The 72,089-nt window shown below is 39.0% G+C and overlaps 2 protein-coding genes across 9 annotated transcripts in view; one reads left to right on the top strand and one right to left on the bottom strand.

Moving 5' to 3' along the window:
• Window positions 1-35,766: 35,766 nt before the first annotated feature.
• Window positions 35,767-55,399, top strand: LOC111863242 (protein-serine O-palmitoleoyltransferase porcupine). 8 transcript variants are annotated; one of them, XM_023849369.2, is made up of 7 exons: window positions 35,767-35,852; window positions 38,582-38,831; window positions 41,200-41,401; window positions 42,742-42,967; window positions 47,175-47,281; window positions 52,143-52,360; window positions 53,665-55,399. In XM_023849369.2, exons 2-7 carry the CDS (start codon window positions 38,600-38,602, stop codon window positions 54,096-54,098), a joined length of 1,419 nt encoding a protein of 472 aa, XP_023705137.1. In that variant the 5' UTR covers window positions 35,767-35,852; window positions 38,582-38,599; the 3' UTR covers window positions 54,099-55,399. The 8 variants fall into 8 exon arrangements, with proteins under 8 accessions (XP_023705137.1, XP_023705138.1, XP_023705136.1 ...); XM_023849370.2 differs by lacking the exon at window positions 35,767-35,852 and adding an exon at window positions 35,862-36,011; XM_023849368.2 differs by lacking the exon at window positions 35,767-35,852 and adding an exon at window positions 35,862-36,024.
• Window positions 55,400-68,921: 13,522 nt separating this feature from the next.
• The window catches only part of LOC111863237 (RNA-binding protein squid), a 3,646-nt gene continuing 478 nt past the window's right edge, over window positions 68,922-72,089 (bottom strand). The window contains exon 1 of the mRNA XM_023849359.2: window positions 68,922-72,089. This exon is cut by the window's right edge and continues 478 nt beyond it. Within this exon, the coding sequence (XP_023705127.1) occupies window positions 71,630-72,089 (460 nt within the window). The 3' untranslated portion in view covers window positions 68,922-71,629.

Below are 72,089 nucleotides of genomic sequence, written 5' to 3'. Positions count from 1 at the left end.
CGTAACAATATGACAAAGCCTCTGAAGCACATTTCCCATGTCCTTGGGTCAAATCCTAGATTCTTACATTTCTTTCAAATACTTAATCTTAAATCTATGATGAATACGGGTTTTCTATATTCCGTATTGTTTATAAATCAATACATTGTGTTATATCTATAGTTAAACATACTGCTGGTGTAAAAATTCGCTTGGTGGGGGGGTTGAGTCCAACTGGGTCCACTCGGCACTGAGGCCACTGACTGGCCTATTGTACCTGCCCCGGGTGATTATGATGATTGAGAATTTGGTGGAATGAAGATTGGCAGGGGAAACCGAAATACTCGGAGAAAACCTACCCCAGCCCCACTTTGTCCACCACAAATCCCACTTGACTAGACCCGGAATCCAACCCGGACCACCACTGTGGGAATCCAGCAATTAACAGCTTGAGCTATGGCGCGGCCTACTGTTGGTGTAAGACTGACCCCTTTATCGACTTGGTTGTACATACACGCAAAGTATTCTTGTTACTGAATGTTGACGTTTAGCTGAATAAAACTGTTTCAGAGCAGAAGTAAATGCCTATAATTCCTCGATTTCCTACTATTTAGGAATTACTGAATGTGAAGCTGTACAGACCGGTAGATATACTCCTCCGAACCGTTATTGCCCAGCCACCCACATCCAAGAAAACTATAATCTTCATAGTCACCACTGTGAGTCATCTGCTCTCACATACTCAGTTTCCGAGACCAGAATGTACGTGTATTTTATGTAAGATTTGAGGTTTTCACGGCGGTGAATATGAAAAATATCTCCTTCTGCTAGTCAATGGAAGTGTTTTCCGTGAGGTCCGATCCGAGTCTCCAGGAGTACTGGATTAGTGTAGTGTGGTCAGAAGTCGAGACTGACCAGGAGAATAAGTGAAATGTTGTAACAAGTTGTATAAAGATCTAATACATTCGATCATGAAATCCAAAATAACTCCGTAGCCTGTAGTCCGCAAGTGTTCTATGCCGACCGGGCGAACGCCGCTTGTCGGCGAAGTTAGTGCCAACTTTAGCGGATAGAGGGTGTCGTGTGGTCAGCGAAACGGGTCCCCACGGCCGTTAATCTCTGTTTTTTAGACCGGAGCCGCTATTTCCTTGAAATAGCTTCTCAATTATCCTCACGAGGCTTGAGTGGACCCCGTTCCAGAACCACTACTTCTCAGAAAATCTAGTAGCGCCGGGATTCGTAACCGGGACTTCTGGTTCTGTAACCACGAACTCTGACCACTAGACCACAGAGATCCGAAACACATTTATACGTCACGCGAAAAACCCAACACGTGACAATAAAACATCACTTCACTTATATCAAGTCGCATTGGGTCCCTGACACAGCGAAAAGTGAGGTGTGGACGGAGAAGGTGGATTCATCAGGAGTCAGAGGGCTACTGTCTCTCTCTTCCTGGAGCTCAGTGCAGGGAAAGACAATTAGGGAATGCTTCAGCAATAGAGTGACTGACGAAGACAGAAACTGTAAGCTACGACAATGCTGTTATTGCCTTTCCAACTTGAGTACTGTTACTCAGATGTCCCTTCTTCTTCCTCTTTCCGAAGATGTAGTGAATATTACACGGTAGCTTTACATTCCAAAAGTAAACGCGACTAATTAAAAGGATGTGTACTCATTACTGTCAGAGTGTAAACGTTTACCGTATTGCCTAAGAAGAGCATGAGCTAAATATTAATTTTAAATATAAAATGAAAGTCATGAACTTGGGAACTTAATTAGAATAACTTCCATGTGCATTAGCAGAGGACTAACACGAACAAATAACCTAAAATATAAATAATTAATTTTGAACTCTAATCAGTAAGCACAATTAAAAGGCGATAATACTTGTTCAGCTTCGTAAATATTTACATTTAAATTATCGAGGCGTAAACTTCTAAAATGCCGGTCACGGTAGCCGAGCGGTCTAAGATATGTACTGTCTTCGCTCGCTTGGAAACCGGGACCGTGGGTTCGGATCTGTTTCCTGTGAAGTACGAACTGAATTCTTATATATTATTCTTATACACTGCCGGTCACGGTAGCCGAGCGATCTAAGGCATGTACTGTCTTCGCTCGCTCGGAAGCCGGGATCGTGGGTTCGGATCTGTTTCCTGTGAGGTACGAACTGAATTCTTATATATTATTCTTATACACTGCCGGTCACGGTAGCCGAGCGGTCTAAGGCATGTACTGTCTTCGCTCGCTCGGAAGCCGGGATCGTGGTTTCGAATCCCACTCAGGGCATGGATGTTTAGTTTGTGTGTGTGTGCGTTTTTCTGTGCTTGTTTACAGGTAGAGGCCTTGCGACGAGCTGATCACCCGCCCAAGGAGTCCTACCGAGTGTGTAAGATCTAGAAAAACCGAACTTTTCCAGTTTTCATCTTGTTTAAATATCCTGACACGAAAAAAATATGTACATAATTTAAAAATGAACACATCCACCACAAAACGCAAAATATTTCAATGAAAATTTTCTCGGTGATTGCTCAGTATCTCATAGCCCCTTCAGCGTCATTTCAGATCAAATATTTTCAGTGACAGAATAAACGTCTTAATATCGAAGGTCGAAACTAAATTAGATACACTTCTGTCATCTGAATGTTTTCTGAATCCATAGACTTTTGTAGCCTTTAAGTCGCACCGTTTGAATTCCATTAACACCAAAAATTTAGAACTCGCTAATAAACTGTTGTGATTAAATAAATATGCTTAATAAGAGTTCAGACTTCCGACACAAGATGGGAGCAAGTAAACATCAGTTGCTGGATGTGCGTGTGTTCTCGGATATCCTGGGACGGGTTTTCGTACATTGCATCGAAACCTGTGGTAAGTAGATTAAATTACATCAAATCGAATTATGAGATTATTGGTAGGGTTTTTTTGGTAGCATTCGTCAATTTACGTTTCATATCGTACTAAGAACTTACTTACTTACCCATGGACACAAGACAGCACGAACACAGAATGAAAGCACAAGGTAAGACGTGTCTTGAATGGGATTCGAACCAACGACCCCAGTGTGCGAGTGAGCGAAGGTAGTTCATGCCTTAGACCGCGGCCAATGTCTTCTTACTCATAGAAGCGATATACTCACTCACTCAGGGAGCTGAGCCCTTCTTGAGAAGCCGCCAATTCTGCAGCTAGTCAAGAATTTCCCAGCATTTTATGGAACCAGAAGGTTCATTACCGTGTTCATGACAGCTCTCCACTTGTCCCTATCCTAAGCCAGATCAATCCAATCAATACCATCTCATCCTCTCTCTCCAAGATCCATTTTAATATTGTCCACCCATCTACGCCTTGGTCTTCCCTGTGGTATCCTTCCTTCTGGCTTTCCCACCAATATCCTATAAGTATTTCTCCTCTCCCCATTCGGGCTACATGCTCTGTCCACCTCACCCTCCTTGACTTCATCATTCTAATTATACTTGGAGAAGGGTACAAGTTATGAAACTCCACATTATGCAGTTTTCTCCAACCTCCTGTCACTTTATCCTTCTTCGGGCCAAATATTCTCAACACCCTGTTCTCAAACATCTTCTGTCTGTTCCTCCCATTATGTCAGAGACCAAGTTTCACAACCATACAGAACCACAGGTAAAATTATAGTTTTGTATATTCAAATTGTTATATATTTTGGACAGAAGACGAGAAGACAAAAGATTCTGGACTGAATGGTAGCAAGCATTACCCGAGTTCAGTCTCCTCTTAATTTCCTTCTGAATCAGGTTTCGATCTGTTATCATTGTTCCCAAATATTTGAACTGTGTCACATATTCAAAACATCTGTTTCCTATCTTTATGTCATTATATTGCCCTGCATTTTGGTGACGAGACAGCAATATATACTTAGTTTTCTCTGTGTTTACTTCTAGACTAACCTCCATACTAGCATCAGTTAAAGTTTCACATTAAGAACATATGTAAAAAAATTATAGGCATAAAATCACTATAAAACATACAAATTTCACGTAAATAATATTCCGAAATTTACCATTGGCGGAAAGAACAGGTGGGCGGAAACTAAATGAGAGTGAAAAAAGAAAAAACAACACGATGATAAAGGAAGAGAAAATTGAAGATGCAATCCAAGAGAGAAAGAAGGAAGATGAATTTTCTACTGCTAGTGGTAACATGAGAATCAACTAAAATTTTGCAAATTTTTATTATTATGATTCAGTTCAGAAGCAATTACAATCATTTCCCTTATTTCAAATGAATAAATATGAAGATAGAACACTAATTTGTCCGTTTTTGTATGGATATGAAATGTGATACGTTCCTCATGCAGAATAATAGATATTCGTTTGCTCAGAAAAATGTGGACCTAAGAGAAAATATTTCAGTGAATCATTTAAAAGAATATATAATGAGGAACATCATGATCTAGAGAGCCTCCTTGTGCAAGATTGTGGTCTTCTCGGTTGTGACATCGTTTAGTCTTGTGGGTAGCGACAGATATTTCGGGGGAAAATATTGCTTCTATCTTCAGGGCTGAACTGTTGAGGTTCATGAATAGGAAAGTTACAAGAAAGGTGGTCATGGGACATGAAGAGCTCTGCATATCAAAAATCAGATTTTTCTCTTCTCTACGTCGCCCCAGCCCGGCTCTGGACCCCACCCAGTCTCTTATCCAATGGATAACGGGGGTTCTTTCACCGGGGGTAAAGCGGTCGGGGACGTGAAGCTGACCACTTACCTCAAATTAATGCCAAGGTCAATAAAGTGTAGATCTATATATCCACTCCCCCATAAGCCTCCATGACGTAGTGCTTAATTAGTTAAGCACAGGGACAACTTTACTTTTTTTCCCCTTGGCACTACAGCCCCAGTGGACATAGGCCTACCTCCATGAACTTCTCCGTTCACTTCGGTTTTTCTAGATCTTACACATTTGGTAGGACTCCTTGGGCGGGTGATCGGCTCGTCGCAAGGCCTCTACCTGTACACAAACACAGAAAAACGCACACACACAAACTAAACATCCATGTCCTGAGTGGGATTCGAACCCACGATCCCGGTTTCCAAGCGAGCGAAGACAGTACATGCCTTAGACCGCTCGGCTACCGTGACCGGCAGTGTATAAGAATAATATATAAGAATTCAGTTCGTACCTCACAGGAAACAGATCCGAACCCACGATCCCGGCTTCGGAGCGAGCGAAGACAGTACATGTCTTAGACCGCTCGGCTACCGTGACCGGCAGTGTATAAGAATAATATATAAGAATTCAGTTCGTACCTCACAGGAAACAGATCCGAACCCATGATCCCGGTTTCCAAGCGAGCGAAGACAGTACATGCCTTAGACCGCTCGGCTACCGTGACCAGCCAACTTTACTTTTACCCTTCATTAATTTGCACTTTCTTCTCCAGTAAGAACAAATACGTGTAGTGTAGAGATCTCCACCTTTACAAGCTCTTTACAACTACACGTGTAAAGGAAAACATTGGGTCAGCCTATTTAGAAACCCTTGCTCCTCACAAGGGCTTATATATTTCGGCTATCATTTCCCAAGGCGAGGATTTCACATCGTCAAGCCACGGGGCTCAGAACCGGTCCAACTGGATGTACAAAAATATCATCCCTCTCATTGGGCCAGAAGAAGGGGTAGATAGGAATCGATTTTCTGTTTGTCGTATAGCTTCTAGGAGTAAAAAAATTGATAGTAAATTGAGGTGGGCAGGGCATGTAGCACGAATGGGGTAGAAGAGGATTGCATAGAGGATATTGGTGGGAAAGCCAGAAAGAAAGAGACTACAGGGAAGACCAAGGCGTAGGTGAGTGAACAATATTAAAATGGAGAGAGATAGGATTCGATGGTATGGACTGGATTGATCTGTCTCAGGGTAGGGACAAGTTGAGGGCTCTTGTGAACACGGTAATGAACCTTCGGGTTTCATAAAATGCTGAGAAATTCTTGAGTAGCTGCAGAATTGGCGGCTCCTCCAGAAGGGCTCAGCTCCATGAGTAAGTAAGTATATCGCTTCTAGGAGTAAGAAGAAAATTGCCGCGGTCTAGGGCATGAACTACTTTCGTTCGCTCGCAAACTGTGGTCGTGGATTCGAATCCCACTCAAGGCATTTATGTCTGTGTGCTTTCATTCTGTTTTGGTGCTGTCCTGTGTGCAGGTAGCGATCTCGCGACGGGCTGATCCCCCGTCCAAGGAGTCCTACCGACTTTGTATAGAATTAAGAAACTGAAAAAACGACTGAAGTCCAAAAGAGAAAACTGTAAATCCTTAGACAGATGGTGTTACTGCTACAAGATGTAGTTGGACGTTTTAATGACTGAAGTAGCAGGCATTGGTAGCCGACCCGAGTCCCTGGTACAGGAAATGGTTTGTTTGTAACTTTAAGGATCCTTTTCCAGCCAAGTGGCTAGGGCTGTTCTGTAAAACATTTCCTTTGAGACTACAAGCCAAAGTGTACTCTGACCACGATAGCCTCTGTCTTTGTGAACTCTTGTAGAATAACTATCCAATACGACTTTTAAAAAGTAAGCAGAAAAGTTTAAAAGGAACTCTCATCTCTATAAATTTGAAATTCCCTTCAATAAATGGTACTTAACTTCGGAAAGGGCCGGTCACGGTAGCCGAGCGGTCTAAGGCATGTACTGTCTTCGCTCGCTTTGAAACCGGGATCGTGGGTTCGGATCTGTTTCCTGTGAGGTACGAACTGAATTCTTATATATTATTCTTATACACTGCCGGTCACAGTAGCCGAGCGGTCTGAGGCATGTACTGTCTTCGCTCGCTTGGAAGCTGGGATCGTGGGTTCGAATCCCACTCAGGGTATGGATGTTTAGATTGTAGGTGTGCGTTTTTCTGTATGTGTGTACAGGTACAGGCTTTGAGACGAGCTGATCACACGCCCAAGGAGTCCTACCGTATGCGTAAGATCCAGAAAAACCTAAGTGAACGGAGAAGTTCATGGAGGTAGGTCTAGGCCCACTGGTGCTGTAGTGCCAAGAAAAAAACTTCATAAAGTTTGACATAATTTTCTTTCTATTTCCTGTCGTTTCGTTGACATTTTAGCGTTTATAAAATTCAGTGGTTAGTCTGCATCTGAAGTAATGTGGTTGGCTCATATGAATGGTAAATACGGTGAGTCAGGTCTGATCTTAGTGGCTTATGTGGTGTTAGTTGAGTGACCTGGACTGTCCACTTAACTGAGATTACCGGGTCTATTAGACCCAACTGTGTAGGTAATTCCCCGCATTCTCACCCGAGAACGGAAACAGATCACGAGCCGCCGAGTTCTGGCACGAATACTAAGCAGAGTGTACAAAGTGCAGAAACCCAGTAAAGCGAACACAAACGTCAAAGCTCATGCCTGGTCATGATACTCGTACTGCTGGATTCGGTTATGTAGCCACACAATTTTATGGCACAAATCCCACCTTAAATAAATACCTAAATTGGGTTTTACAGCCATAGGACAAGGAACTTACAGCTAGCTCAATGTAGTAACAATACTGTAACGTTGATTGCCAGAGCGTTTCTAGGCAACGACCTGTAAACAACCTTCAGTCGCGTAAGAGCACTCAAAAATAGGATGAATATTCATAGTTCGTTACTAGGCGAGCCAATGGGCTGAGGAGATTGTTATCATGTGACTGGTTTTCTATGGAGTCTGTGCCGCGACCGTTGCTATGCAACGTTGCCGTAAACATTGCTCTCCAAATATAGAGGTTGGTTTCTGTGCGTGGTCGGTGCGGGGGCTATATAACGAGAGCCCATACAGCACAGATTTCAGTGATTATGTTTTTAAGTGACAGTGAGAGAGTTCTAGGTGGAAGATAGCCACGGAAATTTCGTGATAAGACTTGTTGTGAGATTAAAAGACTGTATTCTTGTGTAATATTTGGATAATAATAATAATAATAATAATAATATTATTATTAAATCGCTTGTTCCTGTGTTTTAATTTCGTTTCCAGGAGAGGACTAGTGTGTGTGTGTGCGTGTGTGTGTGTGTGTGTGTGTATGTGTTTAACAGTGAATTATAAATTGTGGAACCAGCGATAGAGCTATAGTTCCTGTATTTAAGTATGGTTAAGAGAGGTTGTAAAAAAAAAACTCCGTGATTTTAGTTTGCAAGCGAACTATATCGACCGAGCGACCGCCGCTTGTCGGCGAAGTTAGTGTCAACTTTAGCGGATAGAGGGTGTCGCGTGTTCAGCGCAACGAATCTCCACGGCCGTTAATCTGTTTTTTTTTTAGACCGGAGCCGCTATTTCCTTGAAATATCTCCTCAGTTATTCTCACGAGGCTGAGTGGACCCATTCCAGACCCACTACTTCTCAGAAAATTTGGTAGCGCAGGAAATCGATCCCGGGGCCTCTGGATCTGTAGCCAGGAACTCTGACCATTAGACCACAGAGGACCACCAATCATCGGAAAGAGAACCCGTCATTCTTGTCACGCGTACCAACCTACACATGATAATACGAAACAGATAATTTTAGCCGATCATAAGAAATGAAGATTGAAGACGGTAATACACTTCTTTAGTTTCTATTGTGAAAGGGAAACTGACACTGACAACTCAGGGTAAAGCACTGAAACCTTAGTGAAACTGGATATGGAGCCCGTTGATGGAGAACTTTGGTATGACCCGCCTGAGACTGCTCGAACCAGAGGTGACTAGAGGTCAAGTGAGTGTCTGAGTGGCAACAAAGTCTTGAAGAGCTGTGTCACCACTGATAATAGGTTTCGCATTCAGTGACCGACTCTGGTCAGTTACAATTTAAGTGAATATTGAATGGACAATGAGAGAAATGGTTTGGGAACCAGAATGCCTGAAGTTAATTTAGAATAAGAGGCACGGGGGTCTGAATGAGAGGTGTTTCGCTTCCATAGAAACATACAGTTCTCTTTTCTTCAATGCTAGTGGGGTGGGACTAAGTCCCTTGTACTGAGGCCATTTCTGGCCTATTGTACCAGCCCCAGATGATAGGTGAGAGTGATTGTGGAGCAATTGGTGGAATGAAGATTGGCAGGGGAAACCGAAGTACTAGGAGAAAACCTGCCCCAGCGCCACTTTGTCCACCACAAATCCCACTTGACCAGACCCGGGATCGAACCGGGGCCGCCGCGGTGGGAAGCTAGAGACTAACCGCTTGAGCTATGGCACGGCCCTTACAATTACAAAGAGGTTATAATGTTTTCTTTCATTGAGAAAACAGCAAGGAAAACGAATAAATGGGACACGCTGATGTAGACCTAAATGTCACTGTCATTTTACGTATAATGAACTATTTACATCTATTTAGAGAACCACCTCAGAATTTTTCCAGAGGAATAGAGGATATTAAATATAAACAGCCAGTACTGCTAGTACCTCCGACAATATTTCAATCAGGAGTCTCTGAGTAAGAACCAGAAACACTAATCGTGACTTCCGGGGAGAAGATTTGAATTCGTACAGTAGAAAATGGTGTTGAATACTTATCTTATTTTTATGTCCGAGTAGATAATATCGGTCAACAATGTAGCTAGGAAAGAAAGCACTGAAACATAAACAACAAAAATGAACGAAATGAAAAAGGAACGCTGAAATAACCATTAAAAAGACAGGTTAGAAATATCCTACGAAGAAAATTAACAAAACAAACATGTGCCTAAAGACACCGAGGACAAATGTACATTGCTGTGGTCTCCTCAAATAATAAATGTTGCCTGATGATGGCCCATATGTGGCCGAAACATGTAGCAGCAAGAACAACGAATATACATATAATTAATGATATTTTAAAACATTTAATACATCTTCATAGTGAATTAAATATATTTTAGTGCTCCTTTAAGAAAGGTCACTTTTTTGCATTACAGATGGAATATTTTACAATTTAAAAAAGTGGCTAGTATTACACCTTAGATAGCCTTTGACATGTGTAACATACATAGACATCAAGTTTACACCGTAAAATCATATCCAGTTAAGTGTAACACCGAAATTATTTATACTTCCTTAATCGCTTTGAGACGAGATGACTGCTAAGTTTGATGGAATCTGACGATTCTGTCCGGATGAAAAATATCCAATATAAAATAATTATATCTCAGAAAAAATGTATTATACATATTTATTGGTCACACCACTACAAAACGAAACTATCACAGTTTTCTTCTGAAGATATAACTTTCTAAATAAATTTAAATGTGGGCTCCCTTGATGGCACGACAAATATCCAAACGATCCAGCATGTTTGGTATTACCATAGCCACAGCGTCCTTTATGCGGGCTTTCAGGTGTTGCAGGTCGTTTAACTTAACCCGGTAGACAGTGTTCTTCACATAACCCCACAAGAAAAAGTCCATTGGGGTTAAATCTGGCGACCTAGGAGGCCAAGTGATTGGTCCACGTCTGCCATTTCATAACCCAGCCATCTCTCTGTGCAGGTGATTCCTAACATGGTGGCAGAAATGTTGGGGCGCATGCGCGTAAACCGGGTATAAAAAAACGTTCAGAGTTTTCTTTCCGATGACATAAACCGGATGCGTGTATGACAATTAGTTTCCGAGATATAATTCTTTTATTTTGGATACCTTTCATCCCGAAACCTGATATTGCTCAATATTGACATCACAATTTCAATGAAAACTGCGCCATGCGGGTGGGTGTAACCCTCAAACAATACGTCTCACTTTGATAATTATGTAGGCCTACGTAGCAACTAGCTCTTCCGGTTAGAACGGTATCAAGATTCAGATATGTTAAAGGCACGATTCGCGTGCAGACGCTAACAACACAACGCCTTCAGGTAAAAATAGTATTTAGCAATACAAAATACAATTATTTCTATATAAAACTTGAAGTTCCACGCGGGATTTTTAAAGAGAACTGTATTATACAGCGTGACATCTCTTGCACAAAATGCATTTCCTTCGTATGTTCGCTATTAATCGCGTTTTTTTTTTGTTCGTTAAAATGCCTCAGTCAGCACAAATGAATGAAGGCGCACTGCATTCACATCGATCCAGCATACACACCTTCCATCCGGCGCGTACTTCCTTCTGCATGTGTGAATTTACTCTGTGATGTCTCGCAGTGTAATGAAATTACGGGGGCGAATCTAATGTCGTAGGTTGAGGATTTCTATGCTTCCTGAGTTAGCGCATAGGTACTTCAAAATGTTAACGGTTTTCTCATAAATGCATCTTACTTTGTACACGGCCGCGCCATAGCTCAAGCGGTTAGTCGTTGGCTTCCCACCGCGGCGGTTCGGGTTCGATCCCGGGCCTGATCAAGTGGGATTTGTGGGGGACAAAGGGGCGCTGAGGCGGGTTTTCTCCGAGTTCCTCGGTTTCCCCTGCCAATCTTCATTCCACCAAATTCTCCATCATCATAATCACCCTGGGCAGGCTACAAAAGGCACAATAGTGGCCGCCGTGCCGAGTGGACCCAGTTGGACTCCACCGCCCACTACTTTGTACACAAAATGTCAACTAGACAAGATTTTTCGTTCATTGAATATTACATATAAATTGCAATTAAAGAAACATCACATAGATCTGTCTATCTATCTATGGCTCCAGTGTCCTTCTGTTGGGCCTTGGCTTCATTTTTCAGTTTCTTGATCCCATAAGGAGACCGTGGGAATCCTTGGACAAGAGATCAGCACATCTCAAGGCCGTTACCTATACACAAGACAACACAAACAGAATACACGTACACAGATATCCATGCTTCGAGTAGTATTCGAGCCCACACTCTCAGTATTTGGGCGGGCTAAGACAGTTCATGCCTCAGATCTCAGGGCCACTCTGATTGGCTGATATTTATCACTCCCATGTTTTCATCTCATTAGAAATGTAATGAAATCTGTCTGACTACAGGAACGATGTTGAAGAAAGTAATCTTGTGGGATGTGCCGCCGTATAGATATTGTGTTAACCGAAGTTTCGGTGGAACTTATCGCTTCCATCTTCAGGGTAGAGAGAAAAGAAGAAATCCGCAAGCGAACCAACGTGAGCAGATGCTAAAAGTCCTCCCCTCTATACTGATTTCTCATGTAGCCCCTCTCCCTCCCTTCCTGCTCTTATACAGCTGGGTTTATTCGACTCGACATTAGTCTGTCAGCATCTGCTCACGCTGGTTCGCTCGCGGATTTCTTCTTTTTCTTCTACTCGGAAGATGGAGGCGATACGTTCCTCCGAAATATCTGTTAACACAATATCTACATGGCGCCACATCCCAGAAGACTGCTTTCTTCATAGTCACCGCCGTGAAAATCACAAATCTTACAAGCATGATGTTGTTTGAAATTTTGTACTTTTGTTTTTCAATTTTTGTAATAGTTTTACCTAAATTATCATTAAATTCCATTATCCATCCCGATATGCAGAGCAGGCCTGTTTCTACAGTCTGTTATTCCTGTTTTTCCCTGAACCCGGGACCGGTTCAAGTGGCAATCAAGAAGACCCGCGGGAGGGCAATGTTTCATTCGCTGTCCTAGCGAGAGATCCTGTCTCAATGCGGACGGTCTAAGCATGATAGACAAAAAGATGTACATTCTATATTCAAGTTTTACAAGCAGCATTTCTCAAAGCATAAAACAATTCTGGCACACTTGAATGCTTTCTTTAAAAAACGAAGATCATTAATGAACGAAAGTGGCTATAGTTCTCAGCATTCCTTCACTAAGCTTGGTTTCAATAGCGCGGGAAAATGTAAAATAATAAGTCCTTTTTTTTTAATTCGCTTAGTGGGGGGGGTGGAGTCCAGCTGGGTCCACTCTGCACGCCGGCCACTAAATGGCCTGTTGTACCTGTCCCGGGAGGTTATGCTGATGGAGAATTTGGTGGGATGAAGATTGGCAGGGGGAACCGTAGTACTCGGAGAAAACCTACCCCAGCGCCAATTTGTCCACCACAAATCTCACTTAACCAGACCCTGGCTCGAATCCGGACCGCCGCTGTGGGAACCTAGCGACTAACCTCCTGAGCCAAAATAATAATTACGTATGTCAACGAAGAACAGTTATTTCTTAATGATCAGTTATCACTAAGCAATCAGACTTAAGAGGATAAAAAGGAAATTTTTATTTAAAAGTTCATGTTATTTTACTAATTTATTATTTATTGATAATTTGGTGATTTATGACCATAAACAAAAAGACAAACAGAGTGGATTTACAGAACTATAAGGTTTATTTTGGACTCTATCCATCATCTCGTATATATAAGACAAAAAAACACAACGTTTCGGAGACTGGATCTGTCTCCGTCCTCAGGTGGATGGAGCAGGATAGACCTACTCAGTTGGGCCCGTTAGAAAGATTGAGACTAGCTCTTTCTAATGGACCAAACTGAGTAGATCTATCTTGTCGCTTCTTCACAATATCCTTCAACTGTCATCTCCAGAACTCGACACACTTCTCGATAACAACTGACTCAAATGATTTCTTTTTCAGCTGAATTGTCTCTGTTTCTGACAACACTTAATTATTCTGAGTCTGAGACTTATGTTGTAACCGACGGTCAGTCGGTCAGTCTGTCTTGGTGTCCAGCACCCATCTGGGGCTTACGACCAGATTTTTATTACTGTCAGACAGTTTTAGGTTTATTGATGTGGGGCGCTCTCTCTGACGAGCAGACGGGTCTGTCTTTTACAGTTGCTGCTGGCCTTCGCTAGCGCAGTCTCGTGGGACTCATGACCATATTTTACAGTCTCAGATTCGATTCTTCCCTTTTCGTAGCCTCCTACGACTCGCAGGGTCACGGTGGAGGTATTCGACCCCGCCTCCACATGAGTTACTTAATTATTCAAAAGTCAAAGTCACATTGCGACTGACGGTCGGTCAGTCATTCTGTCTTGGTGTCGAGCCCCGGCTGGGTCTCATGACCAGATGTTACTTTTTAAATGATAGTTACTATCCTGCTCATGTGGGGCGCCCTCTCTGACGAGAGGTCGGGTCTGTCATTTGTCAGCCATAGTCGATAGTATTAGTCCTTCGTCACTATATACACTTATTTACAATTGAGTCTTAATATCTAGTACATATAGTATATACAAGGCCTCTGTCAATCTAGGCTCAGTACAGCAGACTATGCCCTATTTCTAGGAGTATTTTCCACCACGACAGTCTAGTCACTTGAAACTTAATTGTTCCCTTGAAACTTACCGTTATAGATCCTCGGGGCGAACCCAACGTAAAACATCGTCTTCTGTTGCCCAGTATTCTTTTAGCCTTGTTTATTGATCCGTTGCCTAGCAATTCACTACCTATTTTTAGGTGCGTTGGCTCCCAAAGAAAGGTGTTTACATAGTCGTTGCCTAGCAATGGGTCTATACATCACCATATAATTTCGCAATGTGAGTCTCTCTTAAATCATGATTCTGTATTTACCGAAAAAACAGATGTGATGACAGAACATAAAAATAGAATGACTGTAAAAACGAAGTACTATATATATATGGGAGAACGCTTGTGAAATCCAGCATTTCCTTTAGAATCCATCGTGTTCACTGAAAAGATTTTCTATTATATACAAAAGATAAAATTTCTTCGAGAGAAGAATTATAATACGCATAATGTTCAATCGTAAGTTTTTTTATATACTAAAATTGCTAAAAAAAACACATCGATAAATTATAACGACGCTACTTATGCCTTCTGCCTGGATGATTCAGTTACAAATTCAATATCCGTTGCCGAAAAGAACGCCTAACATAATAAATGCAATATAAATCAGTTAAAGAAATTGCTTTGATCATATTAGTGGTTAATACAATCAAACATATTTCATTTGCTTCCTCGTTTTCGTCCCCGTTTGAAGTTACCCAAACACAAGCTTCTATAAAGCAATTTGAACAAATAATATTCGCATGTATAATTCCGGTCTTGAGTGAAATCGTAAATATTTTTCAGTGCTTCTGTGGACACTGGGTGCCCTTAAATCCCTTCTATGAATTGTATACAAAATATTTTGAGTCTTGAAAATTAAAAACCCACGAGCAACATAATGATTCACTCCGGTTTCCTCTAAACTTCCAAGAAATATTTATTTAAAATTCTGAAGTATCGAAAAAGTTTCATAAAATATGACTACATTATAAAATATTGCCACGTAGTCGAGGTTAGGGTGACTAATAACAATGGTTTCTGGATTGGATGATTGTATTTAGTGGCATTCCTTTACAATTACAATCACATATGAGAGATCATACTGAATAACTGTCTAAAGATGACATAAACCGGATACGTGTATGACAATTACTTTTCGAGATATAATTTCTTCTTTATTTTGGATACCTTTCATCCGGACACCCTATACTATCAATCAATCCTTGTTTTTCCATTAAAATATGGCGTCGTCATGTTAGTATGATTCATAGAGTAATTCTGAGAAATATAGATAAATATCGGGGTACCGCGTAAAACAGATAACTGGCAATTTATACCGCTCTGAATGGTGAATACGCTCAAGAAATGTGGTGGGTTTTACTCGTATCATAGGAGCTAGCAGAAAAATCTAAATATCAGTTCATAATTTATCTCTTTTTCTGCCTGTACGCTACAGCTAACACTGGTCAGGGACGTACAAAGAACTCTTTCTGATATATAAGCTCTGAACTCACACAGTACATATGAGTGTATAAAATTATATTTATCATATTAACGCATTATAAATTCGTTTTTGGTTATACAGTACAAATTCGGGTAATCCGGTCGTGTGCTAGTCCAACACGTTCTCTAGTCCGGCATTGGGCGCTAAACAGGCGTCCGTGAACTTTTGCAGGCTTCTACAGGCAACAGAGGCTGACTTGTATTCAGTCGAGCTTGATAATCTGAGCAGTGCATGACCACTTGAGTAGGAAAGTCACACAGCTCTGAAGTCAACGAATCATTCATTAAATTCAAAGGGCCTATCCCTGCCGACTGCAATGGCCGCGCGGTTTAAGACACGAACAGTCTTCGTCCGCTCGAACACTAGACTCGTGGTTTCGAATCTTACTCGAGGCATGGTTGTATATCTGCATTTATTCTGTGTTTGTGTTTGCGATGGGCTGATCACTCGTGCATGGACCCCTACAGAATATGTGTAGATTAAGAAACTGAAAAAGTGGCCAAGATCCTCATGTGCTGTAGATAGATAGATAGATAGATAGATAGATAGATAGATAGATAGATAGATAGATAGGACCCACCTCCAGCAGCTGTATCATCAGGTACAGTCAGAGATGTAATTCCACAATATTATTTTCTCCTTTGTTGCACGCTCGCAATGAAAATTTGTAAAATTATGACTACAAATTTTTCCGTACTCGTTTGTCCATCCGTCCGCATATAAAGACTTGAGAATCGATACCATGTAAAAATGCAGAGTTTAATTAACTGTATCGATCTAATCAGACTTCCGTAAAAATCGAACAAAATTGACAGACACTCCACGTGAAGACCTACATACGTTTCTCTGTGCATATCGAGCGTAACCCGCCACATACTTATCTGAGAATAAAATGCTTCATTCTCACTATACTTTTCCGCAAATCTTTATGATACTAATCGAAGGGAAAGAGACAATTACGCGGCATTGCCATGACACTAGAACCATCTTGACTGGTCTCGTAGCCGCTAGTTCAAATTCCTCCACTTTCTGGGTTATGTATAAAACAGCATCAGAAGTCGAAAACTGAATAATTCAATTCAATTCTTTATTATTTATGTGCCAAGTCAACAGCCGCAAGGCCAATTGCAGACTTAGCACAGTGTATATGAAAGTAATTTCGTGTAACATTATACAAACATTAGACAAACACATAATAAGTCAAAAATAAATTACAGGAAATTTCTTGGGAAAACACAGTAATGAAGAAAAGTAAACAAACAAGCAAATAAATGATAATAATAACAATAATAATTTCATTATCATAAAACTAAGTGTTATTTAGAAGTAAAAAAGAAACATAAATATTTAATTAATAATAACAATAATAATAATAATAATAATAAATAACGGATGGATCTCTCCAGAATTCTTAAATTTTCTGACTTCTAAAGTACTGTCTTCTGGGATTTGAAGCTGAACATTACAAGTTCGCAGACGTTTCGGAATAATGTACTTCCTCCATCTTCGTGATTAAAAATTAAATTGAGAGAGCAATCAGCCAGACGTAGACAGAAAACAGAGTGTAGCATGAGTGGAAATTTTGTTTAAAAAAAAGGTTATTCAGGAGCCCATACAAAATCAGCAGGAGCAAGGAGAGAAGCAGCAGGAGCAAGGATAGGAGCAGCAGGACAAGGAGACGAGCATAAGGCGCAAGGAGAGGAGCAGCAGGACAAGGAGAGGAGCAGAAGGCGCAAGGAGAGGAGCAGCAGGACAAGGAGAGGAGCAGCAGGAACAAGGAGAGAAGTAGCAGGAGCAAAGAGAAGAGCAGCAGGAACAAGGAAAGGAGCAGCAGGCGCAAGGAGAATCCTAAGTGGTCTTGCTATATCAGAACCTAATCTTCTAAGCGAATCCTCCATCTTTCTCGTTGATTGACTGCTGAGGATTGAAGCATTAGGTTCTTCCGAAACGTCGGTGAACTTCCACCGCCCCACTAGGTGTCACACCCCAGATGTTCACCGTTAGTGGAACCTCGAGTAAGCATATCCTCTCTTGTTCGTGTGGGCATGACAGCGCTCACAAATAACTGTTTTCTTTTCCACAAAACAAAATAGTAAAGCAACATGCATTCATGTCAATTTACAACATATTTTCTGGAAGCAATTTTTTATCACTCTAACATGCATGAAACCTATGACCTATATATATACACCATAATTTTTATTTATAGATTATAATCAATATTATACCTAGCGTTGGTTTCCTTTTGTTTCTTTTCAGTCTGCATTTGACCATAAATAAAGTTTGATCATTTCCACAAATTATTTTCAAGTTTATGCTAATGCTAGACAGTAGCAAAACGTCACGCAAGAACCCGGAACCGGTACAAGTGAGTGTTGAAAGTGGAGTTGTCTTAAAAACCGAAATAACATAAACATAAATTTCATCTCGTTCTCATTTCCGATATTAGTTGGTCTTTTATTATTATTATTTTTAAAAATAAATTATTTCGAAGTTTATAATAATGGACTACTAAACCGAGGTTAACGGCAGTGGGGATTCGTTGCGCTGACCACGCGACACCATCTACCTGCTGAAGTTGGCACTAACTTCGCCGACAAGCTGCGGTCGCTCAGTCGGTATAGTTCGCTTGCGGACTACAGGCAACGGTGAGTTTCTTCAGGAGGCGAAAAATGTAAATACTGCATTAAGAGTCAGCTGAAGTGCTGTGTTCTTTATTTAATTTCCATATGGTCTGTTCAAACGCTCCGGGTTGTAATGATGCTTAGTGATACTGTTCTAATGGATTGAACACCTTACCCCATATAAGAAGTAAAACAAACAGCAGGACCCTCGGCCTAGACATTGGACAGCTGCTACAATCAAAACACTGATCGCACGAAACAGATGAGCACAAAACAATTACGAACAGATCACTTGAAACACATGTAGACTGCTTTCTTGCATATACATCTGCAGAGATGTCACATAGGGTTCGTGAGCAGCGAACACGAGGCTGCTGTTACAACACCGAGGCACAAGAACGCAACCGACACAACCCGACTGCCGTCTGAACGCTTACAGCAGCGCTAATCGGCAGCAGAACAGCATAACGCATGCGCAGCCCCTGAACCTTCACTGCGCAATCACAACCCTACAAGAAAAGAAGTTGAGGCTCCTAGAAAATAAGCAATCGAACCGTGTAAATCTGCACACACATCCATCTCGGACGGGGAGAACTCTAGGGGATTGAGGGCTACTCCTTTTCTGACAGCAAATAGAGACGGCTCTGCTACTAACACTTCCTCCGTCAACCTCAATGATATATTTCTCCCCCACCACACACACACACACACACACAAATTCTGAAGAGTGTATCGAAAGAGATGGGAAATTCACGGAAAAGAAGCAAGAAATCCAAGCGACAAGAACAAAAATTTGTTGCTTTACTCTTCCCCTCAAATCAATTTAGAATATAAACATAGGTGGATTTAGCTGGGCGACAGATAAATATGCTGTTTCCAGATTTGGCATTGAGTCCGTTTACACTAGACGGACACAAGAGACGATGGAAACAAATTCCGGGTCAGCCAAGAGGCATGAAGGAAATAACGAAAATTGCTAATTTGTTCTCTCTACAAGGATAAAAATCTTAATTAAGAAGTTAATAATCGGTCAACTAAGCAACATATTATCCGCCATTTATGCAACCGAACTCCTCGTTAACATGTTTACAACAGCCTGACCTTTGCGCCTATCCTGAGCCAGATAAATCGAATTCACACCCCTCACCCCAATCCCTTTTCCTTAAGATCCAATGAATGGAATTCTATCATGTACATTTATGTCTTCTTTCCCTGCCTTCCAACTAAAATTTCTATGCATTTTTCTTAACTGCGATAAGTGCCCCTATACGGAAGCGCAGCTGGTCGAGGCACTATGCTACAAGCCGTAAGACCGCGAGTTCGGCTTCCCGTTGAGATCACTGGATTTTTCAAATGATTTCAATCTTCCAGCCGCAATATGGCCCTGGGGTCGAATCAGCCTCTAACATAAATGAGTACCAGGAATCTTCCTGGTGGATAAAGGGCGGCCGGCACGTAAGGCTGACAATCTCGCTGCTATCCGTGAGCCGATTGTGTAGAAAATGTGGGAGCCTCGACGTCTCACAACCCTATGGGCCTCCACGGCCTGTTACAGGGATAGCTTTACCTTTAACCTTTTTTACTTACCACACGTGCTCCTAACCCAGAACGTCGTTATATTCCTAAAGACCGAACTCTTTCATAACTGCCTTTATGAGATCCTCCAATCTTACATATTTTAAATTTTCCGTCAACAATAAAAATGGTGTGACCGTTCGCATTCCGTGGGAGTAAAATCAGTGTCATCCTATATTCTTAAGACGTATGTTGATTAAAATTCGAAAAATATGTAATTTCTAATGTTTTTTTTTTTCAGAAATTAAAATAACAATTTAACAAACAGGGTTAGATTTGAATTTTATTTGGTTTAAAAACCATAACCGATAATCGATATCTGATGCACTTAAATCTATATGGTGATAATATTATAAGTAAATTTACAAATCCTGTAAGAAATATTCTAAGCTGAACTCAGTGGCTTGAGTCAGCAAGCGAACTATACCGACCGAGCGACCGCCGCTTGTCGGCGAAGTTAGTTCTAACTTTAGCGGATAGAGCGTACTGCGTGGTCAGTGCAACGGATCCCCACGGCCGTTAATTAAGAAATATTATCAGGTGTTAAAACTAAATATGATGATAATGTGATACAGAGATTATGGGTTTACAGTTTTTGCTACTGAAGTCTACGGTAACAGTCTACAAAATATTATTACAATTGTTACAGTTATCCTTCTTAAATCTTGTTGGCCATTGTAATTAGATATATTGTTATCTAAAATTTATCTTAAAATTCTTTCTTCTTTTATGCATTTCGCTGACAAAATATCTGATTTCACAGTCAGAAATCCATCAATCTAACATATAGTAGATTTATGACTCCCATTAAAGATACATACTACATATACGTCAATACAAAAGCATGAAATATCCATCGAAGGCAGGCGACGACATTTGTTTGACGCAGAAATGGCTGAGTGCGCGCAGCTGTCTGACAGGTGACAAGTTATTAATCTGTTACGTAAGCAGTTGCTGATACCTGTGAATATTAAACTGTGATCCACGGAAGCATGGTTACTATGAAATTAAATTTCATTACTAAGATGCAAATTAATATACGCCTAAGAGATAACAAATATATCTAGCCATTCGCCGCTCAAACACTCTAAATTTTAATCTGTGAGCAGTAATATATGAATAAGATTTCATAACGGAAGTAATTAAGCATAAAGTTTTTCAATTCCACAGTTTGTATATTCTAATATCGATTATCGTGGCATATATGTATTTTGTATGCTTTTCCTCAGGATCTCCAGGAAAGTATTTATATATAAAGAGGTCACGAGTGCTTTCGTCAACAACCTTATCAATATACTGTTCGGAATCCTAAATAATTATACACATAATAAAAATTAACAGAAAAGATCTCAAAATTCCAAAGTCTCCAAATTCCTAAGCAATAACCAGATCATTATGTGAGCAGGAATATTGTATTTAGAACTCAGTGATAAACTTTGATATACCTTCATCCTGTATCATTCAATATTAATACCTTATTAGAATTCTATATTGCCTTTCGAAAGACAAAATTTTCTTTCAGTGGCTCTTCCGGACCATTCAAGGTCCTGGCTTCATATTCAGTTCCGTACTCATTTTTCACAAACGATAGGACCCCTTAACTCATACACACACACACCAAATATCAATGCTTTAAGTGAGATTCGAAACCACGAAAGACCGCGCTGGCAAGGGCCAGCAGCATATACAAAAGACAGACCCGTCCTCTCGTCAGAGAGGGCGCCCCACAGAAACAAGACCGTAACTGTCAAACGGTAATAGATGAGGCTCGACACAAAGACTTACTGATTGAGTGACCGTCAATCGCAATGTGACTTTGACTTTGACTTGATTCTAGCGTCCGAGCGAGCGAAGATAATTCATGACTTACGAGTAGACCGTGCGGCTACTGTGACAGGCCAAAATAATTTTATGTGGGACTAATCATGAGTATTTTGTTCAGAACAAAACTGACAGCTTTTCAGAAAGTAATTCGCTTAAGTTGTTAAGGAAATTTGATTGCGAAGGGTGGGACAAATAGGCTGTAGCATGCATGGGAAGTGGTATATAAGCTTAAGATCTTGTTATTTGAAAACGAGTGGGAACGAGGGATACTCTCTCTCTCTCTTTCTCTCGTTCCTGTTGCTCCCACTTTGGAGTATTGGGCATCTATGAAACGCTTTGTTCCTCTTCAGTTTCTTAATCATCGAAAGACCGTTCACTACAAAAGACGACACAAGCACAGAACAAACGCAGACAGATATCCATGACCTGAGAGGGATTCGAACCCACGATCCCGGCTTCAGAGCGAGTGAAGACAGTACATGCCATAGAACTGGAGGCCACTGTGACCACCGCTTGGGAGGCATGAAAGTTTAATATTATGCCTAGACGTTAAACGAAATATGTCTGATGGTGCGGACTCGAAGAAATTTGCTGAAGAAAAAGTGTAACGCCCAGCTGCTGTGATTAATGATCCACAAAGCTGATAATTTACTGACTATGTGAGTAATTGCTGATCACAGTGTGTATACTTAAATACCATTCCTTCAGTATAAATTATGTTAGTTAGTTATTTAGAGAGGGTGGGTTTCCCCATGCACCGCGACCAGTATTGGTCTATTGTGCTTCCCTCTATGATATTCTACCAGTCCCTTTACCCTACCGATAAATGGTGCTTACCATCAGTCCCGCCGAGCAAGCGAGTTCGGCCACTTGCTTAGCGGTGTCTATAATGCTTCCCCATCTGTCGGAGGCCTTTGAGACTATTGTTGGACGGGGAAACGTCCTGGAATTTCGCTCAGTGATCCCCTTTGGGGATATGAGGTTCTTTTACGTGCCGTAAAGCTACGACACGGGACACACAGCTTAAAGTCCCTCCCGGAGGACTTGTTCCCTGAATTTTTCCGCCCTTAAAAATTCGACGACCTCCGCCGGGTGTTTGAACCCGCGTACCACGAGTCATGAGGTGGGAACGTTACCTCTAGACTACGGAGGCCGCTCTCAGTATAAATTAAGTTCCAGATAAACTAATTGTGAGAATGAATTTAACACTTCATTCTAGTAAGAACTGCGTTGGATAGTATCAACAATTTATTTACAGATGAGGTTAGGATAAACAGAGTTGAAATAAAATAATATAAATAAATTCAGTTATCAGAGTGAATTTGACAGACACTCCCTCGCATCCACTACCAGAAGAAAACACAGGACTTACAATCCCCTCACATATATATCTTTTTCAAGACGATTTCTACAGGCCGGTAAAGTGGAACACAGTGATTATTTACTAAAAAAATAAAGCTATCCCTATAACAGGCCGTGAAGGCCCATAGGGTTGTGAGACGTTGAGGGTCCCACATTTCCTACAGCCTTACTCGCCGGCCACCTTTTACCCCATCAGGAAGTTTCCTGGTACTCATTTCTGTTATAGTCTGAGTCTAACCCAGGGCCATAGTGCTGCTGGAAGGATTAGGAAAACAAAAAATCCAGTGACCTCATCGGGACTCGAAGCCGCGACCTTACGGCTTGTATCATAGTGCCTCAACCAACTACGCTACCGCGTGCCTCACACATCAGTCGAAATATAAACTTATAAATTTCAAGGACTTAAACCTATTATCTTCATGTAGTTCGATGCAATACTGGCATATAGTTTATAAATACGTATGTTTGCAGTTGAAATATAGCCTTGTGTAGTATTACTCACCTCTGTTCATCGTAAGGAGACATTTCTCCTGTCCCTCCTGTAGAAAGAGCTTATTACAGAATCAGAAATTTAAAGAGGAAAACATTCTGAATGCATTCTTATCGCCAGAAGCCCCGCTACAAAGACATTGCAAATACTTTCTCATATGCGATTGAACTTGGCTACATTACCATGGAAACAAAATTGGTTCGCGTTTGGTAAAACTTTGTTCTTCACTGTATATAGAAGTTAGGACATCCAATTTTGGAGAAAATTGAGATTTTGCCTTTAGACAGCTAGTTCATATACCGTTATTCTTCTGAGTATACCACATATGCATGTGATCCAGGAGATGGTTTTGGTAAATTAGCCGAATTTAATCAAAATCTTTAGAAATATTTTAGATAAAAAAGTATTTTTATGTTTCAGAGTTTGTGTGAAGGGCTCCGATTTTGAGGGCTGTGTTTCTCGTATTCGTCGGACATGCACCTGTAATGGAGAAACTCCTTAGTACCTAATCAGAATGAAATCCGTACAATCGTTCGTGTTCCTGTGACGAACGCATCAATGCATACATACGGACATATATATATATATATATATATATATATATACGTATAAGTACAGATAGATCACTCACTCACTCACTCACTCATGGAGCCGAGCCCTTCTTGAGAAGCCGACAATTCTGTAGCTATTCAAGAATTTCCCAGTATTTTATGGGACCCAAAGGTTCATTGCCATGTTCACAAGAGCCCTCCACTGCTCCCTATCCTGAGCCAGACCAATCCACTCCATACCATCCCATTCTATTGCTCTAAGATCCATTTTTATTGTTCACCCACCTACGCCTTGGTCTTCCCAGTGGTCTCTCTCTTTCTGACTTTCCCACCAATATCCTATATGCATTCCTGTTCACCCATTTCGTGCTACATGCCCTGTCCATGTCATCCTCCTAGACTTGATCATTCTAATTATACTTGGAGAAGAGTACAAGTTATGAAGCTCCTCATTATGTAGTTTTCTCTAACTTCCTATCACTTCATTTCTCTTCTGCCCAAATATTCAATATGCCCAACAATTCATTTAGTATTGCATGTGCAATTGATGTTAATCTTATTAGTTTGCATACTGTACCGTAACCTAGTAAAGCCTCTCTCTTCAGTAATAATGTCATAATATTTTTAATATTACACTTGTAGAAAGCAGATATAACGCACTGCATGCTAGACATTTATCTAACTATTACGTTACCGAGCAACTGATGAACCTCATTTGTTTTTAATCCGTTAAAACTTGCAGTTTCTTTCAGTTCAGACTCAGCTTATGCAGAGGAAATGTCTAGATAATTGGGAAACTGTTTTTTATTTCTTTTTCGAAGAGCAGAGAATTATTGAGCGCGCCTAGACGCTCATTATCAGCTTTATATCAGAACCTGAGACGCCATCTCAGATCTCTTGCCAGTCCCGTTGGCAACCGAATGAAAATTAAAGGAAAGCTTCCGATACGTTGCTAATGAATCTGATGTGCTCTCTGTGACGTCCTCTCTTCACCCAAAATAGTAAAAAGAAACTGGACTGATTTGGCCAAAGACTACTACCTTGATCAGAGCCATTGAAACAACATCCACCTGACTCACTGGGTAAAGAATACAGTTTATTATTTATAGAGTAGATTTTATGTGAACCGACGTTTCGGATAAACATATCGCTATCAACTTCAGGATGCAAAAATCTGCGAGCGAGGAACTAGCTTGAGTAGGTAGTTAACAGTAAAACTTCTTATATATCTGGGTGTTTTCGACTGGTGGCTCAGACTGCAGCCTCCTGCTTATGCTGGTTCTTCGTTCGCGGATTTTCCTACCATGAAGATGGAGGCGATAAGTTAATCCGCAAGCGAACTCTGCAGACCGAGCGACCGCCGCTTGTCGGCGAAATTAGTACAAACTTTAGCGGATAGAGGGTGTCGCGTGGTCAGCGCAACGTATCCCCACGGCCGTTAATCTCGGTTTCTAGACCGAAGCTGCTATATCCTTGAAATAGCTCCTCAATTATCCTCACGAGGCTGAGTGGACCCCGTTCCAGGCCCACTCCTTGTCAGAAAAATCTGGCAGCGTTGGGAATCGAACCCGGGACCTCTGGGTCTGTAGCCAGGAACTCTAATCACTGTACCAGAAAGGCAGTCTTACATTTAAAAAGATGTTAAAAAAAGAAAGGCTGAGTTGAAGTCATTTTCGCGGGCGTTGTATTATGTAAATTCATAAGCTACTCTGAGGAAGTTCTGATGAATATGATATTTAAGAGTAATTCGTTTAAGTTGAGCACACCCATATCAGATATTACTACAGCGTTCCTTTGTACTCTCCTTGAGAATTAGAGTACCTATGATGTATAATTATTCTCTTTTGAGAACATTTTGGAACCCTCGCTCCATTTTCCTCTTAGCTCGCATTGAAGGTGCCTTTGGAGTTTTCTGAACTTAGGACCGGGAGTGAAATAATCATTTACGGTCCCTTGAAGCATTTAAGTCACATGAATTGTAGCTTACGGCCCACACGGATATCACTGCTGTAATAACCCCGTTAGCAGCGTTTTTCTAACATTCACTTTGAGAAGGGACTTTGACTGTCACTGTGCTTTGCTTGCCAATTACTTCTGCTCTTCAAACTTTTGTGTACTTACTGATCAAAAGAGCAGGTTTAGTGAAATATACTCAACATTTTGACACTTGATCCATGAAAACGACGGCACATTTGTTCACCAAAAGTCGACATGGATTAGTAGGAAGCCTGCAAAACCTTTTCTACTCAGAATAAAAATGAGTCTTCTACGTGAAGTGTCTACACAATGCAGCATACGACATAACTGTCAAGTCCAGTGCAGCTCCCCCCTACTATGAAAGAAAAATTAAAATTCTGTCAAGGAATATAACAGCAATGTTACAGAACACTTGGTAATGCTGCAACATTTCCAAAGGATATTCAATCCACAGTTTTGGAACCATTCGAAACAGCGATTTCTCAGCAAATATAAAACAATGCAACCAGAAAGGCCGCTCCATAGCTCAAGCTGTTAGTCGCTGGCTTCCCACCGCGGCGGCCCGGGTCTCGTCAAGTGGGATTTGTGGTGGACAAAGTGGCGCTGGGGCAGGTTTTCTACGAGTACTTCTGTTTCCCCCACCAATCTTCATTCCACCAGTTGCTCCACAATCACCCTCACCTATCATCTGGGGCTGGTACAATAGGCCAGAAGTGGCTGCAGTACAAGAGACTTAGTTCCACCCCACTAGCAATAAAAAAAAATTATACCCAGAAATAAATCTTCGCATGATCGTTCTTTCAACACATAACAGTTCTTCACAAACACAAAAAGTTTGAGCATGAATGTAAACCGCAGTTAATAAATTCCTTGTGTCCCACAAGGCAGCTTGCTTTCATTTACAATTTACAGAACTGTATAACATGTCAACCTGCGATAACAGAAGGGACAAAGTATCGATAATCGATCAACCAATGTATCGAGTTCTACGAGAGCTGCAGGAACACTCTAGCTTATCACGAAGGAATTCCTAGAATGTACGTTATATATCCCTCCTAATAACTATCGAACCAACTTGTCGGTATTCATTATGCTCGGTACAAACTTCACCCCGAAGCCATTCCTCATAAGTCTGAAGATCCGATGGTTAGGCGTACTAGGAGTTTTACAACAACACTGCTTTATAGCAGTATCACGAAAAGTACACTGAATCCCTTGAAAATAGTTATGGCCTAAATAATGAAATAAATTCTTGGCTGTGCCAAATATTTTAGATTTTCTAACAATAACTGAAGAACTAATATCAAGCTGATATGTTGGGTTTTTGGACTTTATCCATTGTCCTGGTTTTTAAGATAACAAACCAGGACGATGGATAAAGTCCAAAAACCCAACATATCAGTGTGTTATACACCATCGTCAGAATCCTATAGTAACTACAACTAATATCAAGGCACAATAAATTTCTTGCTTAGTTTTATTATACGTGGCGTCGGACCCATTATCTGGATAAACTTGGAACCAAAATTTTTCCAGATTTTGTGACATTCTGTATTTTGGGTCCCTTAGCCACAAATACATAACAAATGTAAATTGGAGAATTAAAAAATTTATTAAAATTCGCTTTACCTGAAAAGTGCAGGAAGTTGAACAATGAGAGGTAGAATCATCACTTCTATCAACAGACTAGTTTTATCTTTTTGGACATGTCTTGCGAAGTTAATTGTTTCACGCATTTGGGCAAGAAAAGAAAAATCCTTCAGGTTCTTTCGTAATTTCGGATTCAGAATACGGGGTCTAATCCTTACCTTACAATCGGCCTTTGGGCTGCATAATAAGCCCGTAAATAAATAAATAAATAAATAAATCACTTTAATTTCATTTTATTTTCAGGGCATATTACACGGTACCTTGTACATGGACCGGGAACAGTATTTGTCCCTGAGGCTTATCGCCTAGTAATTAATAGAAAAATAAATCAATTCGAGCAAAGTTTGTATCTCCTTCAAGATTTATTATTGAGAGTAGTTAATTAATTAATTACTATGCACCTATTGTAGAATACGGCTCCACAAGAACGCAGTAGCTCATAGAGACATGTTTCATAATCTACTAATAAACCATGAATTGAGTGGCCAGTTAGAGTTCATTCCTCTTACGTGGTAGCGTAGCTGGTTGAGGCACTATGCTACAAGCCGGAATGTCGCGTGTTCGAATCCAGATGAGGTCACTATATTTTTCAATTGAAGTAATCCTTCCAGCCGGACTATGACCCTGGGGTCGACTCAGCCTCTAACATAAATCAGTACCAGGAGTTTTCCTGGTTGTAAAAGGTGGCAGGCGCGTAAGGCTGACAACTTCACTGCCATCTGTGAGCCGATTGGGTGTAAAATGTGGAAGTCTCGACGTACCCACAACTCTATGGGCCTTCACAGCCTGTTACAGGGATAGCTTTACTTTTATTGCCTCATACTCAAGACCCATTTATTTATACGTAGATTATACGTCATCTAGCGGAGAATGAAATAAAAGCAGGGTTAAATAAAGCAGAAATGAACGTGGAAGGAATATGTCTGGCTCAAAGTAGTACTCAAACATTCATTTGCAAGCAGCAAAAACAGACTGCGAAACACTTCACTGCGACTGGTACTAAGACTGACATCCGAATGTATGTTTCTAGAATACAGGCTAGAGAGGTTATTGCAGAGACACATAATTCGCTCGATGTTGTCTGGTGGAGACCATTGTGTTTAGTCGCAACATTTTGAATAATATACCAGCTAACGAATTAATGGCTCGCTTGTTACCACAGTCATTTTATTTTCTGTCATAAAATAGGATAAAATAGGACACTGTATTACGTTTACATTCTGGAAAATTGTTTCCTTTCTTTTCACTTTGACTCTGTTGTATTTGTAAGGTGTGATATGTGGTTAAATTAGAACAGGCGTGTCATTTTATGTTCTAGTTTCGATGACGTACAGTTTATAAATGCGTCTTGTCCGGTTTTGTATTTTTTGTTCTTCTTTTAGCATTCTGCAGTAATAGATATACAGAAGAATGCAGTCTTCTGGGATTTGGCACCGTGTATATGTGGTGTTAACCGACGTTTCGGAGGAACGTATCGCCTCCATCTTCAGGGTAGAAGAAAAATTATAAGAANCTAGTTCTTTATAGTAAGCGTTCATTCACGTACAGTATATGATGAGGTTCTTCTCCTGCAAATATAGTCCATCTATCTATTTATATCATCTTATACATCCCTTTGTTGGGCCTTGGCCGCATTTTCATTTTCTTAATCCTACATACAGTCGCTAGTACTCCTTGGGTGGGGGATCAGCCAGTCGCAAGGCCGCTACCTACACACAGAATAACACAAACAGGATAAACGCACACAGCCATCCATGCCTTTAGTTTGATGCGAACCCACGATCTCAGCGTTAGAGAGAGGGAAGACAGTTTATGACTTAGACGACTCAGCCACTGTGATCGACCCTGCAAATGCAAATCTAGTTCTAATGAAAGTACTGCATATTTTCAGTACATCTAGACCTTGGCTTTCGTCATACTTCATCAATAATACAACATGCCAATAAATTTTAATATAAACCGTTAAAGGTAAAAAAGTTGTTCCTGTGCTTAACTAATTAAGCACTACGCTATGAAGGTGTATGGGGGAATGGATGTATAAATCCATATTTTCTTGACCTCGGCACTAGATGGAGGTGAGTGGCCAGTTTCACGCCACTATCGCTTTACCCCCGACGAAAGAGCCACCGGTACCCATTGTATAGGAGGCTGTGTGGACCCCAGAGCCGGTCTGGACGACATGAAGAAGTGAAAATTCTTGCCCCCACCGAGACTCAAACTCCGACCCATTGGTCGTCCAGCCTGTATCCAGTCAATAAAAATTATTACGAATATTAATTATGTGTATAAGTAATTTAGGTTAAACGCCCATCTTTTTAGAAAGAGCAGTCCTCATTTTTTTAATTTCTACCATAGCGTTGCCACATCTCGTGTGCAGTTTGCTCACTGCAGTACAAGAACACAAACACATGTGGATAAGTTGCAGCAGGCGTAACTTGACCCTACTAAACCGGTGACGCTTGGGTTGTCTGTGGTGGAGGAAGAAAAGAAGCAGCCTCAACAAAACACATCGGAAAGAAGCAAAGACTCTTTGAGTACAGATTTGCCTCACGTTAATTTGCTGATCCGATCACAGTGACCGCGCGGTCTAAACTATAAAACATGAACTGTCTTGGCTCGATCGAACGCCTGGGGTCGTGGGTTCGAATCCCACTAGAGGCATGGATGTCTGTGTGTGCGTTTATTCTGTGTGTAGGTAGAGGCCTTGCAACGGGCTGATCCCCCGTCCAAGGAGTCCTACCGACTACATATAGGATCAAGAAACTAAAAAAGTGGGCAAGGCCCAAGAAAGTGTTGTAGAGCAATAATAATAATAATTAATTTACTAACCTGAGCATTCTTTAGAAGTAACAAGTAAGTACTTGTTGCTGTTATAAGCAGTCGAGGCACGTTTTATATGACATTTCGAAAAGTTGTCCCTGTGCTTAATTAGTTAAGCACTATGCAGTGAAGACATGTGGGGAAGTGGAGGTATACCTCCACTATTCTTGATATCGGCACTAGTTGTAGGTGAGTGGTCAGCTTCACGTCTCTGTCGCTTTACCACAGGGGAAGGAACCCCGGATATTCATTGTATAGAACACAGAGTGGGCCCCAAAGCCAGTCTGGACGACATGGAGAAGAGAAAAATTTTGAATTACCGAGAATCAAACCCGGGCCGTCCAGCCAGTAACTCATCGCTGTACTGACTGAGCTATACAGGCTCCGTCGGTATAGCGACGTGCCACGGACTGGATGGTCAGGGTTCGATTCCCGACAGTGCTAGATATTTCTTTTCTCCACAGCCTCCAGACTGAGCCTCGGGCCCACCCAACTTCCTATCTAATGGGTACTGATGAGCCTTTCACCAAGAACAGTCGGTGCGTCGGCAGAAATTTGAACCGAACACAATTCAGAAGCAAGGCTCGAGCAATCTCGGTCGATGAGAACCTTACACGTTTTCCTACAGCCAGAATGGCAATGCTAGTTTAAAATGGCTGCAAGGAGATCGGTTGAGGGATTAATTTAAGAGACTGTGAGTAGAGTTTCTAAATATTTCCATTGTAGAAATATTAATTACAAATCAGTTTCATTCAAAACGGCCTTGAACCAAAATAAAAAATGTTCCATATAAATTAAAAGCTCTCCAATAACCTTGTGTTATGCCAAACGTTACATTAACCTGTTTCAACTTGTTCGCTACTGCAATGTTACCAAGATGATCCGTTTTTTTTTTAAGTTTATTCGGCGAATCCTACCTTGTGAACAGCTGTTGTAATAATGTTGCTGATTCTTCTTTATCGTTGTTTTTCACTCAAACTAACTTAATCCACTCACCAAGAAACACAGAAATTATAACCACTCTTTTTGCTACTGAACCACTCACGCGCGCGAAATAACTCCAACGACAGTCTCCCGCGTGGCGGGCTCTCGTGACTGACGAGAGTACCATCTGCCCGCCGTCTTCAAGAAATGAAACAAGCGAATCACGTTTCAGCGCAATAGAGTCGATACACACTTATTGCAGCCCATAGCAAGGCGAGGCATGTGTTCTCTCACACGTCGAAATGCAATGACAAGATTGGAAAAGTGATTTAACGTAACAGGAGTTGATTTTAATTTATTAATTGTGTTTTTATTGCTAGTGGGGTGGGACTAAGTCCTTTGTACTGCTGCCACTTCTGGCCTATTGTACCAGCACCAGATGATAGGTGAGGGTGATTGTGGAACAATTGGTGGAATGAAGATTGGCAGGGGAAACCGAGGTACTCGGAGAAAACCTGCCCCAAGCTACTTTGTCCACCATAAACCCCACTTGACCTGACCCGGGATCGAACCCGGGCCGCCTCGGTGGGAAGCCAGCGACTAACCGCTTGAGCTATGGCGCGGCCTTATTAATTGTGTTAGGTGTTATCTAATGCCATCATCGTGAAACTCTGTGTAATTTTCGTCATCCCTCTTTCAATCCAATTAAGAAAATATTTAATATGGTACTGTTGAAGTTTTTTTATTCGCATAGTGGGGGGTGGAGTCCAGCTGGGTCCACTCGGCACGTCGGCCACTGATTGGTCTAATGTACTTGCCCAGGGTGATTATGATGATAGAGACCAGGACTTCTGTATATATACACGTATGTACTAGTGCACAACACAAAGTGGTATATAATTAGCTTTGCTTCATTATAATAATAAAAATACATCAAATAGCCCCATGTATTTATCTGAATAATTTTAATGCTTGTAAGTTAATTTCCCATCTCGTATCAAAGCGAAATATTCATTGACTGAAGAGAGAGGTGGAATCAAACTAGTTCATTGTTTGATTGATTCCTGTCTTATTTATGTCAAGGGCTTTGCCACCAATGTCCTATATGCATTCCTCTTCGCCCCATTCGTGCTATGCCCTGTCCATCTTATCCTCCTTGACTTGATCATTCTAATTATACTTGGCAAAGAGTACAAGTTATGAAGCTCCTCATTATGCAGTTTTGGAGTCATAATATTCTAAAACGTCCGGTCTAGAAAACCGAGATTAACGTGTGGTTCCTTTGCGCTAACCACGCGACACCATCTATCCGCTAAATTTGACATTAACTTCGCCGACAAGCGGTATAGTACGCTTGCGGACTACAGGCCACGGAGTATGTTTTGTGTTTTTAATATTCTAAAATGACGATCACGGTAGCTGAGCGGTCTAAGGCATGTATTGTCTTTGCTCGCTCGGAAGCCGGGATCGTGGGTTCGAATCCCACTCAAAGCATAGATGTTTGGCATGTGTATGTGTTTATTCTGTATTTATGTTGTCCTGTGTTTAGGTAAATACCTTGCGACGAGTTGATCATCTGTCCACTTAGTCCTACCATCTGTAAAATGACCATGAAACTGAAAAAAGAAACAACCTCGACACCGTAAATTTATAAGAGGAACGGATTAGGTAAGTAAGTAAGTATTACTCTAAAATGCAGAATAGCCGTAAGTTTACACACAACAGTGTAATGAGAGGCGGACGCCAAGATGTATGCAGTCCGCAAGACGCTACTGCATAAAAGCTGATTGATTGTCTCTGCATAACATTTTTCTTTCATGTCCATATACTCCATTGTGTACAAATGCTGTCTTTTCCGTCGGGCGCTCTGCCAGATTTGCTAACCCCATTTCACGGTGCACAGCGTGCATGCAGCGCACTGCAGAGCCCTGTCGTGTCAATCAGCATACCGCCTCTGAAATCTTATATACACCCAGCGTCTAAATGTACTTCATATTGCGCGCTATTAAGTAACTCCACAGTACGGGGCAGATAGATGTGACCTGGTAAAGAAGATACCTACTTGAGATTAAAAAACTCCCGTGGGCTATAGTCCGCAAGCGAACTATACCGACCGAGCTAGCGCCGCTTGCCGGCGAAATTAGTGCCAACTTCAGCAGACAGAGGGTGTGACGTGGTCAGCGCAACGGATCCCCACGGCCGTTAATCTCGGTTTTCTAGACCGGAACCTAATCAATATATCGCTCTGAACTTGCTTGCATTCCTGCTATATGTACAGCCAGTCACGTGTTTAAATATCGGCCCGGAGATCGGATATCCAAAATATTTGGATATATTCCAAAGTGGATCGTGATTGGTTGCTTCCACATAATTCCAAATTCATCATTCTAGCATCTGATGCTATGTATTCTGAACCATCGATAGCATTGTTAACTATACCACGAATAAATTAATAGATTCCTTATTATGGAAAGCGAATATTCATTCCCGTCGTCACAAAACCCGTCTTATATGGCCTAGCATATCCGGGATCAGTTTGCCTCCTTACCGTACAACAAATAAACAAACTCCGTGGCTTTATTCCGCAAGCGAACTATACCGACCAAGCGACCTCCGCTTGTCGGCGAAGTTAGTGCCAGCTTTAGCGGATAGAGGGTGTCACGTGGTCAGCGCAACGGATCCCCACGGCCGTTAATTTGGTTTTCTAGACCTGAGCTGCTATTTCCTTGAAATCGCTCCTCAAATATCCTCACGAGGCTAAGAGGAACCCGTTCCAGACCCACTACTTCTCATAAAATGTGGTATCCCCGGGAATCGAACCTGGGACCTCTAGGTCTGTAGCTAAGAACTCTGCTCACTAGACTACAGAGGCGGTCCGTTACAGTCCATACAAAAATAAATAAGAAGGAAGATTTGGTAGTAGCCGTGCCATAGCTCAGGCGGTTAGTCAATGGCTTCCCACTGCGACGGCCCGGGTTCGAAGCCGGGTCAGTATACATGGGATTTATGGCTGACACAGTGGCACTGGCTCAGGTTTTCTCCGAGTACTTCTGTTTCCCCTGCCAGCAATTGCTCCACACTCATCATCATCTATCATCTGGGGCTGGTACAATAGGCCAGTAATGTCCACAGTACCAAGAGGGCTCAGTCTCACCCTGCTAAGAATAATAATAAAAATAATATTCGAAATGTCTCAACCTGGACAATTTAATATTTATCTAATTTCCGTTACACAGTTAGTGACCCTAAACCATGAAGCCGATGAGTAATTAGAACGCAATTTCTAATTTAAATACTGCAATATTTAGGGTGCCATTAAACAGCATGTTCGTATCACCACAACTTAATATTTTGCACTAATGTGAGAAAGCTAGCACAATGAGGACATCGGCTGCGACACTAAGTCAGATTATTTACAAGATCGATAAAATTTCATTAGTCCGCCATTTGTAATGAATGCAGACACTGCCCGAATGCCACAAAATGTTTGACACTTCTACATTTATAGCATAATTTTTTGTATAATTTGCACAGAATTTGTGATGTTACGAATTGAAATGAAGATCCGTTGTTCTGTGTATCTCCCTCCTCGCGATACAGCGCACTTAAATTTACCTTTTTTTATTCCTGCACAGATATTTGCATCTATTTGGCACATTTTCGTGCCAAAAATTATTTCAATTATACCTTTTATTCTAGTTACCTTGTAATTTTGTGTCATTATCCTTCTCCGATTATGAAATCATCTTTCATAAGTAAGCAAATTCGGGTACTCGTTCTATTACGTTTCCATCTGCTTCTACTTCTACTCTTTCAATATTTCTTCCACATATTCCAATTCCTTTAGTTTCGAATATGGAATTTTTCATACCATATTTACTTGCAGTTTTGTAACTCAAATGTCGTTATTACTGTTAAATTGTCTGAATATAGTATTGTTTATATAGCCTTGTTACGCTCCAGTTGTTCAATTTGAAGATGATCATAAGCCCCAGTTCAGATGGAACATTACAGGGCTGGGTAGCCTTGGTAGGCTGCAGGCGTGATGTGGGCTACGTGGAGGCTAGCCTCTTTCGCTTTTTAATAATCAAACAACTGCTGAGCCGTCCAGCCTGTAGCTTAGCTATACATATTATGCTTGCAAATCAAGAAAATGATCTCTTCCGTACGTGGGTTTCACCGAAACATATGCAAGATTGCCATTTCGAGGTTTCGTGTTCTTATTCCATTATCCAGCAATCAACCTACAGCGTACCAACCTCCATCTGCGGTACAAACCGTACAAACTATAACGAAAGGTCCGATGTAAACGACGAAAATAGTATAGTATAATAGTATAGTATAATATAGCTCTCAGTGCCTAATACCAACATTATCTTGAACACTATAAAACGCCGTAGTTGTTGTTGGCGATTGAAACGGTCATGCTCCGTCATGCTGTTGGTAACATACAATGTAAGCAGTTCCTTTTGCAGGTGTTAAAATTCATTTAATAACGAAGCTGGTAAATTATTTGACTGACTCTTAGGAAAGCTGTGATGTCTTCTTGTGAAGATCTTTGCTATCGAAAGTGTCCTCTAGCTGGGATATCTCGAATTAAACTGAGACTTGCTGGTGTGTTTAGGTGGTAAGGCATGTTGGAGGTTTTTTCGAACAAATTCCATTAGACCCAATAATAAGAACAATGTTGCGTCTGCATTTGTTTTGGAACTCCCATTGTTCTGTTAACCCAAATATTAATATAACTGTGTAGTCAGCATGCGGCTTGACATTTCGTATCAACTACAATACAATGAATAGTGTGTGTTTCACGTTATCGACAAAACCATTGCAGGTGTCAAATATTGGCGTTACTTGATAACGGGTTTGGACATTGTGGTTTATTACAGTATCAGTTTTTAGTGAGAGTATTTTTTGTCTCATCCTAATGTATATACGTGTTATTTAAAATTTCTGTGACTTCTGAAGAAGCATAAATTGCTGCACTGACATCGTTGTGAAGCTGTGAACGATTAAAGATTGCCAGTTTTGTTAGCCAAGTGTAAATGAGAGAAGTTATCGTTTTTAGAAGCTTTTATTGCCATAAAACGTGAGTCACCCTTCATACAAACTTTTGAAATTTGTCATAATCAGGTTATGAAATTATTAGTACTTTTTTATTTCCTAAGCCTTCACTTTTCTTATGAGAAATGCCACATTTTTATACCATTGTAGTTTATAGGTATTGTAGATGTGTTTCCAGTTGTATGATTACAATTACTGCAAATATGAAGAATACTGCAATGTGGTCTGGAAGAAGTGTATTGATGTTTAAGAGGGACATAATGACCCTAGCTTCAGAGTTGAAGTGTACACCATGCAACCAGCAAACAGAGCAAGCCTCGCATTGAAAACATGGTGCAGACAGGGACCACAAAAGGAGGCCCGAGGGAGTCAGTAGAAGCAGGTAGAGAGTGCTGGCCCTGAAAAAGACCATATTTGCAAAAGTGGAGAGATAGAAGAAGGCAGGAGAAACCTGGCATCAGTGACTGAAGGGGGCTATAGATGAATCAAGGAAAACATTCCCTGCGGCTCTGTGTGGGCAACTGCTTCCTCCTTTCATCCCCCGCTGCATTGCTGCAGTCACCATTACTTTACAGGGTTGTCTGTACGTCACATTTGGCTTCATGCTACCTTTCTCCTGCCTTCTCCCATCCTTCCACTTTTCCAATTACAACCCTTTCAGGGGCAACACTAGTTACTGTTTCCCTCGCCTTTGTTATTTTCATGTTAGCAGCTTTGTAGGCCTATTTCTAAACTTGCATCTCACTGCTTGTTGCTTGCATGGCTTACACCTAGATTCTGAAGTTGAAGGCAGTTTATTTCTCCAAAATGCCAGTAAACTCCTACCAGACTACATGGCGTCATATCCCAAGAGACAGCACTGTGTGAATTTCAGATTGAACACTAAGGTTTCCCTTTAAGAGTCAGTCTGAATAGATGTCACTCTGTGAATGAACATTGGTTTTGTTTTGCAATTTACATTCAGTTACTGAAATTACATGCTATGTTAACAATTTCAGAAATCGTCTCACCTCCACTTGGTCTGACATTTATAATGGTGGAGCTATGCCTTCACTGCCTCATAAACCTTCATGGCATGGTTCTTAATTAATTAAATGCAGGGATAAATTTACCTTCTTTAGAGAAACATTTCTTTTTGTATATAAGATAGTTTCTTACTTGCATGCATATATATCTGGGGCACATGGTAGCATAGTTGGTTGAGGCACTATGCTGCAAGCCGGAAGGTCGCAGGATCGAATCCCAATGAGGTGGATTTTTTTCAAGTAGTTACTGTAGGATTCTGAGGATGGTGTATAACATACAGCGATATTTGGTTTTCGGACTTTATCCATCGTCCTGGTTTCTAAGATAACTAATAAAAACACGACGTTTCGGAAACTGGATCTGTTTTCCCTCACCTGAGGATGGAAACAGATGAAGTTTCCAAAACGTGTTTTTATTAGTTATCCTAGAAACCAGGACGATGGATAAAGTCCAAAAACCCAATATCGCTGTATGGGTTTTTTCAATTTACCTAATCCTTCCAGCCACACTATGGCCCTGGGGTCGACTCAGCCTCTAACAGAAATGAGTACCAGGAATCTTCCTGGGGGGGGGGTAAATGGCAGGCTGACAACCTAACCGCCATCTGTGAGCTGATTGTCTAGAAAATGTGGGAGCCTTGACATCTCACAACCCCATAGGCCTCCACGGCCTGTTACAGGGATACCTTTAATCCGAGTCAGAGTCTCATTTTACAGCCGACATTCTGTCATGGCATAAAGCACCCATCTGGGGCTTGGAACCAGATCTTTATTACTGTTTGACAGTTACGGTCTTGTTTTTTGTGGGCACCCTCTCTGACGAGAGGTCCTGCTGCTAGTCCTTGGCAACGCAGTCTTTCTCGGATCTGGGACCGTTGGTACTTGAGATCATATATTACTGTCTCAGATTTGAGACTTCCCGTTTTGTCACCTCCTATGACTCGCAGGCTCACTGTGGAGGTATTCGAACCTGCCTCCACATGGGCTGGTCTGGTCTTATCTCGAACTCCGGATACCTTTTCTTTTTTTTATGCATATGTATCCTCTGTTTGAGTCAGTTTGATGTGAGATTTGACTTGCTCAATATTCCTGCAGGTGTAATCATGCAGCACCATGAATGACTTTGATTATGATCTGTTTGAAGACATGGAGGATATGTCTCCCATGTATGATGATGCATACATGCCTGGTGCAAACTTGTGGAATGAAGAAGAAGACGTGGATGAGGGTATGAAGATTACTGAGCTCCTGGAACTTTGCATTGAGCCCACAGTTCGAGATGGGTTCAGTCACGTGGGAAAACTGCTTCTGTGGTGTTTTCTCTTCCGGGCCTCAACTCAGATAGGTGTGGTTTCAACAAGCACCTCCTTTAATAACTGACTTTATCCGTGGAACAGATAGTTATCCAGCCAGTCAAGAACTAGCGGACCTTTGACAGAGCTGAAAAATTCAGTACCGTGTTCGCATGAGCCTGCCATGGGACTGTATCCAGAGCAAAATTAACCCAATCCAAATCATCAGACTATATTTTACCATCCTTTTAGTACTTTTAACCCAGATTTAAATGTCCCATGAATGTGTGACTGTGTGTCTTAGCTTTACATATGACAGGTAGAATATAAAGGGTATGGTAAATGTTGCATCGCATTCATAAATCTTGATATATCTGTCTCAGTTCTAGCATCCCTGACACAAAAGTTTGATGAAAAACCAGATTTCATCATTTCAGGTGGGGTTCCCTCCCTGTTTTGCATCGTCACTCTCAGTAGTTTGCTTTCATATGGAAAAATCTCCCCAAAACAGCACACACTACTAGTGCAAGTGAGTTCTGTTGTCTTTAAAGTGCAGTGTTTCTGTCCACACAGACTTTACATATCCAATCTTTTGCCCTTATTCTGCTGTGGGAATCCTATGGGCAGATATCATCATGGCACTAGTCTGCTTCTAGTATTTGCTGGTGATTGTTCTGCAGGTTTTTTTTTTTTGGCCGCTTTTAGAAACTGATCTAATTTCTGCTTTCAGGTAGGAAATGGGTGTTTACTTTTTCCATCACTTCACAGATTTCCTTTGCAATGAGTGGCATGATAATGTTCAGTCTATTTTGTTGATTCCAGTTCTATTGGCCTACTTCTCCATGAATGGAAAACTGCTGCCTTTTGGGTTTTCAACTTTTGAACCAATCACCATTTGAGGCCATCCCAATGCTGTACTTTCTAATCTTCTACAGTTGGTAATAACAGCATGGCAGGAGTGCAGCCTTGGTTGCATTTTTAACAACATGGAGTCTGTGTAAATATTGTCTTTAGCTCTCTTTTATGATAACTGATTTAGCATTGGAGCTAAGCTTGTGGAATTTGGAGTGGGGATAAGTCATAAATATTCTTACATATTTGGTGTGGAATGTTGTTAGTAAGTTAACCATTACAAACAAGTCACAGTGTGAAATTTTTGTGGGGGTACATGGTAGCATAGTTGGTTCAGGCACTATTCTACAATCCAGAATGTCGCAGGTTCAAGTCCCAATGCGGTGGACCTTTTTCAGTTGACCTAATCCTTCCAGCTGCACTATGGCCCTGGGGTCGACTCAGCCTCTAACAGAAATGAGTACCAGGAATCTTCTTGGGGTGTAAGAGGTGGCTGGCATGTAAGGCAGACAACCATACTGCCGTCTGTGAGCCGATTATCTAGAAAATGTGGGAGCCTCGATGTCTCACAACTCTGTATGCCTCTACGGCCTGTTACAGGGATAGCTTTTACCTTTACCTATTATATGAAATTTTGAAGTTGTATCCAACAAATTTAACATACACAGTAATAAGTTCTTCACAAGACAAACAAATTTAACAATAATAACAGATTAACAGATCTGTTGGACTGTAAATATGTGCTACGGGAAAGTAGATTTTGTGAGTTATACTCACAGCTCCATGTATTTATTACAGTTTGTTACTGCAATTGCATTTTCCTTGTTATGGGCTCCTCTTGAACTTTGAGGTTTCAAACTAAAATGTCTTCATGTGCTCTACCTAGAACATAGATGCCAACACATACATCTCTACATTTTATGACCAGGAATTTATTTCTTTGGACAGATACTTTCTGTTCCTTGTATACTTTTTAAAAATATTGTTTGGATATTGCCTCTCTGTTTGGCACTGCAGGACTAACTGCGTTCTGTTGGGGACACGAATAATCAGAAAGACTGGTACTTGAAAATCGTCTGTCCACATATACTGTGTAGTTTGTAAATTTATTGGTTGATACATATTGTTGATCATGTTGAATGATGCGTTATTTACCACACGTCTGCAGAGTGTGAGGTGGGCAGGGCATGTAGCACTAATGGGAAGAAGAGGAATGCGTATAGGATATTGGTGGGAAAGCCAGAAGAAAAGAGACCACTGGGAAGACCAAGGCATCTGTGGGTGGACAGTATTAAAATGAATCTTAGAGAGATAGGATGGGATGGTATGGATTACATTGATCTGGCTCAGGATAGGAACCACTGGAGGGCTCTCGTGAACACGGTAATGAACCTTCGGGTTCCATAAAATGCTGGCAAATTCTTGAGTAGCTGCAGATTTGGCTTCTCAAGAAAGGCTCAGCTCCATGAGTAAGCAAGTACAGCAAGTCTAAAAAAAATGTGATTGAAGTACAGATGTAGTTGGTGTGGTACTAAATGCTGGCAGCTGATGAGAGCTTTATATTTGCAGTTACCATCCCTACATTGGTGTGCCACATCCTTTCTTCTGGTACAGGGTTGCTACTGCTACATCATTTTTTCCGGTCCACTATGTACTACATTGTAGGGTTTACTGTTGGGGCATACTTGTGTCTGTTCCTAGTTTCCCGCCTCTTGAAAAAACACAGAGGCCCTATCGTAGGAATGGCTTCAGTTGCATTTCTCATTGTATGGTGAGTAATGAAATCACTTGAAAATTTCAAGACTGTAACAAGATCTATATTCCGCACAGTCATGAAAGCACTACAGCATTCACATTTTGTGTGTGTGTGCATATGCCAGCTAGGTCATGACTGATTTATATGAATGGTCATTGATCAGATATCCTCTTAAAACTTGGAATTAATAATTTGATGTTACTGCATTTTCTGCAGACAAAAACAAATGGTATTGAAAATAATTAATAATTATTATTTATATTTATCAGTAAGAAACGAAAATGATTGTGTCTCATTTCAAATTAATGTGACTAGACAATAATTTCATGTGAAGCATTGAATGTTATCCAGGTGAAACGTTTTTTTAATATATGTATGTCTTAATGTTGATACTGTTGATTTGAATCAATTTTTTTTTCATTTGATTCCCTTAAATTCTCAATTGCATAGCACAAATTAGTCATGTTTTATAATCTTTTATTACCGTAACATGGATCAGGAAGCCGGTTTGCCTGGTATGGTTTATTCTTTCACAGAGAATTGTTAAGAAATGGTTGTGTATTCTGAAATTACTTACAGAATATATATTGATTACCTTAGAGAGTTCCGTAAATTTTATCTGATCTATGCTGGAATAAAATTTATATTTAAAGAGAGACTTTGGGATTTCAGTTTCACTTTCAACCAAGTGATCAGAAAGTGTCACTTCTGATATGGATTTCAGCACTTCATGTATATTAATATATGCAGTAATCTTCCTATCACTTATGTTGCATTCATAGGATAAACTGATCTCCCTGAACTTAAACATTCACGTAGGCATCCAAGTAATTTTGTAATTATGAATTCCGTTAACATTAATCAGGTATCAGTAAATGAGATCTAAAAGTCTGTGACGATGGTATATTGCTACAAGTAATACATTTTTGGACATTATCCATCATCTTGTCTATTTTCTAAAAACAATCATGTTTCTTTTTGAAAACACAACGTTTTGGAGACTGGATTCTGTCTCCGTTATCAGGACGTCAGAAATAGGACAGTTTTTAGAAAATAGGCAACATGATGGATAATGTCAAAAAATATAATATTTGTATCAATGAATGAATTGAAACTAAATGAAGTATAAAAAGTTAGGTATGTTTACCTCATATTTGTAACGCAACAGCTAATTGCAATAGGAAATTTAGTACATTATATACAGGAGTCCTCAGGTTAAGTTTTTCACATATTTTTTCATGTAAATATAATTATATGACAAAAAACAACTATCACATTGTTGGTGATTCATAAGGAAGCCTCTAGAACATTACAGTAATGATGACTTGCCTGATTATGCTTCTTTCTTCTCTCAGTGAATTGTGTTTCGTGAACAGAACAGAATGGCACAAAATTCGTGGTGCTCAGATGCTGGTAGCGATGAAGGTGATATCAGTAGCTTTTGATACTGATTTTGGGGCTCTCCAGTGTCTTCCTTCTCCTGCTGAGTTTACAGGCTATGTTCTGTGTGTTGGTACATGTGTCTTTGGTCCATGGGTCCCATACAGGGACTACATATCCATCTTCAATAAACCCCTTTGGGTAAGTACTGCAGCATGTGGTATGTTAAATGTAGTAGCATAATTCATATATTTCTCTTAATTTTGTGGCCAAAAGTGCATTTTTAGTACTCACAGATTTATTCTGTGCCAAAAAGGAGGTTAGTTCTTGCAGTAATCACGTATATGATGTCGTAGCATGTAGACCTGTTGCTGGGCAACGACCGCAAGATAAGCAAAAATACAACAGCCATTACTGAATAATGGCTTCACAAAATAGTTTGGAATAGCAACAGAGGAACAGTGTTTTCTGTGCAGTCCATGTCAAGATGTTATATNATGTCGTAGCATGTAGACCTGTTGCTGGGCAACGACCGCAAGATAACAAAAATACAACAGTCATTACTGAATAATGGCTTCACAAAATAGTTTGGAACAGCAATAGACGAACAGTGTTTTCTGTGTAGTCCATGTCAAGATGTTATAAACAGGACAGTTGGAACAATGACTTAGTTATGAGATGGTCACTAGCCAGTAAGAACGTGAGCATGGAAGCAGAGAACATTGTTGGGGTCCATCACCAGGCACCAACTGGTGAAGACACAGGAGACTGAGAAGACTTAGTACGCACTGTAGTGAATTAGCAATAGCTCTGCAGTTAATTGTAATTATGATTTATAAGTGTTCAATGAATCTAATTACCACTCAAAACCCCATCTATAGTTAATGTAAAATCATGACAGCATTATTAGATCCTGTTGTGTTTAAAACAATCTATGCATTCAACTCTCATTCATGCATTTGCAGATTAACCGTGGAATTTTTAGAATCCTTTAGTCATTGTTTATAGCATCCCGTTGTATTTGCGTGTGCTTATTTATTTTTCTATTTTATTGCTTTTTACACTGGCCTACTACAACTGAACAGGGTATTTTTTGCATTGGAAATATATTTGTATTATTATTCAGTGACTAGTAGCCAACCAATAGATTTTACAGCAGTGATGCACAACTTTTTCTTATCAATTAGAACTACTTTTGCAGAAAGCCAAATGGAATTCTGCAAATATTTATTATAAAAAAATGTATTATTAAAACAAATTAATGTACATAAAATGTTCATAAACAATGAAGACATAACTTCCTAAGGTGATCACTGAGTGTGCGTTACATATGCCAGACTTTTCAAGCCAGATGTGATGCTTGTGATAAGTTGAAGGATCTCACATATGATGCTACATTTATTCTCAACAAAACAATATTTCTCTGTCCATTCTTGAAATACTCTCTTGTCTTCTTCCACTTTCCACTTCTGCCTTTCACTTTTGTCAGCCATGAGTTTTGTTTATGAAGAAATGATTTCACATGAAATGTACATCTTTAGTAGTTACTGTGTCACAACTGTTCTACAGGCACTGGATCATTCTTAATAATATATAATTCACAATACAAAGAAATTATAGTCACAAGGTTGCACAGCTGAGACACAACGTAATTTACAAACTGAGAGCTTAGTGCCAGGTGCAACAGCTGAAATGTTCTTAACCTTCTTAATGCTTGAAAATCCTGTTCTAAATTACAGTGAAACTGCAAATGATTTTATTAAACCACATACAAATGCCCTATAAACTGTTAATTTTGCAAACAGAAGACACAAAACTTCCAGATTTTGACTGGTATATAACACTACCAACACTAGCCACCCTATTAGTGTGACTTANTTTAAACTGCATGTTTTATTAAATTAACTTATATGACTGGAATCTACTTGATCCTACATGTTTTGTTTCAATTTTTGTATTTTATACTTTTTTATTTATGTACTTAGCTCTTGCTCTATTAATTTTAAGAATAATCACTGTATGGACATGTCCTATATCTCACTTGTATTGTGGATCCATGGAACGAAAAATAAATGAATGAATGAATGAATGAGGAGAAAGTGTGTCAGGGAATATTAGCAAAGCTAGCCCTGGCCAATTATGTTGGTGTTCAGCTTCCTAAGGTTTAAACTGGCTCATAAATCTAGTCCCCTTCCCCTGTCTGGAAAAATGCAATAACAGTTTTGTTTTTGTATGCTGTGGTGCCAAAGTAATAACTGGTTGGCAGTCAGGATGTATGAAATGCATCAAAAAGCAGCTGAGTTTTTATTCTTCTTTTATGTGAGCCAAAGCGGAAACAAGCCGACAGAAGACTAAGAATGTCTCAATGGAGATGTGCATATAATTTGCATTACTTATGTATGGAGTCAACATCTGTATTGAGCGTCACTGACAGTGTGTCATGTATCATTTGAGTCAGTGTGGACTGCATAGAGTACCCTGGCAGGCCAAAGGTTGTGCTTCACTCCTGTATAGTCTGCAGTTATTTGCAGGATTTGACTTCAAACAAAGTTCAGTAATTTTTGTGTAATGCTTAACTTGGACTTAATTAAGCAGCACTGTTCCAGCCATTGCAAGGTACTTACATAAAATGTTAGTGGTAGAGTGTACCTTACCCCTTCACATTTAATTTACATTTATTTGGTTCAGTTTTCTCTTTGAAATCTAGTTCATGCAGTATCATATTCATATTTTTATTGGTTCCAGAAATCCACATTTTGCAATACAGCCTCCAGATATAGAACAAATCAAATTATTTGTATAAAAGTCAACAATACTATAATATTTAACTACATACACAAATTGTGTACATGTCCAACATATCATATAAAACTATATTAAAAATTTAAGACAACATAAATTCCCCAACAGAGTAACCAATTCAATCCATTTCACATCAATCAATCAATCAACCAATCCATTCTTCCTTCCTTGTCAAATCACTGTCATAGGAAAACGTTATTTTGTTCTAACTTTTCTAAATGAAGTTTAACATGGCATATTATTCCAAATATATACATACAAGGTAGTAGAAGTTTAATAATAATATTATTACATACCCAGCAGGCCCAGCAGTATAACACACGCAGTCACAGGAGTAAGACACAACACAAAGCACAATACACACATGAAAGTAGGAAGAATACTCCGACAGAAGAAGATAGGTGTGACTCGCGTATTGAGATACGACATAAGGATGACAAATCCTGAACAGTTTTAACATTTTTAATATATAAAATTTATCAATATATATGACGAATATATATTTTACTTATTTTAGTATAAAGACAACAGGGCATGCAATGAAGTAGTTTGACGTACATCGAAAAGCACCTGAAGATGGCACTTTTGTGCTGAAACATGTAGTGCAAGAGAGAAGAGTAAGGTGAATAAATGTATGCACTGTAAGATGGATAGAATAAATCATAGAAATATTTTAATATCACTTAATCCTTTATATTTTATTTTGTATTCAGTCACAAAAAATGCAAGAAACATAAGTGAGTTTTGGAAATAATAGAGAAACTATTAGAAATAATACAGAAACTTGAATAAGGAAGTTCCAAGTAGAATATAGCAGCAACATACAGCATAAGAGAAACAGTTGTTCATGACATTTTGGAAAATAAAGATATTATCATGTATATGGGGTTTGTGTGACAAATAACACTGGGTTCTGTATTAGATGATTGGATTAATTGACACTTCTTAACAATTACAATCAATTATGACAGCTCACAATCAATGACTGTCTAGGACTCACTCCATTCCTTACTGGACTGCAAGTGTCTAACAACAGTACAACCTTTTTGGCTAAATCCTTCAAGCTCAGATATTTGCATATGTATGGTACGGAGTTGTTGTCAGCCCACTTTTTGAAATCTCTCTGAAGGAACGTAAGTTGTCTTACTTTATCAAGTACACAAAGCTTAATTTAATGTGAGTTAGTAACATTGGCACAACACAATATAGTAATTCTATTGTAATCTGATTTATGCCAAAGTGTAGAATGTTCAGATGAAAATGTTAATATGTTGGAAGTCAGTTCCATAGCAGACAGCTTCATCAGAATTGTGTAATTGTTTGAGATATAATTATATTTTTATGAAGTTTTCAGAATCGTTCCAAAATTCATGTGCACCCATTCATTGCTACATATATTGTCTCCTTATCTGGTGGGCTTCCAGATGACATACCATTCCTCAAATCATGTTAACCAGCCTGAGTGCATTTCCATCAAATTACCTCCACAACAACTCCAAAAGAGAGAGAGAGGGCGAGACTAAGCATGTCTACAATTATATATGTGTATTTTTTTTATGTTAAATGCAAACACAGTATGTCCTCTGTTAATTTTCTTATGTTCTAGAACACAAGATGGCTGTGGAGGATCTGTACAACTGTTTTACTGGCATTTATTTTCCTAACTGTGTCAACATGTTGGATACACTGGCTAATACCAGATGGAGCATGGAGGTATGCTTGTAATTTAATGCTTATCTTTTCCCTTATCATTTATAACATTATCAGCAAATGTTACACATCGGCCAAGACTTCTTTTTTCATATCATGATATCTGAGTCTTTCATCCATCATCTTATCAGTTCACTGATTCATTCATTCATTAATTCATTCATTCATTCATTTATTGTATATTCCATAAATACATATATATAGAACCAGTCACATAATTAATATAGTGCAATACAAATATAAATATATATGTACAGTTTATAATCATTAAAATAGATTAAAAAAAACATGTGTTAAATTTATATCAAAAAAACAGTCTTACATCACTATACATAAAATTATGCAATATTAAAATTGTTTATGCTATTATCCTTATTTCTAGGCAAATTTGTTGCTAAAGAATTCATCACATGTATAAAAAGAGTTTTGCAATAAAAATGTTGTCAACTGAATTTAAAATTTTTCAAGTCATTAGACATAGATTTGATTTTTGGTGGCAAATGATTAAAGATCTTTACCCCCATGTAACATATTCCTTTTTGGAATTGTGTCAGACTAGTTTGCGGATAATGCAGATCACAGATAGATCTGGTACTACAATTATGCATTTGTGAGTTGAATGTGAACAATTCCTTATTTACTATGACAAACAGAGAGATCGACAATATATATTGAGCTTGTAGGGGGAGGATATCCAATTCTTGAAACAAACTACGACACGATGTTCTCTTTGTTGTATTTGTTATAATCCTAATTATCCTTTTCTGCATCCTAAACACTTTTATACTATGCGGGGAGTTACCCCAGAATATTAATCCATACGTTATTATAGAATGTACATAGGAAAAATACATCATTTTTAATGTCTCCGGTGGTCAAAAGGATTTAACTGATCGGATTGCAAAACAGGATCTGTTTAACTTATCAATTACTGCATCAATATGACTTTCCAACGTTAAAAAATTTTCAATTTTTAATCCCAGAAACTACATATTATCATTAACATTAGATTTTTAGTTGAAATCATCCCTTTGTATACCAAGACATAACTAAGCTAATTTTAAAGGTTATCAGAAGTGTTCCAGGGCACGTGGTAGCGTAGTTGGTTGAGGCACTATGCTGCAAGCTGGAAGGTCATGGGATCGAATTCTGATGACGTGGATTTTTTTTGGTTCAATTTACCTAATCCTTCCAGTCACAGTATGGCCCTGGGGTTGACTTAGCCTCTAACAGAAATGAGTACCAGGAGTCTTCCTGGGGGTGAAGTGTGGCCGGCAGGTAAGGCTGACAACCTCACCGCCATCTGTGAGCAGCTTGTCTAGAGAACGTGGGAGCCTCAACATCTCACAACCCTATAGGCCTCCACAGCCTGTTACAGGGACACCTTTACTTTGATTTACTTCCAGAAATCTCCCACAAATGATTTTTGCTGCCAGCGGGTTTTATGGCCAATCACAGTGGCCGCATGGTCTTAAGGCATGAATCATCTTTGTCCGCTCAAACACTGGGATCCTGGGTTTGAATCCCACTTGAGGCATGGCTGTCATGTGCATTTATTCTGTTTGTGTAATTCCCTCTCTAAGGTGTCTTACTGTGTATAGGATTAAAACACTGAAAAAGCAGCCAAGGTCCTTCAGAGGACTGTTAGAGCCAGAGAGAGAGAGAGAGAGCAGGCCATATGCTTTGCAGCGTAATAATTTTGTCTCTGCGATTAGAGACTACTACTGCTTACAGACCCAGCAGTAAGATTTCTTATGCTATCATATTGATATAGAAAGAAAACAGAACTTGTTTCTTAAATATTACAGTTAATAATTTGGACAATGGAATATCAAAAATAACACTAAAATATATCTGGCTTGAGTATATCATTGACATTGTTGTAACTTGTATTAATTTATGGGGATCTTCAATAACAGATGGGTCTATTATGTTACCAAATCCAGTTGTCAGAGATTCAGAAAAGAAAATTATAGTTTTTTTTTTACACTTCTGGCTTAAAAGAAGGCAACTGTATTTCTGAGGAGGTGTACTGTATGTTTAAATATTAATAACAGGTCATACCTTTCATTGTCTTCTCATCTGAGACCTGAATTCAATCTCTGAGATGTCCATGTGAGAATTATACAGGGTGTTTCACGACTTTAGGGCATAACTGCAGGAGGTGATTTCCTAGGTCTTTGTGATCAAAAAAGTTTGTATAAACATGTGCCCGATTTTGGACGGTTACGGAGTTATGGCCATTTTAAACTCAGAATAGAAGGTAATGATTACTGACAATAAATGGAACAAAATAATAAACCAGCATAATACATGATACATTTAAAGTATGACTGTAAAGTTAACTTCGTGAAATTGCCTTTAATTTGAATTGATTGGTGCTTAAAGCTGGTTTTCGAAAATGTCACTGCCGGCCACAACACAGGCTGCTGCTCGATTGTGAACCGCGCCGGACATACCAACCCACCCCGCTCTCAAGTGTCGAGATAAACGACCATACCTCCATAACCGTCAAAAATCGGACACATGTTTATATGAACTTTTTTGATCACAAAGACCTAGGAAATCACCTCCTGCAGTTATGCCCTAAAGTCGTGAAACACACTGTATAGACAGCGTGGTTGTGCCATTGTCTATTGCCATTCACTGCTTTAAACATTTCATTTCCCAGATATTTTACCTTCCTATATTCACATTTTCTGTCCTAATATTATTGCATATACAGTCTCTGTTACTTCTGTTTGCACAGACCCGCCAGCAAAGCTTTGGGCATGGGAATAGTGACTCGTGCTGTACAGAGGCAACCAGTTGCGCATGCCTGTAACATAAGGACCTTGCACATTGTTTCTTATTCTGATGTTGATTTCTTAACATTTGACTTTCTCTTCTATACCTGTCTGAATAATAATGTGACATGTAGGCATTTCTAGAAAACAAATTGACAAATACATTTCCATGAAGATACAATTCTTGAACACAAACCATCGCTGGGTGTTAAACATACGAGGGGGTACCCAAAAGTAACCGAACTTATTTTTTTTAACTTATTTATTCAAATTTTAAGCACAAACCTTCAATTCCCTTCAAAGTACTCTCCACTTACACTAATACACTTGTCTAGTCTTTTATTCCATTTTTCAAAACATTGTCTAAATTCATCTTTTGAGATGCTTGACAGCGCCTCCGTCGTTTTTTTGCTTCACCTCAGCAACATCAGCAAAAGGCTGAAAAAAAGTTTTGATCATTTCGGGACTCTTCTTTCAAAGCACAGCATGCTTCCACGCAACCTTGTTTTTGTTCAGTAGTCAGCAGTCGTGGCACGAATTTCGCAGCCACCCTTTTCATTCCTAAATCTTCTGTCAAAATTCGCTGAACTGAGCTCCAAGTCACTCCCGACAGCTCCACAATTTCTTCAATGGTCCGTCATCGATCTTCCTTGATGATTTCACGAATTTTTTCAACATTTTCATGTGTTCGGGCCATTGCAAAAACGACAATCATACAGAACAGTTGTCACTATAAACTCTGCCGAAACTAGTCCTTACCTTCTGAAGCAACAGTAGTCGGCTTATCGACTCAGGAATGTTAGCTCTATGTGCTCATAGCAGCAAAACACGGTACTACAAAAGCTCTGCCCACAAAAAAATTAGTTTGGTTTCTTTTGGGTACCCCATCGTATGTGCCCATGGATACAGGAATTTAAGGTTGACTCTTAGAAAACAGCTCGTTGCAGTGGACTCAACAACCACTTCCATGGATATGAGCAAGGAACAGACATCTCCTAGGGTACAGCTACACTGTATAAGCGGCCGTTCCGATAACGCAGTCATTCGTAAATCAGAAGTGAGTCAGTCATAACTAAAAAATTCTGAACCAAGTCAGTCACATTAAAGACAGAAGCCAGGAGATGACAGTGAAAAACAGGCTAGAAGAGAAGACAGTCATCATTCAAGTCACCTTGGATCAGACCAGAACAGATGAGATCAGAATTGAGCTGAAGACTTATTGTGAGTTATTGTAAATTGATTGTGATTAAGAGTGATTGTAAAAGAAGGTGATAATAAATCCAGTCATCCAATCCAGAACCCATTATCATTGATCATGGAACCATGAGTACATGACAATAATTTGTTGTTTGTGGGGCTTCCCCATCAAATTATGTTACATGTTTGGTGCATTATTGTTGTATTCGGTGCATTTAAGGAGTTCATATCATTCATATCATCTGATGTTGAATTAGGAGTAAGATAATTATTTAAAATTGTGGTTATCAACTATGCAGAAAAGAGATGAAATAATGTATTTTTATGGAACTCATTATCAAAATTATTTAGCCATAATAATCCTAACCTCACTATAACATGTAAAATTATACTCTCGAAAGTAATGCTTGCATGTCCCTCAGTTTTTGGTTAATGAATGCATAAATTGTGTGAATAAATATGGTGAGTGCATCCCTTAATCTATAAATATATAACAGAATTAAGTAAAATATATCACTTAATATTTACACTACTCTAGTATGAGCAGTTGTTCTAGTCCCCACACTTTTTCTTTTTGAATGACATAAGACAACACTTGATGAATGACAAAGTTTAGCTTCAGAGAGACTATGCTGTTCCTCATGACTTCCCACTATAACTGTATTCCTCTCTGTCCCTCTTTCTAAGCAGTGGTACCATCAGTGGCATCACTGTTGCCTTTGAATATGTATTCACACAGGTGCTACATCAGCTGCTGTAACTGCAACATTTAAATGGGTAGTAAAAGTATACAATTTCAACACTCTGTAAATAACACAAAAACGTTATATCTTAACTTAGTGTGTATTTCTTTCATTAAGTAAATATATTCATTCATACAGGTGGTGGATAGCATATCGGGATGCTCTGTCGTTTCGATCGAGCCATTACTTTATATGCTTCTTGTCAGAAGCGTCAGCCATCATGTCAGGGTTTGGACACCATGAAGATGAACCATGGAGTCTGTCTGTTGCACGACCCCAGTTTATAGAGATTCCACGTTCTTTGGTCCAAGTTGTTGTCTACTGGAATGTGCCCATGCACAATTGGCTCAAGAATTGTGAGTATTTTGACAGCTTTTCACATCAAATCATGAATTTGAATTATTGTTAATTGTTCCTTCTCCAGAGATTCTCCAGTTTCATAAGTTTGTCATTCCCATACTCAGTAATGCAGTCATTCTAGTCAGCTGCATGTTCTTACTTTTCAGTTCTTCAATTTCTTGTAACCATTGGAATATTGGATTTTTTATCTTTCATCAGTGATCAGTGATTTAGTTATCCTGGTCATCTGTATATTCCCATTATATCTGTATGTAGCTACTGCTGCAATGTTTTGTTTTGTTTTTTATTTCTCTGTAGCATTCATCTGATTCTGCTAAGTCAGTGTTCTCAGTCAATGTGATGTAGAAATTATTTATTTAGTTCTTAAAAGGATTAGTTCTTTCCTATTCAGTTTACAATAACATTTTCGTTAGACATGCAGTATTTTTATTAGTATGAGGTCTGAATAATAACCAAACTAATTCTCAAAAATAAAATTATATTGTCATAGTTAGTAGTGAATATGGTCACCTTTGAAGTATTCACCTTCTGACTTCATACACATGTTTCAGTGGCTCTCATGACTAGAAACATTGTCAAAAATGATTTTACAAAGCCCCTTTAGTACTGTAGTCGCATTGCTTTGCGCACATGACCATATCAGATGGGTGAACTTACCAATACTATTGTTTCATATCTGATAAAATTCTTATTGCTACTGCAATACAAACAGAATCCCAACAGCTGTTGGATACAAAACTGCTCAATGGTGTGGTCATATGAGCCAACATTCCCCACATCACTAGTGTTGCCACATGCTACATAGAAACATCAATCTGTTTCTTTTTTATAATCAGACCCCATAAAGTATGAATGATGCCACAGAATGAATTGATAAATAAATTTGGGAATAACCATTGCCTGTAGAGCTGGGGTAGTGCAGTCAGTGTAGCGACTGACTACAGGCTGGATAACCCAGGGATCGGAGTTCCAAGCCTCAGTAGGGTAAAGAATTTTCACACCTCCATTTCATCCGGACTGGCTGTGGGGCCCACCCAGCCTCTTATCCAATGGGTACCAGAGGCCCTTTCCCCAAGGGTAAAGGGGACCAGGGTGAGAAACTTACTACTCACTTCCAGTTAGTGCCAAGGTCAAGAATACATAGATCTATACATCCACTTCCACATACGTCTTCATGACGTAGTGCTTAATTAGTTAAGCACAGGAACAACTTTACCCTTTGCCTTCATAACCATTGCTTGTTCAGGATGTATAAATATTGAACAGTGTTTGAACAATTTTGCCTGCATACTTTCTGCAGATGTGTTCCGAACAACAAAGCCTCTGGGCAGCTTTGCAGCCATTCTGTCCACATATGCTGTGAGCTCCCTGCTTCATGGACTGAACTTTCAACTGGTAGCCGTTTTACTGTCACTAGGAGCATATACATATGTGGAGTATGTGTTACGCCAGAAGCTTGCTACAGTATTTGGTGCCTGCATTCAGGTACGTCCTTGCAGGAGGGACTGTTCCCATCGCAATAAAGAGAAACGCTTGACTGTCGTGCTTGGCAACATGGGGCTTGGTCTTGTTGCAATGTTCCATCTGTCGTACCTAGGTGTTATGTTCGACATGTCCTCAAAACTTCAAGAAGAGGGATACAACTATGCCCACACCTTGGCAAAGTGGTCAGTTCTTGGTTATGCTAGTCATTGGATAGCTTTAGGCACGTACATATTTTATCTACTTGTGTAATATACATGTCTTAGGTTGTTTTGTTTCTCAACCTCACATGATTATAGAACTGGTAAATGTAAGGTTAGTTAATTGACTTGTTGAAGAAGTTGGACTCCGCTGTCCTGTTGTACAATATGTACACAGGTTACAAATTTAGACCATATCATGTTTGTGAGTGACTTAAAAATATTGGAAGCTCTGAAATGTCATTGTAACAACTGCCAGACCACAAAACACTGGCCACCATATTTCATGTTCTTTTATTATTTGTTCATTGTATTTACTTTGGAGTAGGGCAGATGATGCCTCATCTTATTAAGCTACAAAAAATGGTTCCTTCCATAAAATCAAATTCCAAGTTAAGATTCATGCAAATGTTATTACATGCAGTATCATACTTATTCAGATCCAGATATTTGACTGACTTATGCCTGCCACTTTAAGATATAGCTTTCATTTCTGTACAAATGGCAGTTGACACAGCATGGTTTTACACAGGATATTTGAAAGTCAAGTCCACGTGAGGTAGCATTTTCTGTCTGTATACTGGGACCATTTCTTTTGTATTCTAGTTACTCCTCTATTTATAGGCAGTTTTATCAACTTCAAATTTTGACATACAGAAACTAAAATAGGTGCAAGACATGTTCATTTAAATTTCCATCACATCATGCAAGTAGGTTTAGATTTATGACATTAAATTTTAATGTACTTACACAAGATCTTGTCTGGAAAAACACTTTTCATGATATTCCTTCTCTCTTCAGGTATATGACAGTAATTTACTTCAAAATAGGCCTCTGCAGTTTATGCATTACTGTTAAGTAAGCTGTTTTAAATTAAATATGTGCCATAATTACATTATCTTTAGATTGCATACATTTTGAAGAAGCTAATTTTTGAGACTCACATTCATGAATTTTGTACCATGCTAGATGAACTATCTTTATTCTAGATTAGATGAAATATGGTAAACCAATTCCAGTATTACTTTTAAGTTGGAATAGAATTAAGGTACATTTTATGTGCATTCATCATTATTTTTTATTTTTATTTCTCATTCTGTTGATTTCTTCAGAATCACAGTTGTGAAGACTTTTTTTTAATAAAAAGGATAATATTTTATGTCCTGTATGCACAGCTGACATTGAGCTAAGGCTGCACCTTGGTGCTGTTTTGAATACCAGGTCACTGCCTTGGCACTTCTTTTGAAGAGACTGATGTAAAACACAAAGTTATTGTAGCTTGTAAGATTTGAGATTTTCGTAGCAGTGACTATGAAGAATGCCATCTTGTGGAATGTGGTGCCGTGTAGCTATCGTAACAACCATGTTTCAGAGGAACGTATCGCCACCTGCTCATGCTGGTTCCTCGCTTGCAGATTTTGTCTTTTTTCTTCTTCTACCCTGAAGATGGAGGCAGCATTGTTATTGTAGCTTGTTTTATTTCTGACCTCTGATATGGAGGCATCAGCTGTTTCAATGATGTGTGATTCACAAGCTGTGTGTCATTCAGATCAGCATTAAAAGTGTAAAGCAGGAGTGGACAGACTTACCGAACATCAGATATATGATAACTGTCAGAAGGTTAGGAGCTGCAAAAGACATGGACTGGGTAAACATATTTTTAACACATTTTTTTAGCCCTTTCCACTCCAATTTATTTCTCACCGGTATTTAAAATGAGAGATACAATCCTTTATAGAGGACATTCTAACCATTACACTTTACTGATATGTGAAAATTTAAATTCCATAAAATGTAAGAAATTTTAATAAATAAAATATTTTGCAAGCATACATGTTTCGGCCATAAGTGGCCATCTTCAAAAGGAAAGCCAACAGCAATATTGTAAATATTTTACATAAGTCTTTATTACAAGACTAGTTATCCTAGAGACTTATTGAGGGGGTTGATGTAATTGGTACTAGTGATGAAGAAGGTTAGTGCTAAAACTGAAATTTAAAATAATTATAATAATTGAAAAGGTTCTGCTGTGTTGCAAAAAAGTAAAATACAATAACACCAATCATAGTAGTTTTACAGTTGATAGCATGAAATTTATTAAATCTCATGGTTGTGTGTTATATGTTGTCTTTTTGTCTATGGTAATGTAGGGTGGTAATGTGCAACGAAAATGACGTGTTTTAGTTTTGATGGTTGGCTTCATTAGCATTTCGGTTACACACTCTCTGAATCACATTTAAATACAGGCAATACAGCGCTATCACTGATTTACACAATATATAGTTCACCGTTGCGCATGCACTAGGATTCTCTGTTTCCACTGGCTGTCTCCTAGCAACAGATCTCAATACAGAAACTATCACTTCAAATCACTATAAAGTCTTCTTGTCTTAAGTTACTCTGTACTCCTCTGCCCTAATCTGTACTCAGTCTTCACAGTTCACCCTGCATTCTCATCCTTGTACTCTCCACTGACTGAAGTGTAAGGTCTTCATTGTATAGATGCTGCACAGACAACACAGAAAACAAATCACGTGATTTATAGTACAATAGGAATGTGACATCATTGATCCTGTGCAAGCATTGCGTAGAAGCGGGTTGCATGCGTGTATTGCGGGGTAATCTGTCCGTTATCTAGCAATGGTCTGGCCATCCACATTACATGTGTTCTGCTATGTAGTTTGTGATGAGGTCATGTGACAATGAATTCAGTTCATCACACTTGACTTTACCATGCAGCGCACAGCAAAATACACAGTGCTACCATAGTCTGTAAAACTACTGCAAATGTTACTGTATTTTATATGTGACAAAACAACGTAACTACTTTAATACTAACCTTCATCACTAATTACTGTATTTACGCATGTATAGGCCGCAGCACAATTTTCAGACAAATTATAGAAAAAATAATTTTCTTGGAATATTATTTCAGGAGTAGAAATTATTCATTACTAATTATGAATATAATTTTTTTTTTGATGAAGTGTGATTTCGAATATTTCGAATATAAGCCGCACCCCAGTTTTCCTCTTGAATTTTTAGCAAAAAATGTGCGGCCTATACATGCGTAAATACGGTACATCAACGCTCCCAATTGGTCTGTAGGATAATAAGATATTCCCTTTTAACACTGTTGGCTATTTACAGTAAAACATATAAGTTGACACCAAAATATTTTATCTGTTTATTAAAATGTGTTACACTTGATGGAATTGTAATTTTTTTACAAAATAAATATGACATTATTGTACAGTGAACAGATCCCACAGGAAAATGAAAGCAAAATATTGGGGGACACTGTATAGGTTTTGTAGTCACTTGATTGGGAATAACAGGCCTCACATATTCCGAGTCATAGTGAAGACATGACAAATGGATGTTTGCTAACTAATTTCAATGCATACACAGAATTTACAACAGTTAGAAACTTGACAAAGTTACAGAATACTCATGCCAGTTAGACTGTTAGCAGAAATATCCATGGATCTAGCTATTAATGTAAGGGTGATGATAGCTTTGTCCCATTCCTTCCAAACCCATGTTTCCCAGAGCAGTCAAGTACTGGGTACACAGTTCATCCTCAGTTCCCACTGTCTGTAATGCAGGTGAGGTCACTTCTTCAGGGTAGGTCATACGTCCACCGAGCGGAGCCAGAGTTATGGTGCAAGTCACAATAAACAACTCACAATTAGTATGATCTGGCTTAGCTGTATAGATATGGCAGTTCTCATCAAAATGCATGCATATACAGGGAGATCCAAGTTGTGATCAGTGGCACATCTATATTTACTAAGATGGAAATATGAGGGTAAGTCAGTAAGTAAGTTACAAATGGATATAGAACTTAAACAAATAAGAGTACTTATTTGAAAAATGCTTTTATTTCTCAACATAATCTCCCTGTACATTGAGGCACTTGTCCCATCGTTGAATGAATGAATGTATAAGGGGTGGGCCTTCTCGGCCCTTGCACTGCAACCTACAGTGGTCTGTTGTGCTTCCCCTTTTGCTTATCCTCTCAGCAATCCTGCGCTTCAAGTCTGTTGTGCTTCCCCTTTTGATTATCCTCTCAGCAATCCTGCGCTTCAAATGAAGCGCACGATTTTGTACTTGGGGGCATCGAAATAGTCACTTGGTTCCATAAAGTACTGACCCAAGTGACGTAATCTTAAATAAGCTAAGGCCTCACATTCACACAGGATATGTGTGGCTGTTTCATTTTCTTCGACACCTCTCAAAAGTGGGACTATCACTTAGTCCCGATTTGAAGAGGTGTTCTTTAAGGTGACAGCCCCACCACCCATCGTAGCTGTTTCCTATTTAACTTCAACAGTTCCTTCGCTCTTTTAGCAGAAGGTCCTTGTATGAGTCCCTTTGCTTGCCTGAGTCCAGTCAAGGATCCCCAGTATTTCTTGTGCTTCATGTTTGTTCAGTCCCTGATTGCCTTTCTGGCAACTCCTATAGAGATGCCACAGGCTGGTTCAGCTCCAATTTTAGCCAACTGATCTGCTGTTTCGTTTCCAGCAATACCCTCGTGCCCTGACTTTCAGGGGCTTGTGAAACGATGGGACAAGTGCCTCAATGTACAGGGAGATTATGTTGAGAAATAAAAGCATTTTTCAAATAAGTACTCTTATTTGTTTAAGTTCTATATCCATTTGTAACTTACTTATTGACTTACCTACATAACATGTTAACATGAACGAACCACAGCAAAGTCAAGTGAACCACATCAACATAAAGTCATGTAAAACCAAATGAACTGTGTGAACAAAGACAGATAACCATGCAATGAAAAATGAATAGTGATGCTCTTCTGTCAGCTGAAGCAGGAAAAGGTTGGTTGTTATAGGGCATCAAACCACTCCCTTCTTCCTGTTGATCTTCCCTTTCCTCCCCCCCCCCATTTTTTTTTGTATCGTCCCTGATTGAGGTTTAACGTACAGGTAGAAAATGCAGTGAGCACTTAAGATTTACAGTAGTGACCACCGGTCTTAATGTTGCTGCAGCCCAGCTGCATAATTAACAGATAACAGAGCTGAGGCCAGTAACAAGGGTGGTTACCTAAACCAAGAACAAAATAAATTAAATATACTAAAACATATTCATGGAGTAGCATTAAGGGCCATCCACAAAACAATATCCACAAACAAAATCAGTACTAACGTATCAACATTCGTTTATTAGGCAAAGGTTTTCGATACATGTTTCAACCTGCACAAGGTCATCAGCAGGTGAATCAATAAGAATTTGATCTTAGTTTTTTGTGTTCCTTAATATGGAACCATATTATTACAATATTTTACCATTTGATAGGGGGTCACACGGTAGCATAGTTGGTTGAGGCACTATGCTACAAGCCAGAAGGTCATGGGATTGAATCCCAATGAGGTGGATTTTTTCAATTGACCTAGTTCTTCCTGCTGCACGATGGCCCTGGGGTCGACTCAGCCTCTAACAGAAATGAGTACCAGGTACATTCTGGGGGTAAAGAGCGGCCAGTGCATAAGGCTTACCACCATCTATGAGCTGACTGTCTAGAAAATGTGGGAGCCTCAACATCTCACAACCCTATGGGCCTTCGTGGCCTGTTACAGGGATAGCTTTATTTTTACTTTTACTATTTGATAGCAAAATACTGTAATAATATGGATCCATATTAGGAAACAATTCAAGAATTACAATCAAATTCTTATAGATGGATTGGCCTCATTGATGTACAGCAATCTCACAACTTAGTGCAAGATTGAAAAACCATAAGATTTGACTCTGGAACAAAAAGTCCCACTTAACCAACACTCCATAAATGTCACATACTATTGCATGATATTTATATTTAACCCCCAGATGATACTTCCTGCATGTCAACAGACACCACGTAAGATCACACTGTTACGTCAGTAATTCAGTATAATTATACCAGGTACTCATCTTCGTTGTTTTACTCTTTAAATGTTTTAACACTGTGACTACTTCGATTGATATGTTCTATATTCATGGTCAGCTAAAAATAAGAAAAAAAAGAAATACAGTTCACACTTGCATATATATTTTCAGTATATGTAACTTTTATTTTAGATTATCAACCAGTATATGAACCTAACTTTTTATCATACTGTTTATATTTGGAGATATTTATGCCACACATCATAAAACTTCAGTATATATAACACTAAAACTGTGGACAAACTGGATCCATATTTCAGTAAGGTAGCTAAAATGATATGACAATTTAGTAATAACAATTAGTAGTTAGTGTACCACCTGTGAGGTTGAAACTTGTAGTGGTTTTTCAATAAAAACATTAGATTTTATCAAAGTTGAGTCAGTGGTTATCAAAGCAAATTTAATGTTTATTAATTTTATAATTACTGAACACAAAAGGATACAGTATATATAGACGTAACTAAACACTTTTGCCATTCCATCTGCCTGATTTTAGAATAAGTTTTAAGTTGTAAGATGACGGAGAAGCGTGACATAGGTGTTTAGGCACATGATTTCCACACAGAAAATTTTAAGGTATACAAGAAGAATGGATTCGTCATTTATGCCCCTTTAACTATGTCCTGCACTACCTTGGCTCTATAATTTTTAGGGCTGTACCCATCTATATGTGAACTTACCCTCTCAGCATGGGAATTTAAATTCCATGCTCTTGAAATGCGTGCGGTAATATTAAATTCTTTTAAATTTTTATAGTGACATTTTGAAACTGTCATATCCTTTGATCTGTATGAAATAAACTTGATTTTTTCATGACTTTTTTTTTGTATGATCCTGATTTATAATCTTACCTTACTATATAAGGGTGCCAGGACTCTGACTAGAAGTGAAGATTTGAATGGTAAAAAATCTTGAAGCAGCTGTCATTTCATAATGGGGCACCAGTATATGGGTTCCTCTTCCTTCGTTAAACACAATACACATCATCAATGGAGGTTTCGACTTCTTTCCAGTGGTGGGAGTCCTCTCCAGAAAGTGATGTTCAATGACCGTTATAGATGGAGGCTCATTAGAAGGGTGGTGATATATAACGCTGGGCATACCAGGCCTCAGCTTTCCCTAAAGACCTTTCATAAGTTGGTTCTGAATGCAGGATGACTTCTGGTGGCTGTCAGGGACTGATGCATTTTTGAAACACAAATGGCAAAACTGAGTACCAGTATTCTGACGAATAATTGTATGTACCAGTTGGAACTTATCTTTCTCTCCATCAGATACAGCTGCAACAATTGAGCTTTTGAACCTACCCCCACCCAAGTTGTTGATGTACTTACAAAACAACAATGATCATCATTTCCTTGTTTCTTTTTATTGACAGGCATACCATCCGTGTGGTAAGCAGGGATGGGATAATCCTCTGTTTCTTAGCTGTTGGTAAGGGAACCACACATTTCCATTACACCTACAATTTATTTAGTTTTCAGAAGTAATGTTAACTCTGGGGGTTGAGTGTGGACACATTTCAGTAGGGGTTATATCAGCGTCACTACTACTGCAATTTTGTTCCAGAATACATGGATTGCCTAGTGCAAAATGAAAAGATCAGACATAACTTTTGCTGCCAGACTTTGGAACCTGAGGTCTATAACTTACTTACTCATAGAGCTGAGACCTTGAGGAGCTGCGAATTCTGCAGCTAAAGAACTTCCCAGACTTTAGGTCTATATTACTTGAAAATAAATGTCAGAGAGTAATCTCTATCATAGTATTCTGGTTTAAAAAATACAGATTTTCTGATTTTTTTTCATAAATAGCTGACATACGCTTAATATTGATTTATTGTGGAACTATCAATGAATTGTAGTAATCTGATAGTTTCAGTCTTTACAGAGCTAACGTTTTAGGGGGAAAAGGAATGAACCATATGCAGTTATTAGAAAAGGAAGCGCACATGTCTTTGAATTTATACCATCATTTGGCAGCAGTGAAGAAGTTAAGTCTTATCCACTGAATTTTTTTGTACAAAATAAAATATTCCCCTTCAATTTTTCTTTCAAAGAAACTGATTCTAATACACCTAAACTTTTTTGTTTCATAGTTCCTTCTTTAAAAATACTGTAATAGTAATATTTATTATGGCTAGCAGGTCAGTGGGAAAACTCAAACTGGTCTGCTGATAGTTCAGTCAGTGCCTCTGACATTACCCATGATGTAAGAAAACCCTTACAGCTCCTCACTTGTGTGACATGCATACATAAATGCTCAGTTCATACAACTATGAACCATTTAATAAAATCCAGTCAACTATAATTAAGGAACTTGCTTCTCAAAAACTTTTTACAGAAGTGAATTAAAATGTAAAGGAAGAATTATATAGAAATCTACTTGCCCCAAGTGCTTCAGTTCCCTCCATGGTGCATGGTAAAGGTAAAACTATTACTAACTGACCCTGGCAACTAATGGCTAGGGCCTGCAGACGCCCTTGTTTGGAACTGAACTGACTATCCAGGACCTGTAGCATGTCACTCTACTACTGACTCAGCCATCATGATCTTGCTGTCATGTTTGATGACATGGCAATACACATCAAAGACTTCATGTTGAACATATTAATGTCTTTTGTGGCATGACAGAGAACAAACTTCCATCCAGAAATTTCGCCTAATTTCTCACACCATGCCATTCTGGGCAGTGTATTGTGGCATGCCGACCCACTGCTAGGCAACAACCATGAAATAAGCAACTACACAATGCCTGTTACTAGGCAGCAGCCTGTAAAGAGCAACAGAGGAAAGGTGTTTTTGTGCAATCCGTGCTGAGATGTTACAAGCACAAAAAGGTGGTTGGTGGATTCCTGAGATAGAGGACTGCTGCAGTGTAGTCGTAAGGTGTTACTGTGAGAAGCTGGTGGCTGAGGCCGGGAACAGTTCAGGAACCAAGAAGGGGAACATCCACTGTTGAAAACCGCTACCAAACAGCTAAGGAAGACTATAACACACTGAAAGGACCTAGTGTATCCTGTAGTGGTTTATGAAGTGTGTAAAACAGTGAAAGCATAATCCTCACTTGTAGTTACAAGTTGTAAGAGTTCAATAAATCTGATTATCAATTCAAACCCTGTCCACAGTCACTAAAATCATGAGAGTATTATTACACTAGATGAGGTAGCCCTGTGAACTCATGATTATACACTCTTGGGTTACTGTGAATTGTGATAACTTAATTGAACTGAATGTTGCAGATATCCATGGCTGGCAAGAAGGTGAATACAGACTTATGCATGTCATGCATAACAGTGCACATATAAACGCAAATTTGGGGAGATGTCAGATGATAAAATGATTTATACCAACACCAGTTTATTGTATTGTATTACAGAGTACCCTTAATTGCACATTCACAAATTTTTGCAAAGAAAAAATGGCAACTATTGTATTTTAACCTGACAGCACCAAAATTTTATTTTGCTCAACAGACGTGACTTATATTTATATATTAGTTTGCAGACATCGGATGTACCCTCCTGTAGCTTCTTTATGAAGTTTCACAGATGGAGGAAAAAAAAATTATGAAGTGGAAAAGGGAATTCCCTTTTGTAAATTTCGGATACAGGAATGTCTCTTAAGTTTCCTAAATTTGTCATGTACATGCTACATCATGAGCTATGTCAAGACTAGAAATATTATGAGTTTTACAAGTTTTCCAGAAACTCGTTCGTACACAAACACAGATGTTATAAGAGTGGCATTTGGCAGATCATGATCCCTTTAAATTCCCAGGTCTACCAATTAAAGAGAGTACAAATTACGACTATTACAAGCCATGGTAAAGCATGTTCACCCACCTAGAAATGTGAAAATTCCTAAATCAGCTTCCCTGATGTATGTTACCGTCTCCACATGCCTAGCAGTTAACAGATTTATACGCAGTCTCTGAGACTAGCAACCATGATACAATGCAGAAAATTGCTGAATGGGTTAAAAAATTATTTCAACACAGTAAGCCAAATGCTCAGATTATAAGGAAATATAAATCTACTCTACAGTCATGATCTGTCTGCATTTTATCATCTGGGAGCATGCGGTAGCGTAGTTGGTTGAGGTACTATGCTAGAAGCTGGAAGGTCACAGGTTCAAGTCCCAATGAGGTCACTGGATTTTTTTCAATTGACCTAATCCTTCCGGTCGCACTATGACCCTGGGGTCGACTCAGCCTCCAACAGAAATGAGTACCACGAATGAATTAAATAATTATCCTGGGGAGTAAAGCTCGGCCGGCGTGTAAGGCTTGACAACCATCTATGAGCCGATGGTCCAGATAATGTGGGACCCTCAACATCTCACAACCCTATGGGCCTTCATGGCCTGTTACAGGGATAGCTTTACTTTACTTTACTTTACTTTACCCAGTTAATCTGTTGTTTAAGGTCATTAACACAAGAACAAGAGAAGTGAAAACAAATAACATTAGTGCTCCTATCTTTGTAATCAAGAGAGTTTAAATCCTAACATTGAAAGTACTAGCCATAAGTTCTTCTTGTGGTCTCCCTCAATACCCACATGCAAACACTGAAAGAGGACCCTTAAAAAAAAACATCACCACTTGATATCCTTCCAAATTCAACAATCATATTACCTGTCAACTGACACTATAAATTACTGTTATGAAAATGTGTTTAAAGAACCCATTAAACAGCCATGTGCCAAAATAACATAAGACTGAAGGAAATGAGAACCTGTTTCTGAAAACAGCAATTTCTGATGTCACCATTCAAATGTTTATGAAAGTCAAAATAATACTAATTATGCCAATGGAACTGTGCATAACCATAAGCCTCAAAATGAAGACAATAATTTTATATATAAAGAAAAAATATAAACATGTATGTCTCACTTTTAACTCTTGTAAGTTGCATAAATATCTTGGTTTACATTAACCACATCCTACTCAGGCTTTTCTTACCAATGTTACATGAATAATACATCAGCTAAGTCATAAGTATATATAAATTATGCATATGACACACAAGATTCCTGCATTACTTACTTATGGAACTGAGCCCTTCTTGAGAAGCCAAATCTGCAGGTACTCAAGAATTTCCCAGTATTTTATGGACACCTAAGGTTCCTTACCATGTTCATGGTAGCACAATAGCTTATTTTATTTACTTTATGAATTATCCACACAACCTAGATTAACCTATGTATGATGCAAGTATATACTAAATATCTTATAACATAAACCATATACACAACTTACAAGACTCAAATAATGAAACACTGATAAACACAAGCATACCAAAATTTGTGTCATTGCAACTCAACTATTAATGGGTGTATGGTGTGTGGCATTTATAAAGAATACAAAATTCTACAATCAGAAATAAAAATGCACTATTCAGGAATCAATATATGAAATATATGTTGAACAATGACCAAATATACTGAACTAAGAATTTCTCCATGTGGTGAAAGCAAGTAAAAGCGCAGAAAAATTGTGAAATGGTTGATTAACACAAGCCATAGCACTTCAGTCATTATAAAAAAAACACACACTTCACTTTTACAACTGGATATTCAGTATTGGCAAATACTTCATTTCTTTCTTTGGAATCTTTTTCAGAGCTTATTTATTGACAGTTCACAAGTAATTAATCCAAAACTGGTAATGTGATTAACTCATACAGGTTTAAGTTAGATCTATCACGAAAAAGTTAAATAGTTCCGTCCAGTGTGACTGGTTAAAAATGTCTTTATTTCAATTATTCATGCCCTTGATGGAACTATTTAACTTTTCATAATATCAGTGTGACAGACCAGAATGAAACAAATCAAATTTAGATCTATCACGTTTTAATCTGTACACACATACGTAGGTCATACCAAAAGTCATGAGCAACTTTTTTTTGCATGCAACCTGGGAACAGCAGACGAAAGAGAGTATGGTGGTAGGTGGAACCAGCTGTTGTGTTAACCTTGGGTGTCTTGTGACGTCAATAGCTTGCATCACGTGACCAGTATCACTCCTAACAAAATGGCCGACAACCATATGTCATTTTGCCAGCATGCTGTCATCAAATTTCTTGTGAAAGAGGAAATCCCTGCTGCAGGAATTCACCAGAGACTTCAGCGTGCTTATGGAGCACGAGCAGTGTTCGAAGATGGGTGAAACATTTTAAAGATGGGAACACCAACATCGTAGAGGAGCCTCGGTGCGGTCATCCTCCAAGAGCCTCAACTGAACGCAATAAGGAAAGAATGGATGAGATCATTCAAGATTACAGGTGTGTGACTGTGGACACAATAGCCCAAAAACTTGGAATAGGGCACAGTGCAGTACAAGAGATGATTGAAAGTTTGTGCTTGTTGGGCCCTGCGGTTATTGACCGAAGACCACAAAGGTCAGTGAAAAGCCATTATCTCGGAACTGCTGCAGAGATATCGACACAAAGGTGATTTTTTGCTCTGTATTGTGACAGGTGATGAAAGCTGGTTCCACCATTTTGAGCCTGAAACGAAACGGCAGAGTATGGAATGGCACCATTTGCATTCTCCATCAAAAAAGAAGGCAATGACAGTGCCATCAGCTGCAAAGGTGATGGGCACAGTCTTCTGGGATGCAGAGGGGTTTATTCTGGCTGAATTCCTGGAACCTGGGCAAATCATCAATGCTGCTTGTTATGTCCAGACGCTGCACAAGCTCCATCGTGCATTGCGCGATAAACGTCCAGGACGAAACATCATCATCCTGCATGACAACGCTCACCCCCACGCTGCTCGCCTCACACTGGAAGCAATTGCAAAGATGGGGTGGGAAGTTCTTCCACACCCTTCCTATAGCCCTGATCTGAAGGATCAGCTGCGTGGACGTTTTGAGACAAGGGAGGCAATTCAGAAAGCAGTGCGTCAGTGTCTGCGGATGGCTGGAACGGAATTTTACAGAAGGGGAATTTTCAAACTCCCAGAACGCTGGGAGAAACGTGTACAAAGTGGCGATTACATGGAAAAATAAAGAAAGGTCTGTAGATTGAGGTGGTGTATTTGGTTTGTCAATAATAAAGCATGTTACTTTACAAAAAATCGTTGCTTATGACTTTCAGTACAACCGTCATATTTACTACTTTTAATACTAAAATATTCAGGACCTCAAATACCTAATGATGGACTCTTTCTCTACTTTAACTCTCCTTAATTCTGCCACTAGTAGGATTATAGCAATGATATAGTAATGACTATAACAGATTAGAGGAAAACTACAAAATGGGAATTAAACCCATATTCAGTACAAATTTGGATTAGTATTTACCATAATTCAAGCAGTTAGTTGCGGCCCAGGTTCGATCCCGGGCCTGGTCAAGTGGGATTTGTGATANGGTTCGATCCCGGGCCTGGTCAAGCGGGATTTGTGATGGACAAAGGGGCAGGTTTTCTCTAAGTACTTCAGTTTTCCCTGCCAATTTTCATTCCACCAATTGCTCCACAATCACCCTCACCTATCATCTGGGGCTGGTAAATAGGCCAGAAGTGGTCGCAGTACAAGGGACTTAGTCCCACCCCACTAGCAATAAAAAAAATACCATAATGAAATACAGTACTTTTAAAAGTAAACATTACTGTCTTCTAAGATGTGCTGTGTAGTCTGGTACATGTTTCAGAGGATGTAATGTCTCCATCTTCCATCTTGAAAATGGAGACAGTTATGTTCCTCCGAAACATTGCTGAACACCTATTAGCAGACATGGTGTCACATCCTTAAAAAAACAGTAATCTTCATAACCACCACCATCAGAATCTCATATTTTGTACTGTTAACAGAACTTCACAACTGAAATGCAAAATTTTAAATTTTAAACCATCACTACTACATTCGAGAGCATTTAACCCTTTCTTACAAAATTAACTACCTCTTTTCCTCTTCTACAGTTCACATTTAAAATCTAATTCAGATCGGCCGTAAGGCAGAAAACTTGTAATCTATTTTTTATTGTCTTCATTCAACCCTCAAATTTTAAATAAAATATGACTTGTATCTATTTTCAATGTTCCGAGACTCTAAACATAAAATGGAGAAAACAACACTGCAGCATCCCAAAAGAGTTAAAACATTTCAAGTTATTCCTAAAGAACAAGGAAAATAAAGAGAGATCTTACTAACAACATATAGATATTAACTATAAACATGTGTTTCACTTAATACTGCATTTGTGTTCTTTGTTTACTTCCCTGCAACATTTGAAAGGAATGTTGGAAGGAAATGTGTATCAGGGCTTCCCTAGTGGCAGATTACAGCTTCTAATGAAGAAAATGAACAAAAAAAATATACTATAGTATATATACAGAGTGATTCAGAAGGAGACTGGAAAACTTCCTGGATATGATAGAAAAGCAATTTTCAGCAAAAAAAAAAGTCCTATCAACATTGATCCAGTTGATAAAACAGTCGGGGAATTACAGCAGTTTGATAGTCACATACGGATGTACCAGAAATAATGATTTTTAATAAAAATTTCTGTGACAATGCAAGACTGAAAACAGGGTAATGAGTTACTTGATAATGAAACGCACTGAAAAAAAACACAAGAAATATTTAAGGGGCTGGAAATGTGCATTTAAATCACAGGCATATACTTTGAACCTTTGTAACACATTTCATTATTAAAGGATACTTACCTTAATTTTACATTCAAGGTATTATGAAATGTTTCCCATATGCCTTCACCTCACTTCCAAATTGGCTCCATGTTGACAGTGTACTTTTACACAAAAATCGTTTGAATAATGCATCCACCAAGTTTGGAAGTCTCCCGAATCACCATGTGTCTACATATATACATAAATATTCTCTGTATAACACTGCATCACACCTGCAACTGGAATGCCCTGGTCATCTGACTGGTTTGGAAGGTATAAAGACCATACTCCATGTCTCAGACCTATTTCAACTTGTATTTTGCTAAAAGGTTGTATACAATGGAAGAAAAATGAATGTGCATCTTTATAGTAACACTGTGGTCTAAGTTACTTTCACTTCCCCCCATCCCTTTCCCCTTATTGGTCCTTCACAGAGTAATTCATAAAAACCACAGCTTTAGTCTTTCAAGTACTCTGTCCTTGCAGCTCTACAACTAATATATTATTATTAAAAAAAATGCTAATATTTCCACTCCATATCAAACAGTTTGTATATGGCAATAATATTATATCCCTAATAATAGAGCCCAGGTCAGAAAGACATACATACTACACTAAATGTTACAGGAGTAGAGATTACACATTTGGAAATTGGGTGTACAGTGTAGTACAATATTGCATGACATGGTCTTGTACCTCAGGTTCACTTACTGTTATAGATACTAGGAGACATACGTAAGACAGAGCAAGAAATGAATATGCAATGGATCACGCCTAAGTCGTGCAAACTTCAAAATCATCTTATGAGCTTAGATTTTTGTGTCAAGCATCAACAGAGTTCTCCCAAAGTACAATTTGCATAGCTTTCTTTTTACCAGGTAAAAAAAATCAGTTTATCTATATGACATACATATTTTATTTCAATGTTGTCATGTCTGAAACAGCAGTAACATTGTGTCCTAATTCCCAGCTTTATTCTAAATTCATAAGTGGCATTATAACTCATACACTATTAATTCATCCGTAACACATTTCGGATCAGCTGACCATCTTCCTGATACCTGTAAAGTTCTGATTTACGCAAAGAAAACTACACTGTGAAATATTTCTCTTCATTGAAAAAAAAAATTTCAAAACATTTTTCTCCTCCATACTCATAAACACTTCAGGTAATACCAACATAGGAAACCGTTTTTAATTTCCTGAAGTTATATGAAATCTTATTAAATACATATTACGCAGATGGCCTGTAAAGTTCTGCAAGTATTCTTAGTAGCCTAGTACATACAAAATAGCATACCTTAGCTTTCATAATACCAACATCATACATCTCATGAACTGACTTTATATAAACAAAAAAATTATAGTTGATGGAAATTTAGTCACTGTAAAACACAAATTAAATCTGCAACATTTCAGATCACTATGACTGAAAAAGGCATTACTACAAAGGTACTATTTCAACCCAACAGTGAAAATATTGAAATACACTAGGCTCAAAAAGAAAATGTAAGGGAACTTTTCAAAGAACTGATTTCTGAGTATGCAGTGAAATGTTTTTTTTTTGTCTTCCCCCCCCCCTACAAAACTTAGTCCCATATCTTCACATGAAAAGTCACTTTTACTTGTTTCTGTTAGTGAAGCTTTATCAAATTACTACTTGGTAAACACAAGCTACAAAAATTCAAACTTGAGAATCACTGAGTTAAAAAAAAATGTTTCCAGCTTAAAAAAAATATATAATCCAATTACAACACAACAATCTGACTAAATCTGTTTTATCCCATTCTGCAACTATATTACATTTTACAAACCATATTCATATAATTAGTGGTTTCATCCCATTTATGACTTTCACCTCAATACAAATATGTGATTTCAAAATCCAATCAATTTTAAACGAGTCTTGCTCCAGTTGTTCCAAGATACCTTGTATAAATCAATCCATTCACTATGAAGAGAATATTTAGACATTGGTCTCTTCTGGTACACACTTAAACTACACATCTATTGGGGTCCTTACCCAGTTTATCTCTTGTCCAATATTAAATATGAGTCTAATTATGTAGTCTAAGGTCAACTTACTTCATTGTGGGATTGAAAATATACACTAGAAAAAAGTTTGACACTGAATGTCACAAAATCCATTACACTCATATGAAACACACAGATTGATACAAATTAGCTTGTTAATAGCAATCAAAGCTGTTATTTGCGATGGATATCGCGACCGTTCTGAAACCTATGTGCTTCTTTCTCAAGATTCTATAAATTATTACAAAATTCCCTGACTGTGGAACACTCTGCACTTTTAACAAATTTCTATGGCTGTTTAAAGTTATAAATTTTTTCAAGTTGTATGAACACCATGCATGTAGCATTCACATATTCATACGTTTCATGTTTACTTCTGTGCCTGGCTGTAAACGAGCATGGCAGTCAAAGTGTATACCGGCAGAAAATTGATCATATTCTGGAATTTGTACATTGCAAGTTACGTACTCGTAAGATAAGTTATTCAATCTCACACATTCTAGTCATCGCTATGGGCAAATCAATTTGAACGGATCTGTCAGACAGGCGGACAGAAAAGACAAAAGAACTCCAATAATCACTTTTTAAAGAGTATAAATGAAACAGTCTTACACATCTTTCGAAATTCCGAGAGAATAATGAGTTCAGAATAATTTTCTTACTTGGCGACACAATTCTGGCAGAGATTCCTGAAGAATTTGTAATGACTTTCACTCAAATAATGACACAGATTTCTTTAAGTCAGTTGTTCATGAATTTCACACAACACTGCACTGTATCCACATAAAACAGTGGTGACTGCTATATACCAGAATTAAAAACACTCAGTGTGGGTTATTGGTATTGTTACATTCAATACATTAACATTACTTATAAAATGAAAACAGATGAAAGCTGATATATAATGTGCAACATAAGAAACATATATAGAGCAAAAACTGACATATGCAAAAGACGTGAATGTCCATCTTCAATATGGCTGATGTCTCTGGAACTGACGGCCACCTGCCCTTGGTTTGTTCCCATATCCTGGAGTGGCACCAGAATTGCTGTAGCCATAGCCAGAATAATCATTGTATGGACCACCATAATCATAGCTGTTATAACCTGTACTGCCATACCCTGTGCCATAATCATAGCCATATCCAGCATAAGCATGGGCTGCTCCCCAGCCTCGTGTATCACCCCTTAATCCACCTCGTCCTCCAACACCCATAGTTTCAGGGTTGATCTTCACCTTCTTCACATCAACCTCCTTGCCATTGATGTACTGTTTAGGGGATTTCAGAAGTTGGTATACAACATTTTTGGAATCAAATGTGATAAAACAGAAACCCTTCCTCTGGTTCTTTACTTTATCAAATGGTGCTTGCACTTCCACTATTGTTCCATACTGAGAGAAGTAATTCCGGATATCTCCATCAGAGATA

The sequence above is a fragment of the Cryptotermes secundus genome, unplaced genomic scaffold, assembly GCF_002891405.2.
Source record: "Cryptotermes secundus unplaced genomic scaffold, Csec_1.0 scaffold688, whole genome shotgun sequence".
NCBI lineage: Eukaryota > Metazoa > Arthropoda > Insecta > Blattodea > Kalotermitidae > Cryptotermes > Cryptotermes secundus.
Note: the sequence above shows the minus strand (reverse complement) of the source record. Positions and strands in the feature narration are given on the sequence as shown.

Coding starts and splice junctions, on each gene's coding strand:
- LOC111863242 (XM_023849369.2), top strand. CDS start 38,600: ATGAATGACTTTGATTATGATCTGTTTGAAGACATGGAGGATATGTCT. Junction 41,402..42,741: donor GTTGCATTTCTCATTGTATG/GTGAGTAATGAA, acceptor TTCTTCTCTCAG/TGAATTGTGTTTCGTGAACA. Junction 47,282..52,142: donor ATACCAGATGGAGCATGGAG/GTATGCTTGTAA, acceptor TCATTCATACAG/GTGGTGGATAGCATATCGGG.